Raw genomic sequence first — 69785 nt, forward strand, 5'->3', positions numbered from 1 at the left:
GAGTCTCGCTCTGTTGCCCAGGCGGGAGTGCAGTGGTGCAATCTCGGCTCACTGCAAGCTCTGCCTCCTAGGTTCACGCCATTCTCCTGCCTCAGCTGCCCCAGTAGCTAAGACTACTGCTAGTAGTCCCACCACGCCGCCACACCTGGCTAATATTTTTGAATTTTTAGTAGAGGCAGGGTTTTGTGTTAGCCAGGATGGTCTCGATCTCCTGACTTCGTGATCCACTCGCCTCGGCCTCCCAAAGTGTTGGGATTACAGGCGTGAGCCATCGTGCCCGGCTACACTTAATCTCTGGAATTGTTTCATTACAGATTGGTAACAAACATTGAATAACATTATTATAGCTATTTGTGTCTTTGCATCTGAGTTTTAGATCATACTAAGCATGTTGGACTTCATCCTGTGGTGTTACTGGAACCATAAAGACTCTGGAAACAAAGACTCATGGCATGGTCAGATCTGCACTTAGGAGCAGAGTGGAGGAAGGATTTATGGCTGCAAAAAGAGTAGGAAGGTCAGCTAGGAAAAAACTGAAGGACCCTCTCAATTGAAAGATGGCAAGGCACTGGCATGGGGGGAAGAACAGATTCAAAAGATAGAAAATAAGATCAACAGGACTTGACTGATTGACTGAGGGTTGAGGGGAGAGAATGAGGGTTTAGGATGACCCTCAGGCTCCTAGCTTGGGTGACTGAGTATGTGGAATGGAGTGCTCCTTCTCAAAACTCTGGAATTGCCTTCATCAAATATTCGTGGTCTGTAAATCCTTCATTCACAATTTCTAAATTAAAAAAAATTATGAAAACCAAAAGCTTGGCTGGGTATGGTGGCTTATGCCCTTAATCTTAGCACTTTGGGAGGTTGAGGTGGGTGGATCACCGGAGGTCGGGAGTTCAAGACAAGCCGGCCAACATAGTGAAACCCCATCTCTACTAAAAATACAAAAATTACCTGGGCGTGGTGGCACGTGCCTGTAATCCCAGCTACTCGGAGGCGGAGGCACGAGAATCGCTTGAACCTGGGAAGCAGAAGTTGCAGCGAGCCGAGATCGCGCCACTGCACTCCAGCCTGGGTGACAGACCGAGACTTGGTCTCAAAACAAAACAAAACGAAATAAAACAAAAATTAACTGGGCGTGGTGGTGGACGCCTGTAATCCCAGCTACTCAGGAGACTGAGGCAGGAGAATCACCGAGATCACGCCATTGAACTCTGGCCTGGACAATAAGAGCAAAACTCTGTCTCAAAAAAACAAAAAAACAAAAACAAAAACAAAAAACAAAATATTTTTCATAACGTATTTGACAATGAAACCTAATCTGAACTGAATTTATTTTGTGGCAGGACCTGACCTAAACTTACATAAAGTTATTCATAGTTTTCACTTTTCCATCTTTCACTTATCACGGTATGAATAGTCATATATGTCATTGCATAAATATTAATTTATTTGATTACTGGGTGCTGTCCAGATGCGTTGGGATTGTTGCTTTATATTTTGTATATGCACCATACTATCTTTCAAAAATCCAAAAAATTTTGAAACACATTTACCATCCAGATTTCCCACCCCATTTACTCATCAGTGTTGGCCTGAGTTCTTTTGGCTATTTGCATAAATCCAGTCCACCTGCAGATAATGAATATTCATTGCATTGTGTGTTATAGACTCTGAAGGAGATTCTTCTTGTTTTGAGCAGTGTCCTCATTAAAACAAGGCTAAAAGCTTCTTGAATGACTATTTTGAAGTGACAGCACTCATTTGGATGATAGGTTGTAATCTTTTTATGGACAGCCAGTCTCATTACTATACACTTCATTATATTTCTTTTTTTTTTTTTTTTTTGAGACGGAGTCTTGCTCTGTCACCCAGGCTGGAGTGCAGTGGCCGGATCTCAGCTCACTGCAAGCTCCTCCTCTCGGGTTCATGCCATTCTCCTGCCTCAGCCTCCTGAGTAGCTGGGACTACAGGCACCCGCCACTTCGCCCGGCTAGTTTTTTGTATTTTTTAGTAGAGACGGGGTTTCACCGTATTAGCCAGGATGGTCTCGATCTCCTGACCTCATGATCCGCCCGTCTCGGCCTCCCAAAGTGCTGGGATTACAGGCTTGAGCCACCACGCCCGGCCCACTTCATTATATTTCAATAGTCAGTGGTCAGTGATCTTCTGAGATTAGTTTCCCTGGATTTGCCTTTAGTGAAAACTAAAGAGCAAGCTCTGAATGGTGAGGATGGGGCCTGGTAAAAAAAAATGAAGCATGTGTTTATATATGTGTATATATACCTACACATAAAAAATACACATACATATCTATACATATATATTTTTAGTAGGCTTTATTTTATTTATTTTGAGACAAGGTCTCACTCTGTCACCCTTGGCCTCCCAAAGTGCTGGGATTACAGGCTGCACAGTGGTGCAATCACAGCTCATTGCAGTCTTGACTTCCCAGGCTCAGGCAATTCTCCCACGTCAGCCTCTCAAGTAGCTGGGACCACAGGTGCATGCCACCACACCCAGCTAATTTTTTTCTTTTTTTTTTTTTTTTGTATTCTTTGTAGAGACAGGGTTTCATTTCACTATGTTGCCCAGGCTGGTCTCAAACTCCTAGGCTCAAGTGATCCACCTGCCTCAGCATCCCAAGACGTTGGGATTATAGGCGTGAGCCACTGCGCCTGGCCAATTTATTCATTTTTTTTAGCAACAGGGTCTTACTCTGTCACCCAGGGTGGACTGCAGAGGCATGGTCATGGCTCACAGGAGGCTCAACCTCCCAGACTCAAGTGATCCTCCCATCTCAGCCTGCTGAGCAGCTGGGACTATAGGCGCGTGCCAACACACTTGGCTAATTTTTGTATTTTTGTAAAGACAGAGTCCTACTATGTTGCCCAGGCTGGTCTTGAACTCCTGGGCTCAAGCCATCCTCAGCCTCGGTCTCCTAAAGTGCTGGGATCACAGGTGTGAACCACTGAGCCTAGCCAACTTAGAAACATTACATGTATAGAAAAATTGAAAAGATAATATGGTGAATTCCTATATACCCTACATTCAATTTCCCCAATTATTATCTGACATTAGTATGGTACATTTGCCACCATTAATGAAACAGTATTGAAAATTATTATTAACTAAAGTCTACAGTTTATTCAGATTTCCTTTTTTATTTTTATTTTTATTTATTTATTTATTTTTTTGAGACGGAGTCTCGCTCTGTCGCCCGGGCTGGAGTGCAGTGGCGGGATCTCAGCTCACTGCAAGCTCCGCCTCCCGAGTTTACGCCATTCTCCTGCCTCAGCCTCCTGGGTAGGTGGGACTACAGGCGCCCGCCACCACGCCCGGCTAGTTTTTTGTGTTTTTTTTAAGTAGAGACGGGGTTTCACCGTGTTAGCCAGGATGGTCTCGATCTCCTGACCTCATGATCCGCCCGTCTTGGCCTCCCAAAGTGCTGGGATTACAGGCTTGAGCCACCACACCCGGCCTTATTTTTGTTGTTGTTGTTGTTGTTTTAGACTCAGTCTTACTCTGTCACCAGGCTGGAGTGGAGTGGCACTGATCTTGGCTCACTGCTGCAACCTCCGCCTCCCAGGTTCAAGTGATTCTCCTGCCTCAGCCTCCCGAGTAGCTGGGATAACAGGTGCCCGCTCCTATGCCCAGCTAATTTTTTGTATTTTTAGTAGAGACAGGGTTTCACCATGGTGACCAGGTTGGTCTTGAACTCCTGATCTCGTGATTCGCCCGCCTTGGCCTCCCAAAGTGCTGGGATTACAGGCGCTCAGCCTCTTTTTTTTTTTTTTTTTTTTTTTGAGACAGAGGCTCGCTCTGTTGCCCAGGCTGGAGTGAAGTGGTGTGATCTCGGCTCACTGCAACCTCTGCGTCCTGGGCTCAAGCAATTCTCCTGTCTCAGACTTGTAAGTAGCTGGGATTACAGGAACCTGCCACCAGGCTGGGCTAATATTTGTATTTTTGGTAGGGATAGGGTTTTGCTGTGTTGGCCAGGCTGTTCTTGAACTCCTGGCCTCAAGTGATTCTCCCACCTCAACCTCCCAAAAGTGCTGGGATGAACCACCACGCCCAGCCCATTTTGACTTTTTTTTTTTTTTTTTTTTTTTTTTTTGAGACAGAGTCTTGCTCTGTCACCTAGGCTGGAGTGCAATGGGGTGATCTTGGCTCACTGCAATCTCCGCCTCCTAAGTTCAAGGGATTCTCCTGCCTCAGCCTCCCGAGTAGCAGGGGTAACAGGTGCCTACCACCACGCCTGGCTAATTTTTGTATTTGTAGTAGAGACAGGGTTTTGCCAGGTTGTCCAGGCTGGTCTTGAACTCCTGACCTCAGGTGATCCGCCTGTGTTGGCCTCCCAAAGTGTTAGCATTACGGAGCTGAGCCACCGTGCCTGGCCCATTTTGACTTTTAAAAAATTCCTTGTTTTAGACCAGGTGCAGTGGCTTACGCCTGTAATTTCAGTAATTTGGGAGGCCAAGGTGGGAGAATCACTTGAGGCCAGGAGTTTGAGGTCAGCCTGGGCAACATAGCTAGATACAGTCTCTACAAAAAATAATTTAAAAAATTAAGCCATACATAGTGGCTCATGCCTGTAGTCCCAGCCACTTGGGAGACTGAAGTGGGAGGATTGCTTGATCCTGGGAGTTCGAGGCTGCAGTGAGCTGTGGTTACGCCACTGCACTCCAGGTGGGTTACAGAAGGAGACCTTGTCTCAACAACAACAACAACAACAACAACAACAATGAAACAAACAAATAGCCGGGCATGGTGGTGCATCCCTGTAGCCCAACCTATCTAGGAAGCTGAGGTAGGAAGATGGTTTAAGTCCAGGAATTCAAGGTTACACTGAGCTGTGATGGTGCTGTTGTACTCCAGCTTGGGTGTCAGAGAGAGACCCTGTCTCTAAAAATATTTAAAAAAAAAAATTGTTTTGAAAGCTTGAGCCTTCCCCAGAAGATACCACCTTCCTTGAATTCTTCAATTCATTTGGCTTTATCATCTGTAGTTTTCCTACCCACCACCATCGGATCCTCTTAAAAAAAAAAAGGTTTCAATTTCTACTAAGAGTTTCGGAACACCTGGCTCTCTGCTGGGACCTGTGTTAAATCATTGAATGGGAAGCAGCTAATCCGTATAAATAACTCAGGCTTTGGGGTCAGTAGGATTTAGGTTGGGACCACAGACCAGATGAACTATGAAATCTTGGGCAGGTTCCTGTGGCTGTCTTGGCTTTGGCTTCTTAAATGGAGAGAATTATATTTGTCTCACAAGATGATAAGAGGAATAAATACATCTTTCTTAATCCTAACATTAATTTTACTTCCAAAAATAAAAATCCTATGAATACATTTTTAAAAGCTAATGTTTATGCTTATAAAATATTGACAACACACACTTTTTTGTGACTTCTATTTTAAATCCTTTAGGATTTTGGAGAACCACACTTTTGTCAGTCGACTTTAAAAAATGGCCTATCAGGACCCTACTCATAAAGCGATCTCAATTGTAGGCGTCTCATAACAGAAAGGTCGTGATAAAAAGTAACCGAAAGAAAAGCGAAGGAACTTCAAACAGCTTCGATGATAATACCGAGTTTGGTCAAGAAGGCCTCTCCCATTCCGATTTTCTATTGGTTAAGCTTACCATCAATCACACCAGTTGTAAATAAACTGAAGACGGAAGCGTGTTGTTAGCGGGGTGGGATCTTCCTGTCGCCACTGCTAGGGTGAGAACCCATTTTCTAATAGGCTGACAGCTGCTTTTCCCGCCCTCTCTCTTCAGTTGCTAAGGGGCGGGACTCGTAGGACCCTTGGAGAGCCGGGTGCTCGAAGCTCTGCCCATCCGATTGGTTGATAGGGGCGGGTTTCGTAGAGGATAGGCTGCTGGTGCTGCCCGTTCAGAGTTAGTTGCTGGGGTAAGGCACGTGAGGAGGAGGCGGCTTGAGGCAACCATGGCGGGAGGAATGAAAGTGGCGGTCTCGCCGGCAGTTGGTCCCGGGCCCTGGGGCTGGGGTGTCGGGGGCGGTAGGACAGTGCGGCTACTCTTGATCCTCTCCGGCTGCTTGGTCTACGGCACAGGTACCGCCCGGGCAGCAGCTGCCAAGGGGGCGGGTGCCGAGGGGGTTATTTTTGGAAAAGGGATTGTCTGGAGGGCGCGGGCCGTTATTCTGCAGACGGGCCACGGTGGCTCTACCGAGGGGCGCCGGCGTAATGTGGTGGAAGAAACTTGGCGGGCTAGTGGGCGTCGGGGCTGAGGGTCTGGGCCCTGGAGCGGGCTGGGGCAGCTTCCTAGAGTGGGGAGGAGCCTGAAGCCCTTTGGCGGAGACAGGAAGGGAGGCCTAGACTCATTGAGAAGCGATCCTGGGGGCTCTGTCGCGCCGCAGAGGCCTCCTCGAGTTTCTTGGTTAAAAGAGAAAACCAGGGGACCATTCTGGGCAGGCAGAGCTGCCGCGGGAAAAGGACCATCTCATTCATTCGGCAAATTAGCAAACGCCATCTGAGCTTATGCTCTGTCAGGACGCAGGGCACGGGTGGCAGAACGCATGTGGTTGACCTAAATGCAGTGATCTCTACTATCTTCTCATGTAAAACTTTGACTCCTTCCCCCACCCCCCACCCGCCCGCAAATGGCGTCTTGCTCTGTCACCCAGGCTGGAGTGCAGTGGTGCGATCTCGCTCACTGCAACCTCCGCCTCCCGGGTTCAAGCAATTCTGCTTCAGCCTCCCGAGTAGCTGGGATTACAGGCGCCCGCCACCGCGCCCGGCTAATTTTTGTATTTTTAGTAGAAACGGGGTTTCACCACGTTGGCCAGAGTGGTCTTGAATTTCTGAACCTCGTGATCCATCCGCCTTGGCCTCCCAAAGTGCTGGGATTACAGGCGTGAGGCGCTGCGCCCTTCCAAGATCTTGACTCTTAACAGCCCTGTAGAACGGAACTGGAGTTATTCCACTTTCCACTTATAAGTGAATTATAAGTTATTCCACTTTCCACTTACATTATATTCCACTTATTTGGTACCTGCTGCTGGATAATGAAGTTTGGACTGGAAAGGAAACTCTTCTGCTCCAATCCAGAAAATTTAGAATGTGTTTCTGAAAACCTCCTTCTACCCCCTTATCATTAAATTCAAAACAGAAAAATACGTGACGTTTTCTAGAATCCACTGGAGGAAGTTGACGCTCAAGAGAATAAAGATAATAGTATCTCATAAACACACATTACCATCTTTTTTTTTTTTTTCCTGAGATGGAGTTCGCTCTGTCGCCAGACTGGAGTGCAGTGGCAGGATCTCGGCTCACTGCAACCTCCGCCTCCCGGGTTCAAGCAAGTCTCCTGCCTCAGCCTTCCGAGTAGCTGGAGCTACAGGCGTGTGCCACCACACCCAGCTAATTTTTGTATTTAGTAGAGACGGGGTTTCACCGTGTTGGCCAGGATGGTCTTGATCTCTTGACCTCGTGATCCACCTGCCTGGGCCTCCCAAAGTGCTGGTATTACAGGCGTGAGCCACCGTGCCCGGCTTTTTTTGTTGTTGTTGAGACGGAGGAATTTCTGTCTTGTTGCCCAAGCTAGAGTGCAGTGGCCCGATCTCGGCTCACTGCAACCTCCACTTACCGGGTTCAAGCGATTCTCCTGCCTCTGCCTCCGAAGTAGCTGAGATTACAGGCACGCACGCCATCACGGCCAGCTAATTTTTTGTATTTTTAGTAGAAACGGGGTTTCACCATGTTAGCCAGCCAGCCTGGTCTCTAACTCCTGACCTCAGGTAATTCACCTGCCTCGGCCTCCCAAAGTGCTGGGATTACAGTAGTGAGCAACCACATTTGGCCATGCTCTTTTTCACCTCTCCCTTTGGTTCCTGCCTATCTCATGCTGCCACTTGATGATTATCCTTACAGCTTTAAGGTGGTCTCAGCATCCTTAGAAGAGGGCCCAGGATAGCATTCGAAGGGCCATGATGTGAATAAACTTCTTAATAAATGGGGTAGTGAGTTGTGAAGAAAAGAGAAAATAGAGGCAAAAATGCTCCTACATAGGAAGCACTCAATTAGCAGTCTCTCTCTAAGTTTCTTAAATGAGGAGAGGAACAGAGACTTCTTGGCTTGGAGAAGAGTAAACTCAGGGGGTTACATTTGTTCAGTGCTGCCTGATAGACTGGTGGCAGCTAGGAAGAGCAATCATGGAATTAGACAAGAACTTTCTAAAACTCAGACGTTACCTAAAGTTAGAATGGAGTACTTCAAAATGTAGAGAGTTCCTTCTCACTGGAAATTTTTTTTTTTTTTTTTTTTTGAGACGGAGTCTCGCTCTGTCGCCCAGGCTGGAGTGCAGTGGCCAGATCTCAGCTCACTGCAAGCTCCGCCTCCCGGGTTCCCGCCATTCTCCTTCCTCAGCCTCCCGAGTAGCTGGGACCACAGGCGCCGCCACCTCGCCCGGCTAATTTTTTGTGTTTTTAGTAGAGACGGGGTTTCGCCGTGTTAGCCAGGATGGTCTCGATCTCCTGACCTTGTGATCCGCCCGTCTCGGCCTCCCAAAGTGCTGGGATTACAGGCGTGAGCCACTGCGCCCGGCCCTCACTGGAAATTTTTTTTGAAAAATTTGATTGTAGCTGGGCGTGGTGGCTCACGCCTGTAATCCCAGCACTTTGGGAGGCCAAGGCGGGCGAATCATCTGAGGTTGGGAGTTCGAGACCAGCCTGACCAACATGGAAAAACCCCGTCTCTACTAAAAATATAAAATTAGCCAGACGTGGCGCGCACCTGTAATCCCAGCTATTCAGGAAGGCTGAGGCAGGAGAATCACCTGAAACTGGGAGGCAGGGGTTGTGGTGAGCCGAGATCACGCCATTGGACTATAGCCTGGGCAACAAGAGCGAAACTCTGACTCAAAAAAAAAAAAAGAAATTTGATTGTAAAAATAAGGCATGTTTGTTTGTTTGTTTATTTTGAGACGGAATCTCGCTTTGTCACCCAGGCTGGAGTGCAGTAGCACGATCTCCGCTCACTGCAAGCTCCACCTCCCGGGTTCATGCCATTCTCCTGCCCCATTCTCCCTAGTAGCTGGGACTACAGGCGCCCGCCACCACGCCCGGCCGCCTCGGCCTCCTAAAGTGCTGGGATTACAGGCATGAACCACTGTGCCCGGCCACAATAATGCATGTTTATTTTAGATGATTTGGCAAGGTACAATTAAGTATAAAGAAGTAGGCAGAAACCTCACTGTTAATCCATTCAGAAGCAATCTATTTTAAAAAGCACATTTTCTTCTGATCTTTTTCCACATATTTTTAATTTTTTATGAATTGATAATTTGTATCCAGTCAGTACTCTAGTTCTCTTCCCTGGAGGCTGCCAGTTGTTACCAGAGATAGTTTTATCGTTTGATTTTGTAGTACAATAATTTTCCCATGTAATTTAAAATTCTTTGTTTTTTTTTTGTTTGTTGTTTGGTTGGTTGGTTTTTTTTTTGTTTTTTTTTTTTTTGAGATGGAGTTTTGCTCTTGTTGCCCAGGCTGGAGTGCAATGGTGCAATCTCAGCTCACTTTAACCTCCGCCTCCTGAGTTTAAACGATTTTCCTGCCTCAGCCTCCTGAGTAGCTGGGATTACAGGCGCCCGCCACCACGCCCGGCTAATTTTTTTTTGTATTTTTAGTAGAGATGGGGGTTTCACCATGTTGGCCAGGCTGTTCTCGAACTCCTGACCTCAGATGATTCGCCTGCCTTGGCCTCCCAAAGTGCTGGGATTACAGGCGTGAGCCCCCACACCTGGCATTAAAATTCTTTATAAATGTTGTCTTACTTGTATTACATTCCAATATATGGGCAAATCTTCATTTAATTTTTTCTCTTTTTTTTCCCCTGAGACATAGTCTTGCTCTGTCTCGCCCAGGCCGGAGTGCAGTGGTGCAGTCTTGATTCTGGTTTCAAGCCATTCTCCCATTTCAGCTTCCCAAGTAGCTGGGACTACAGGCGTGTGCCACCATACTTGGCTAATTTTTTTTTTTTTTAGACAGAGTTTTGCCCTTGTTGCCCAGACTGGAGTGCAATGGCACAGTCTCGGCTCACTGCAACCTCAGCCTCCAGGGTTCAAGCAGTTCTCCTCCCTTTGCCTCCCGAGTAACTAGGATTATAGGTGCACGCCACCATGCCCGGCTAATTTTTTGTATTTTTGGTACAGATGGGGTTTTACCAGGCTGGCCAGACTGGTCTCAAACTCCTGACCTTGTGATCCGCCCACTTCAGCCTCCCAAAGTTCTGGGATTACAGGCATCAGCCACCACGCCCAGCCACACTCAGCTAATTTTGTATTTTTAGTAGAGATGGGGTTTCACTATGTTGACTAGCTTGGCCTCAAACTCCTGACCTCAGGTGGTCCAGCCGCCTCAGCCTCCCAAAGTACTGGGATTACAGGTGTGAGCCACCACGCCTGGCCTTCATTTATTATTTTTTAGTGACATGGTTTTGCTGTGACATCCAGGCTAGAATGCAGTGCACAATCATAGCTCACTGTAACTTCCCATCTCGGTCTCCCCAAGTAGCTGGGACTACAGGCATGTGTCATCTGCCTGATAAAAATCATTATTAATGTTTCTGGATTAAACATTTGGTTGGATATTGGTGGTTTGTACTGTTGATTGGATATTTGTGGTATTTCTAGTTTTTCAGTGTTGTAAGTTTGTGAACATCTTTGTGTGTAAATTATTATTATTATTATTATTTTTTTTTTTTTTGAGATGGAGTCTCGCTCTTTTGCCCAGGCTGGAGTGCAGTGGCCAGATCTCAGCTCACTGCAAGCTCCGCCTCCCGGGTTCACGCCATTCTCCTGCCTCAGCCTCCCGAGTAGCTGGGACTACAGGCGCCCGCCACCTCGCCCGGCTAGTTTTTTGTATTTTTTTAGTAGAGACAGGGTTTCACCGTGTTAGCCAGGATGGTCTCGATCTCCTGACCTCGTGATCTGCCCGTCTCGGCCTCCCAAAGTGCTGGGATTACAGGCTTGAGCCACCGCGCCCGGCCTAAATTTTTATTATTTATTAATTGTTTGAGATGGAGTCTTGTTCTGTCGCCCAGGCTGGAGTGCGGTGGCGCCATCTCGGCCACCTAGATTCAAGTGATTCTCCTACCTCACCCTTCCGAGTAGCTGGGATTACAGGTGTGCGCCACCATGCCCCGGTAATTTTTTTGTATTTTTAGTAGAGTCGGGATTTCGCCATGTTGGCCAGGCTTGTCTCAAACTCCTGACCTCAAGTGATCTGCCTGCCTCAGCCTCCCAAACTGCTGGGATTACAGGTGTGAGCCACCATGCCTGGCCATATATTTTTTTTCTTTTTTCTTTTTGTAGAGATGGGGTTTCGTCATGTTGGCCAGGCTGGTCTCAAACTCCTGAGGTCAAGCAATCCCCTCACCTTGACTTCCCAAAGTGCTGGGACTACAGGCGTGAACCACCATGCCTGGCCCCAACTTTTTATTTATTTATTTAATTTTATTTAATTTATTTTTTTGAGACGTAGTCATGCTCTGTCACCCAGGCTGGAGTGCAGAGGCGCAATCTTTGCTCACTGCAGTTGCAGTCTTCCCCTCCCAGGTTGAAGTGATTCTCCTGCCTCTGCCTCCCGAGAAGCTGGGATTACAGGCGCCCGCCACCACGCCCAGCTGAGTTTTTTGTATTTGTAGTAGAGACAGGGTTTCACCATGTTGGCCAGGCTGGTTTCGAACTCCTGACCTCAAGTGATCCGCCTGCCTTGGCCTCCCAAAGTGCTGGGATTTCAGGTGTGAGCCACCATGCCCGGCTGGACAGTGGTCACTTTTAAACCTTGAATTAGCTGATACTAAATAGAAATTGAGAGGAGAATCTTCTGTTTTGGTATATCAGAGGGACTGCATATAATCATTGCCTGCTCTTAAAACTTGAAGTGAGACAAAACAGCTGGAAGGAAACAACCTTGAAATCTTTTAGTATCCTCCTAAAGTACTATATATTAAAAATATTGCTGGCTGGGCGTGGTGGCTCACGCCTGTAATCCCAGCACTTTGGCAGGCTGAGGTGGGTGGATCAGTTGAGGCCAGGAGTTCTAGATCAGTCTGGCCAACATGGTGAAACTCCATCTCTACTACAAAAATACAAAAAAAAAGTTAGCCAGTTGAGGTGGCTCATGCCTGTAATCCCAGCTACTCAGGAGGCTAAGGTGGGAGAATCGATAGAACCTGGGAGGCAGAGGTTGCAATGAGCCAAGATCGCACCACTGTATTCCAGCCTGGGTGACAGAGGGAGACGCTGTCTGAAAAAAAAAAAAATGCTCGCTGGGTGTGGTGGCAGATCTGTAATCCCAGTGCTTTGGGAGGCCAGTGTGGGTGCTTTGGGAGGCCAGTGTGGGAGGATTGCTTTAATCCAGGAGTTCAAGACCAGCCTGGGCAACATAGTAAGACCTTGTCTCTCTAAAAAAAAAACTAGCTGGGTGTGGTGGCGTGTACCTGTAGTCTTGGCTGCTTGGGAGGCTAAAGTGGGAGGATTGTTTGAGCCCAAGAGTTTGAGGCTGCAATGAGCTATGATCACATTACTGTACTCCAGCCTGAGCAGCAGAGCCAGACCCTGTCTCAAAAAAAAGAAAAAACTTGCCAATTCTGTTCCACTCAGGAAAGGAATAGAGAAAATCAACAGATGGAGTATTTTAGCTTACTTTACCTAGTCCTTTATAGGACAGGAAGTATATCTAGACCATAGTCAGACCTAGGGGTGAATCTCAGATAGGCTATTTACTACTTGTGTGATTTTGGAGCAAATTAATCTTTCTTAAACATCCGTTCCTCATTTATGAAATAGGGATTATGAGTGCTTACCTCATAGCATTGTTGGGAGCATTAAATGAGACAGCATACTGTCTTATTTATTTATTTATTTATTTGAGACAGAATTTTGCTCTTGTTGCCCAGTCTGGGGTGCAATGGCATGATCTCCGCTCACCGAAATCTCTGCCTCCCAAGTTCAAGCGATACTCCTGCCTCAGCCTCCTGAGTAGCTGGGATTAGAGGCATGTGCCACCATGCCTGGCTAATGTTTTTGTATTTTAGTAGAGACGGGGTTTCTCCATATTGGTCAGGCTGGTCTCAAACTTCTGACCTCAGGTGATCCGCCCACTTCGGCCTCCCAAAGTGCTGGGATTATAGGCATGTGCCACTGCTCCTGGCAGCATACTGTCTTAATAGGTACTTAATAGTAGTTTTTATTATTACTTGTCTGACTGAATGACTGTGTAATATTTAAATAATTAAACAACAGAAATAAGACTCTGCCTTAGTTGTTCTTTCTTCTCAGTTTTTTCCCTTATTTCTCAGTCTGGCTAATGTTTTAACCCAAAGTTTAGGAAAGTGGTTAGTTTACTCTTTTTCATGAAATGAGTTATAGTTATTAGCTTGTTATGTTTAATTCTTGTTTCCTTTCTTTGCATAAAGCTGAAATTGATGTAAATGTGGTCATGCTTCAGGATTCCCAAGTTTGTGAAAAGCGTGCCAGCCAACAATTCTGTTACACAAATGTGCTTATTCCAAAATGGCATGATATATGGACACGGATACAGGTAATAACTTGGAATCCTCTGGCAGGGGCAGCTTCTGTAAATTTCTGCCTGTCGGTGATTAATGAGTATTTTGACACTTTTCTCCCTTTCACATACTTAAAAAAAAATGTTAACAAACTTGTTAGGGTTGAGATTATCCTGAGTTGTGTTTTCATCAATAAGCATTTATGCCTACTTTGTATTCCCCTCTGCTCCCTCAAGTAGATTACAGTATTCCAGGGTAAACTTCCTTTCCTTTTCCCTCCTTTTCCCAAAGAAACTGCTTCATTTTCTTGTCCTTCATTTTGCAGTAAGTATGTGTGCACACACACACACCCCTCTTGCTTTTTTTATTTTTATTTTTTATTTTTTGAGGCAGTCTCCCTCTGTTGCCCAGGCTGGAGTGCAGTGGCACCATCTTGGCTCACTGCAATCTCCGCCTCCCGGGTTCAAGTGATTCTCCTGCCTCAGCCTCCCGAGTAGCTTGGATTACAGGCATATGCCACCACACCTGGCCAATTTTTTTGTATTTTTTGCAGAGATGGGGTTTCATCATGTTGGCCAGGCTGCTCTGAAACTCCTGACCTCAAGTGATCTGCCCGCCTCGGCCTCCCAAAGTGTTGGGATTATAGGCATGAGCCATCACACCCAGCCCTCCTCTTTCTTTTTAAAGGCCTTATGCCTTCTTTGGGCTGGAAACTTACGTGCCTGTCAGGATGTAAACTCTTTTGCCCCGCTGTTCCTGTTCTGATTCTACATGAGGTATTTCATAAACCCCCAGAGCTGAAGAATGACTTTGGTCTCATTTGTTTCATAACACTGTTAAGTCACCTGGCAAACAGGAGTGTCTGGCAGTAACAGTGATTGAACAAAATGAGTCCTTTCAGAAATGTCGTAGTTGTTATAAGCATAGTTACTGATAAGGGCATTTGTTGTTCACATCAAAAACATAGGGTGGACTTGTGGATTTTTTTTTTTTTCAGACGGAGTCTTGCTCTGTCACCCAGGCAGGAGTGCAGTGGCACGACCTCAGCTCCCTGCAACCTCCGCTTCCTGAGTAGCTGGGGGCCGTGCCTGACCGACTTGTGGATTTTTTAAAAAAATTATTAAAAAAAAAAGTCTGATAAGCTGGGCACGGTGGCTCATGCCTATAATCCCAGCACTTTGGGAAGCTGAGGCGGGTGAATCACTTGAGGTCAGGAGTTCGAAACCAGCCTGGCCAATATGGTGAAACCCTGTCTCTACTAAAAATACAAAAATTAGCCGAGGGTGGTGGCATGCACCCTGTAGTCCCAGCTACTCAGGAGGCTGAGGCAGAAGAATCACTTGAACCCAGGAGGCGGAGGTTGCAGTGAGCCGAGGTCATGCCACTGTACTCCAGCCTGGGCGACAGAGCAAGACTCTGTCTCAAAAAAAAAAAAATTATCTGATAAAAAAGTGATACTCCATCTGGGGCACATTATAACCAACATTTACTCATAATCAGTGACTTGTGACAATGGATTGAACTCAGCCTGTCATTATGGAAAACGTTTTTAGTCTTCTGGGGCAGTTTATGCCTGGCAATTTTCTTAATATTATAGACCTTTGCTTTGTGTGATCTCTAATAAATAGCTGTATCGATAACTCTTTCAGCTTGGAAGCCTTTTTTCCTCTATGTTCTACGTTCTAGGTCAGAACGACCTAATAGTAGATTCAGGTCGTGTTAACAAGAAGGTATTCTAACAGCTGTCTCTCTAACATGTGCAGTGTTACTTGCCCAATTATGTTTTAGCCTCTGTATTTCTATATTTCTGATAAGCCTTGTGGAAAACTGACACTATTACTGATTTAGTTGTTTACTCTGAGGGTTTTAAAAAAATTGTATTTGTGAAAAATTAAAATTCCTACTTACTTTTTTCTCATCCTGATTTTATTTGTGTTACAGATCCGAGTAAATAGTTCCAAATTGATTCGAGTCACGCAGGTGGAGAATGAGGATAAACTGAAGGAGCTAGAGCAGTTTAGTATCTGGAACTTTTTTTCCTCCTTTTTAAAGGAGAAATTGAATGACACCTATGTTAACGTGGGTCTATACAGCACGAAAACCTGCCTCAAAGTTGAAATTATAGAGAAGGACACCAAGTACAGTGTCATTGTCATCCGGAGTAAGTCTCACCTCTGTTTTTCTGATGGATTCTGTAGTGATAAGGACTGAGTTCTGAAGGGTATAATTAGTGAGACTGAGAAGTCAGCCCAAGACATCTCCAGTTGGGTTCTGATTATAACCCTGAGTATACCACTGCTCCAAACAGTTCATGGAGACTTCACCCCATATCAGACACTTTAGGCCTAGAATTGAAACTCCACCTCAGGAAATTCTGAGTACTTCCTTACCTGGAACTGTGAAGACTTTTATTCATAATTACAATGTGCTGCTAATGGCCCTGAGCATATATGCCAAATACTCTTATGAGTAAATCAGATAGATGTGTTCTGCCTTCTGGACACTTCTAGACAAAGGTAACTATCCGATGTGTACATGCCTATATTTAAAGACATGAATGGTTAATAAAAATTGAAGAAAGGTAAAACTGAATATTAATCATTCACAAGTAAAAAGTGTATTCATGGAACTATAAATAAAGATGAAGACCACTGCAGTTTAAAACTTACTCAGTGGAACTGGGAGAAGTTTTCTCTTTTCTGAAGATGACTGAGAAAGTTTCAGAGGAGGTGGATCCTCTTGAATTCTCTCTGACTTTGTTTCCCCTTGGTTACTACACAGGGTCCTGGGATGTTGTAAGTAGTAGAAATGTTTCTAGGTTTAGTATGAAATAGGTTGTGCCCTTCCATTTGTCTTAGGGTTCTTTGGTTATGTAGGGTTGGCTTGTTTTTTGACATTCCTTCTACATTTACTGATTCCTGCTGCTCCTGTTCTGTTTGTGGGCCTCCCGTAGAGCTGTTGAATGTGAAAGCTGTGGGAGTATCTGGTATGCCACTGAGGGGCCTTTGCAAGGGCCCCCTGGTCCTGAGTGAGATGTATTTGCGTGTAGGCTTTTCCAGCACAGTGCTCTGTAGCAAAGGGAAGTAGGTGGTATTGTTGGGCAAGAAAAGCGGCCAGTTAGAGAACAACACAAGGCCCTGACCCACAGTTCTGGGAGTTCTGGGCAAATCTGCTGAGTTCCATGACTGTGAGTGACTTAAAGCTTGAAAGCCAGAGTGATAGAGACCCCTAGTGGGTGATTGCATGAATTGCTGATGGTACTGTGTCTAGCTTTGTCCAAAACGAAGCTTGAGTTTCTTTTAACCTTAGCCGAAATAAAAGTAAGATCATCAGGCAAATACAGGTTAGACAGAAACTTAATTATACACTGGAAGGGTGCCCAGGCTTTAGGTGGAATTTAAATGCTTTTTAGGTGGGCTGTTCGCATTTATTTTTACTGTAGCTGACCAATAGTGCCAACATTGTCTTTTATTCTATAATGCCTTAAGCTGTTTTGTTCCCTTATTAAGCAAAAATCTTTATTTATTTCAGGATTTGATCCCAAACTCTTTCTTGTTTTCCTTCTTGGACTTATGCTATTTTTTTGTGGAGACTTGCTGAGCAGGTAGGTTCCAAGGCTAGTGTGTAGAATGACACGGCTCATACCTATCCTGCTTGGGTTTTATAATAACTATTAAGTACTGCCATTCCCATTTCCAGGATCTTTATGGCTTGGCTGTTGCCTGCTTGGATAGTTTAAAAAATACTTTAATGTGAATTACGATTTTTGTTTTTTCTTATTTGAACAATATTGACAGTAATGAAATTCCCACATTAGGTTGGCCTATCATTGGGTTGATAGGAGTTAGCCAATACAGTGAAATGGAACATCATCACCCTTTCCATTGCTAGAAGTAATGTGTTAAGGTGTCATCTTTACAGGTCCATGGGTTGAGGGAGTTTCATTTTGTTCAGACGTAGAGAGACAAATATCGGCTGGGCGCGGTCGCTCACGCCTGTAATCCCAGCACTTTGGGAGGCCGAGGTGGGTGGATCACGAGGTCAGGAGATCGAGACCATCCTGGCTAACATGGTAAAACCCCATCTCTACTGAAAATACAAAAAAATTAGCCGGGCGTGGTGGCAGGTGCCTGTAGTCCCAGCTACTTGGGAGGATGGGGCAAGAGAATGGCGTGAACATGGGAAGTGGAGCTTGCAGTGAGCCGGGATCGCGCCACTGCACTCCAGCCTGGGCAACAGAGCAAGACTCCGTTTTTAAAAAAATTAAAAAAGAGACAAATATCAACTGCTCAGCCTGGGCAACATGGTAAAACCCTGTGTCTACAAAAAATACAAAAATTAGCTGCGTGTGGTGGCATGTGCCTGTGATCCCAGTTACTCAGGAGGCTGAGGCACGAGAACTGCTTGAGCCTGGAGGCAGAGGTTGCAGTGAGCCGAGATCACACCATTGCACTCCAAGCTGGGCCACAGAGGGAGACCCTGTTTCAAAAAAATAAAAATCAAGTGCTTATTCATTTTCTTCCTTTAAGAACCTACTAGTTAAGACAGGTGAGACTGACATGTACAAATATGAAGAAAATATATAGGTAACTAAATAAACATTGAGTGAAGGTAAAATCAGCATTAAGTTTGTATACAAGTAAAAAGTATTTGTGGAATAGTGAATGAAAGATTAACAATTGGAGTTTGAAGTTGGGCTGGAGTGGGGTTGCTGGAAGTTGTTCCTTATTTTGGGGATGCTGGGAGAAACAGTGAGGGAGGAATAACTGGTAGAAAAAAATCTGGAATAGGGGGCTGGTTGTGGTGGCTCACACCTGTAATCCTAGCACTTTGGGAGGCTGAAGGGGGGAGGATGACTTGAGCCCAAGAGTTTGAGACCAACCTAGGCAACATAGTGAGACCCTGCCTCGACAAAAAAATACAAAAATTAGCCAGGCCTGGGTTGTGCGTGCCAGTAGTCCCAGCTACTTGGGAGTGTGAAGTAGGAGGATCACTTGAGCCCGGGAGGTTGAGGCTGCAGTGATCTGTGATCGCACCACTGCACTCCAGCCTGGGTGACAGAGTGAGACCCTGTCTTAGAAAAGAAAAAATAATCGGGTTGGGAGAGATGATGGAGATGGGAATAGGACATTACACAGAGGCTCATTATTGGGAAATATATGAGGGAAGCCCTTGAATACTAATCTTCATAATCTGATAGTAACTACATAGCGTCAGTCTCTACAGTTCTCTGACCTCAAGTTTTGGGCAAATATAGGCACACATCAGTTTATTGTACTTTATTGTGGTTCACAGATAGTGCATTTCTTTCCAAATTGAAGATTCCTGGCAACCCTGGGTCGAGCAAGTCTACCACACCATTTTCCCAATAGCATGTGCTCACTTGGGGTCTCTGTGTCACATTTTAGTAATTCTTATAATATTTTAGACTTTTTCATATGATTATAACTGTTATGGTGATCCATGATCAGTGATCTTTGATGCTGCTGTTGCAGTTATTTTGGGGTACCACATGTCCATGTAAGACACTATATTAGTTCATGCTGTTGATAAAGATACCCGAGACTGGGTCATTTATAAAGAAAAAGAAGTTTAATGGACTCATAGTTCCTCATGGCTGGGGAGGCCTCACAATCATGGCAGAATGCAAAAGGCACATCTTACATGGCGGCAGGCAAGGGAGAATGAGACCCAAGTGAAAGGGGAAACCCCTTATAAAACCGTCAGATCTCATGAGACTTATTCACTACCATGAGAAACAGTATGAGGGAAACTCCCCCCATGATTCAATTATCTCCCACCAGGTCCCTCCTACAACATGTGGGAATGATGGGAGCTACAATTCAAGATGAGATTTGGGTGGGGACACAGCCAAACCATATTAGACAGTGAACTTAGTAAATGTCATGGGTGTTCTAACAACTCCACCAGTTGGTTATTCCCCTGTCTCCCTTCTTCTTGGGCCTCCATATTCCCTGAGAAACAGCAATATTGAAACTAGGCCAATTAATAACCTTAGAGTAGATAGTAAGTCTTCAAGTGAAAGGAAGAGTCATACATCTCTCTGATTATGCTTAGTGAGGACAGCAAAAGCCAAAATAGACTAAAAGCTAGACCTCTTGTCCCAAGTAGTTAGCCAAGTTGTGAATGCAAAGGGAAAGTTCTTGAGGGAAATTAAAAGTGTTGCTCCAGGGAACACACAAGTGATAAGAAAGTGAAACAGCCTTATTGCTGATATGAAGAGAGTTTTAGTTGGCTGTTGAGAAGATTAAACCAGATACAACTTTTTTTTTTTTTTTTTTGAGACGGAGTTTCGCGCTGTGTCACCCAGGCTGGAGTGCAGTGGCGCGATCTCGGCTCACTGCAAGTTCCGCCTCCCAGGTTCACGCCATTCTCCTGCCTCAGCCTCCGAGTAGCTGGGACTACAGGCGCCCGCCACCACGCCCAGCTAGTTTTTTATATTTTTTTTTTTAGTAGAGACGGGGTTTCACCATGTTAGCCAGGATGGTCTCGATCTCCTGACCTCATGATCCACCCGCCTCGGCCTCCCAAAGTGCTGGGATTACAGGCTTGAGCCACCGCGCCCGGCCCAGATACAACTTTTTTAAAGCTAAAGCCTGATCCAGAGCAAGACCCTAACTCTCTTCAATTCTGTGAAGGCTGAGAGAGGTGAGGAAACCTCAGAAGAAAAGTTTACAGCTAGTGAAGGAAGGTTCTTGGTTCATGAGATTTAAGGAAAGAAGCTGTCTTCATTACATAAAAGTGCAAGGTAGGCTGGGCGTGGTGGCTCATGCCTGTAGTCTCAGCACTTTGGGAGGCTGAGGTGGGCAGATCACTTGAGCCCAGGGAGTTCAAGACCAGCCTGAGCAACATGGTGAAACCCTGCCTTTACAAAAAATACAAAAAAGTCAGTCATGGTACCAGCTACTTGGAAGGCGGAGGTGGGAGAATCACCTGGGCCCAGTAGATCAAGGCTGCAGTGAGCCATGATCACACCATCGCACCCCAGCTTGGGCAACACAGTGAGACCTTGTCTTAAAAAAAAAAAAAAAAAAAAGATGAAGCAAGCACTGATACAGAAGCTGTAGCAAGTTGTTCAGAAGATCTAGCTAAGATCATTGTTGAAATTGGCTACAATTAAAGATGCCATTGAGGACTTTCATGGTGAGAGAGAAGTCAGTGCCTAGCTTCAAAGGAGGGGTGATCCTCTTGTTAAGGGTTAATGCTGTTGGAGGATTGACTCCAATTTTGAAAGAAGTTCTGTGGTGAAATGCTATCGAGACAGTATTGCATGCTTTAGAGAAATCTTCATGAAAGGAGGAGGAGCCAGTGCAGCAAACTTCGTTGTATTTTAAGAAATTGCCACAGTCACTCCAGTCTTCAGAAACTACCACCTTCATCAGTCAACAGCCATCAACATGGAAGTGAGACCCTCCACCAGCAAAAAAATGATGACTCACTGAAGGCATAGATGATCTTTAGCAGTTTTTAGCAAAGCATTTTAAATTAAGGAATATATATTTTTAAGACATAATGCTGTTGTATACTTAATACACTCTAATATAGGGTAAACATGATTTTTATATGCACTGGGAAACCAAAAAATTTGTATGACTTACTGATTGCAGTTGCAGTATTTGGTTTGTTGCAGTGATCTGGAACCAAATTGGAAATGTTTCTGATGTTTGCTTGTACTGCTCTAATCTTGTACCTTTTAAAATCTTTTGGCTAGGTTAGTTGTCCTAGTTTCAACAGTACTATGTATGAAATATATACATATGGTCATGAAATACATTTTTTTTCCTGCAGAAGTCAAATTTTCTACTACTCCACTGGGATGAGTGTGGGAATTGTGGCCTCTCTACTAATCATCATTTTTATACTATCTAAGTTTATGCCTAAGGTAAGTATCAGAATCTTCATGTGCAGCTAGAATGAATTTGGATAGCTGAAGGACTGTTTTCCTGGGTAATCTTAGAAAACTGAAAATGTGTATTGATGGCTGATGAGTCAATGTCCTACTCTCCTTGATTCAGAAAGGTACTTTCCACGATGAAACTTGGAGCCTGATTACAAATTTTTTCTTTTTATATAAAATCCTGTGCTCGGAGGGGGGTTAAAGTCTCCTTCCTGTTTTTTAATTATATAGCCAGGCTTTTAAGTTATTTAGCATCTCATCTTCCCAGTGTTCCTTGCAGACTGTACCATTTTAAGTATAAAGGACATCTTTTTAAGAGAAGTGTTTTTTGTGCATTTTGAGTAGGTTGAATTTTTTTTTTAAAAAATCATAGTTCCATTTTGCTTCTTTTATGTATGGAAAGCCTGTTGTAACTTTTTGCTTTCACTTCTACTCTCTGTCTTAGAAAAGTCCCATTTACGTCATCCTGGTGGGAGGCTGGTCTTTTTCTCTGTACCTCATTCAACTAGTTTTTAAAAATTTACAAGAGATCTGGAGGTGTTACTGGCAGTATCTTTTAAGTAAGTGTTGTCGGTTTTGCTTTCCTTTTGTATGTTTATAGGCTGTTTCAGTTAATTTAATCATGAAAATATTTTACCTGCTTATGGGATTTAATAGTTCATGTCATTTTTAAAAACTTTTAAAAATCGTAGTTTTTCACTTATTTCTGACCCCTCTACGATTATCACCTTCTCTTAAATTAGAATGGTACTGTTAAGGAGAAGATGTCATTTATTGGTATTCATAAATATACCTTTCTTTACACAATAAACATTTTTCTGAAAAGCTGTAAATTGACCTTATTAATGGAATCATATTTTAAATATACTTGGGGACCTTAAGTAAAGGACTCTGCAGTAAATTTTTTTCTCCTTCATTTCTGAATGAACTGCTGTAGATTTTATTTACAAAGTAAAAATCCTTGGTCCTATAGATAGTAACCTTTGATTTATCCTTTGAGGGGTGATTAATCTGGATTTCCATATATTGGTTTTTAAAATAGACTATTTCAGGGTTGTTTGACATATAACTTTAATGTTCTGTTTGAACCGAATAAATTTAGGACAGCAGAAAGGATAGAAACTTAGAGAAATGTATTTTAAGAAAAAAGTGTGAATAATTAAGTAAAAATCTGATTTCCCGGTTCAATTGGTGCTATATAGTAAATTTACTACTGCTTCCCACACAAATTATTTTTACCAAGTATAGATGAAAAAGAATGTCTTCTGATAACTCTTCTCATAGGTTATGTCCTCACAGTTGGATTCATGAGTTTTGCAGTGTGTTACAAGTATGGGCCCTTGGAAAATGAACGAAGTATCAACCTGCTGACCTGGACCTTGCAGCTAATGGGCCTGTGTTTCATGTATTCTGGCATCCAGATACCACATATTGCCCTTGCCATTATCATCATTGCTCTGTGTACTAAGAACCTGGAATACCCTATTCAGTGGCTGTACATCACCTACAGGTGAATGAAAGGCAATGTAACTTAATATTGACAGGTACAGTGTGGGATGCAGTTGCAGCAAGAGGATACAGAGGTGTTGACCTGGGAGCTTCTTTGTTAATGAAAAGTCATTGTGTTGTACTTCCGCCTTTGTTCCTTCCCGAGTCTATTTTTTTTTTTTTTACTTTCTATAGGAATTTTTATATTTTTATTCTAGTCATTTTATATAAAATAAAAAACATCTAGTAAAATGTCATGTGTTCTTGTTACCACAAGGTGGTGCAAATTATATCACTTTTTTTTTGAGATGGAGTCTTGCTCTGTCGCCCAGGCTAGAGTGCAGTGGCGTGATCTCGGCTCACTGCAACCCCCACCTCCTGAGTTCAAGCGATTCTCATGCCTCAGCCACCTGAGTAGCTGGGATTACAGGCATGCGCCACTACACCCAGCTAATTTTTGTATTTTTAGTAGGTTTCACCATGTTGACCAGGCTGGTCTCGAACTCCTGACCTCAAATGTCAGGGGTTCCTAAAGTGCTGAGGCAATCCCAAAGTGCTCGAATTACAAAGTGCTGGGATTACAGACGTGAGCCACCACACCCGGCCACAAATTATATCGCTTTTATACTATATGCTCATTGAGGTCTCCTGGGTTCAGTTTTTTTTTTTTTTTTTTTTTAAACAGTGTCTTGCTCTGTCACCCAGGCTGGAGCACAGTGGCGTGATCTTGGCTCACTGCAACCTCCGCCTCCCGGGTTCAAGTGATTCTCCAGCCTCAGCCTCCCGAGTAGTTGGGACTACAGGCGGGCGCCACCATGCCTGTCTAATTTTTGTATTTTTTGTTTGTTTGTTTGTTTTTGTTTTTTTTTGTTTTTGTTTTTTTGTTTTTTTCTTTTGAGACGGAGTCTCGCTCTGTCGCCCAGGCTGGAGTGCAGTGGCCGGATCTCAGCTCACTGCAAGCTCCGCCTCCTGGGTTCACGCCATTCTCCTGCCTCAGCCTCCCGAGTAGCTGGGACTACAGGCGCCCGCCACCTCGCCCGGCTAGTTTTTTGTATTTTTTTTAGTAGAGACGGGGTTTCACCGTGTTAGCCAGGACGGTCTCGATCTCCTGACCTCGTGATCCGCCCGTCTCGGCCTCCCAAAGTGCTGGGATTACAGGCTTGAGCCACCGCGCCCGGCCTAATTTTTGTATTTTTAACAGATATGTGGTTTCACCATGTTGGCCAGGGTGGTCTCAAACTCCTGACTTCAGGTGATCTGCCCTCCTCAGCCTCCCAAAGTGCTAGGATTATAGGTGTGAGCTACCTCACCCGGCCCATTTCAGACTATTTCTCAGTGGCTTTCAGATTGCTCTGGAGGTCTTAGTCTTATTTTAAGATGTAATTCGTAGCATGTTTTGTCACCTTGCAAAATAAATATGGAATGTTCCTAGGTCCTGAAGTTGTCTATTATAGATAGTCAAGGTGATACCTTCAGTCTGGGAAATCAAGTTATTGGACCACAATCTTTTTTGTTTTTTTTTTGAGAAGGAGTCTTGCTCTGTCACCAGGCTAGAGTGCAGTGGCACAATCTCAGCTCACTGCAACCTCCGCCTCCCGGGTTTAAGCGATTCTCCTGCCTCAGCCTCCTGAGTAGCTGGGATTACAGGCACATGCCACCATGCCCAGCTAATTTTTGTATTTTTAGTAGAGATGGCGTTTCTCTATGTTGGCCAGAATGGTCTCAATCTCGACCTTGTGATCCGCCTGCCTTGGCCTCCCAAAGTGCCGGGATTACAGGCATGAGCCACCGTGCCTGGCCTTTTTTTGAGACGGAGTTTTGCTCTTGTTGTCCAGGCTGGAGTGCAGTGGCATGGTCTCGGCTCACTGCAACCTCCGCCTGCCTGGTTCAGGCGATAGTAGCTGGAATTACAGGCATGCATCACCACGCCCGGCTAATTTTGTATTTTTAGTAGAGACAGGTTCCTCCGTGTTGGTCAGGTTGATCTCCAGCTCCTGATCTCAGGTGATCTGCCTGCCTCGGCCTCCCAAAGTGCTGGGATTATAGGCGTGAGCCACTGCGCCCGGCTAGGACCACAATCTTATACCATAATTTTCTTGTTATTTTCCCATCTATTAAAAAATAAGTATTTTATCATTTATTGAAAAATAAAGTGAGTTTATTCACATTAGTGGATAATATTGACTGTAAATAATTTTTCACTTTCTATAGGCATTTTTATATTTTTATTCTAGTCATTTTATATAAAATAAAAACGTCTAGTAAAATGTCGTGTGTTCCTGTTACCACAAGGTGGTGCAAATTATATCACTTTTTTTTTTGACATGGAGTCTCGCTCTGTCGCCTATGAGTTGTCATTCATAGTCTAATATGTCAGGCGTTCATTATAACTAAAGATGTCTATGGAATTTTTAGGAGTGATGACTCTTAATGTTCAGGCTGTCTGCTGTATGCTTGGCCCACTGAAGGGAGCTAGAAGTAAGATTACTGATTAATGATTCATAATGTTATTTTGGTGAGCACAGAAAGGTGTATAAGGCAACAGAAAAGCCTGTCCCCCCTCGTCTCCTGACAGAAGAAGAGTATCGGATACAAGGAGAGGTAGAAACCCGAAAGGCTTTAGAAGAGCTCCGAGAATTTTGTAACAGTCCAGACTGCTCTGCTTGGAAGACTGTTTCTCGAATCCAGTCTCCAAAAAGGTACACTCTTGGCCAGATATGCCAAACATCTATCAGGGTAATTGTGACCTTGAGTTCTACCAGAGATTGTACCTCTAGAGAATCATGCACTTGTGACCTTTGTTTTCCTGTTAATCTTCAAGTAGTCAAGAGAAAGGTAGATATATAATCACACATTAAGCAGTAACCTGTTTCCTCAGGGAACTATCTACTCTAGCTTTGATTGTAGCATTAAGATGGGAAGACTCCAGTACCATATTAAGTTTCCTTTCTGAAAGTTTTGCATTGCTCCCTGAGTTGGTAGGGTTCCTCTCCACCCACTTTTTAGTTGGGGGCAACTATACCAATGAGTATGTGAAGCTTCAATTTGGAATCATGATGGTATAAAGTTTATAGGGCCATAAACGTGAATAACTGTGTAATGCCCCTTAATCTTCTCTTATCGGGATTACAGATGACTAAAGGAACCTTGGCACTTTCATAATTAGAAAGGATAGGCAAGTGCTTATTAAGCAGGATGGAGTTGCAGGGGTATTGGCCTATGATCCCAGCTTTCCTTTTCTCCTTAACTTCATGCTTTAGTCTACTTACCTGCCAGAGTAAGGACAAGGATGTTGGCTAGACTCAATATAATTTGTGTTGTGAGCATATCGAAGGCTTTAATTTGTTCTTATTTTGAAAGAAAACCAGGACAGAAGGCATATTTCTAATGAGTATTATCTTCTCTCTTCCAGATTTGCTGACTTTGTGGAAGGCTCTTCCCACCTCACGCCAAATGAAGTTTCTGTCCATGAGCAGGAGTATGGATTAGGGAGCATTATTGCCCAGGATGAAATCTATGAGGAAGCATCCTCTGAGGAGGAGGACTCATATTCTCGGTGTCCTGCTATCACACAGAACAACTTTCTAACCTAGGTGGTGGTCAGTTATCTTTATGTGGACTGGCTTGGTGCCTTGGTCCGTGTTGCGTGTGTTGTGCAATTGCTTTCAACCCTTTGAAACAGTGAGATAGGGTAGAAATTTTCCCACTGAAATAAGAGGCCTAAAGAGGCCTCCCTTTGGAAATGGGAGGTCTCTATGGGATCCCTGAGGAAGGAGAGTGGATAAGGTAGTGAATGCTATGGTAGTTCACTTCCCATTGGTTAAGCTAACAGCCCACTTTTATGTTCCCACAGAAATTGGATGGCCACAGCTAGCATGGCATTCTAGTTCCTTTTTGAAAGTTGATTCAATCATGGCATTTCTTTCACTGGCTCTCCAAAGTAAGAACTGTTGTTAAGTGCAGGAATGCTTTTTGATTATAGGCTGCATCTTCCAGAGAGAAATCCACAAATCTGAGCCTCTTTCACTCTAGCTTTTATTTCATTGACTTTAGAATAATTATTGATTTAACTGTTTTGGGAGGAAAATAGATTTTTATTGTTTTGTTTTTTAAATGAATGTCTTTTTAAAACGTAACAAACTCATGTTCCAGAACCAGCAAGTGCTCCAGAGTGACACGCACGCCCCCTAGGCCCCTACATATTTATTAATATGGATTATCCATTAAAGCCCCAGGAGCTGCTGTTTTAAGCTTTGATTTAGTTCTCATACATATGATGGAAAGTTCTATTTGCCTTTAGGAACATGCTTGTAGGCTCTTCTGCAGGTGAGGTGTGTTGGGTTTTTTATTATATTCAACTTTCAATTCCATCTTAAAAAACATTCGTATTCTTCTCTTCCCATTCTTCCTTGCCCTGCCTTTGACCTTTCAGGAAGGGTCAGTTCCCTTACCTGTGAACTATGTATGTTCAGAGTAGCATTATTCCTGCTAGCTAGGAGAAGTCATCTTGTTTAGGGGATTTGGATGCTTTTTACAAGTTCTCCATTTTTCCTGTCATTGGGTCACGTATCTTTGAGTTGCTATGAAATCAAGAAACTATGTCCTTTTCCTTTCCCTCCCTTTGTCTACTTGTTCTGTCCATTTCAGCCTTTTCTCACCACCCATACTCCCCCAAATCTGGGTAATTTTTAAGCCCTGAAACTATGTAATTTCTTGATACAGAATTTGTAGTTATGCAGCAGCCACAATTTGCATTGCCAGGAAATAGGCTCCAGGTTATCTTCATGCCTCTGGGTGCTCATTCAGCTGTCAAGTTTCCATGAACTTACACTTCTTTGTGATTGCATTTCTGACCTGAGATTTATGCTGCCTGTTGTTGTAGTAGCATTAGTTTCAGATTATTTTGCCAGTGCAAAGTACCCCTTATAAACCAGCAGTGTTATCTGTGAGGAAGCAAATTTTCAAGTGTCTGTCATTTACTTGGTTCTTTTTCTTTGCAGTCTTCAGCCTCATACCCTGGAAAAATCTGTAATTACTTTAGCCAGGAAAATAGATGGTCATGGCAAGTGCACAGCATCAGACTTACTGGCTCACCATGATCATGGAAAAAGGCAGATGATTTTTTAAAAAGCCGTAATGACTCCTTTAGACCAGCCATTTAGCGTGGGTAATTTTGAAAGGCCTGGCTCCATTGCAGACTTCCAAAGGGTCAGCTCTGAGACTGCCCTCCAGGTGGGCAGTTGATTATTTCCGCCAGTGTTTTCCACAGCCTTAAACTGTCCTAAAGTGACAACTACCTCAGTTGGCAGGAAAGAGACATATAGTAGAAAGTGAAAAATGAGCAGTATTTGGGCAGATGCTATGGGTTACAGTTGAAGGGTAAAAGGAACTTTACATTGGGAAACCTTTATACCCTTGTGAATTATGTATATGGTAAAATGTTATCTCTCTACAAAGAACTATTAAAACTTCTGAGATATACTATTTTTTACCTCATTTATAGAAATTGAGACCTAGCATATTTAAGCATAAGTTTATTTTAAAAAATAATTCAACTTGTGCAAGTGGTCTCAGGATTCTCTGGAAATTTTGGTGCCTCCCCTACTTAGGGAGGTGATAACTTGCCTCTAAGGGTGACTTTTCCTGATCATGTCTTTATTTCAATGAGAAAGCACTGTGAAATTGTGAAAGATTCTCCTCTTTCTCTGTTTAATAAATCCCCATGAAATATAGTTTCCACCTTTAGATCAGTTTTTTTCCACCGTGTTTAGATTTGAGGTGAGTAAAATCAAACTGTTTTTTACTCCCTGTCTGGTAGTTGGAGACCTGAGCTGTAGGCAGTGGAGATGGCAATTGGTTCTGCAGCCTGAGAGTTGCTCTCAGACAGTGAAGGACGGTGCTTCTCTGGTGTGTTGTGTGTCCTTGCCCTGCCTGCCTGTGGCTCTGCCCGGATGCTTCAGATCCTCTGTGTACCCGGAGATTGCTTGACTTCAACCTTCTTTAGGAGCTGCTCTTGTCTCCCTCTTGGCCACTTAGTTTGCTGGCTCAGTCACTACTTGAAGACCCCATTTAATTTTTCTCTGGCAGTTATAGCTCTTGTGATTTCAGTACAGTCTCATCTCTCAGACCAATCTCATAAAGAAGGATCGAAGGGATAACTATGAGGTAAGCTGGACATCGGAGCCATGTTTGCTGCCACGTCAGCATCTTGCTCGGCAAATGTCAAGCCATAAATGGGCTCCAGGGCTCCGGATCTCATCAGCATTGGAAATCTATTGCCTCTCAACAGTCTGACCAAATTATGTAGAGCATTAACATAGAGACTCCCATTAATGGGAATACAAGAGGCAGCTGGCATAAAACATTTCTCTTTCACTTTCCTTTCCCACTTAGATTGCTTCAAGAGACCAACAGAACACAGGGATCAAAAACAAGGAAAATTTAGCAACTTTGTTACCTTCTAATAAGTAATTCCTGTTAGCCATTGCATCCCACCAAAACTAGTTTATTTTTCCCCTCAAATTCATGATTTTTATGTCTGTTACAAAGGGAATTTTGCTGATGATAGCTCTTTGGGTCCCACTGTTCCATTTTATGCTAATAGATTCCATTCTAGGGCCCAGCCTCTTCACTGATGGTGTTCCCTTTAACCTTTGGCATGTATAATAGAATTTTGGTGAATGAAAGAACCCAAATAGGCCGGATAGTCCCCCCAGGTCCTGATATCCATAAAAGGCTTGGGAATGCATTATGTAATTGTCCTTAGTCTTTTTGTTGTTTTAGAAAAAAAAAAAAAGATGGGCTCAGATGGATGCCTACGTAAAAATGGTTCCTAGCTGTGTACTCATAACTTTTCTTTGAATTGAGTAGTGAAAGGAAGTAGGAGGAAAGGAAATTAAATGTCCTTCTGGTATTCTTTGGACTCAAGTCTGACATATGAGATAATAACCTATATTGAAATGCCAAGAATTGTATCTGAAACAAGAGAACAGTTTGACACATTTATCATACCTTCATATTACGTATTAACTGAAATCAATTAATAAACATGTGAAATATCCATTGAACAAGGCAAATGCACCTAAACCTTTTGTTTCTGTTTCTACATAGCAAAAATGGTTTTTTGTTTTTTTTTAGGGGAACCTATATAATTATGACCCAGTGATGTCTTTTGGTGATTTAAGCTTACGGATTCAGGTTACAATTGAGTTGGATTCTAGATGGTTACTACCTTGAAAAGGATGTTTGTGCCTTATGTGACACGAGCCAGAGCCTGCTGGGAATAAGCAAAGCAGATTCATGCCAACACCAACTTGTAGCTTTAGTGGGGGATGGGAGTGGTCACAGACTTCCAAAATGTGGGGCTTTGGATTTCCATACCACCCCACGTGTGTGTCATCTTCCTCTCACACTCTTGATGATAATTTGAAAATGGTGAAATCACCTCTGAATTTGCCTGTAGCATGAGTACATTCTTATGACAACATAACAAATAGTTCAAAATGTGAATATTAGAAGCTGTTACAGCCTACAATTGCCGTAATTTTCCACATTTGTGGAATTGATATTGAAATAGCAGGGCTAAGGAATTACTGGCAAGTTTTAGCCTGTGGGTAATACCTTAGGGTTGTTTAAATATTTGTAATTTTATTTAAATGTTCATGAATGTTTGAAAGGAACAAAATTATCAGGGATGGCTCTTTGCCATGGGTCTTATTTTTACCCTCTTTTCTGTAAGAAAAAAGAACAATGTCTTATGTATTTTTAAAGTTTTTGGTATAGTTTCTAATTCCAATTTTAATAAAAGTTTTATAGATATATCGTGGTCTTTCTTAATGAACATATTGTTTTCTTGTTTGGATTTCTTGTTTTCAGGTATCAACAATTAACTCCTCAGTTTCCTCTTTCTAATGAGATGGTTTTGCATGCCATTTATTTCCCTTTTTTTCTTAGCCACCCCTTCCTGTCCTGAGTCTGTACTGGTCTACTTTCATCCTTGGACTCAATGATTTCCCAGGATGCAAAATCTCTAAGGGGTATTCTTTCAGGAGCAGCAGGTTATACTACCATGCTGTCTCATAGAAAAGCAAAATATAGGTTATTCCTGGCCCAAGGAACTACTCTGATTACACTTTAGTTCTTTTGTTTTTTTATGGCACAAAATATCTCTTTTGTTTGTCCATTGGGATGGAGGGAAGACCTATGGCTCCAGCTATGGGATCCCTACCAAGAGCTCTGTATAGGATGGAAGAGAGAGTAGGGCTATAGTGAGCATTATGAGTATTGAAGAAAAACCTTAATTATGTCTAGGCCCAGCTTCTACCATAGGAGTCTGGTACCTTTCATTTTATGTATTGGCTATCTTCTTTGCTCTGGGAATCCTTTGTAATATTCATATTAACTCTGTACCTGTCTTTTTTCATCTAATTAATTAATTATTATTATTTTTTTTGAGACAGAGTCTTCCTGTTGCCCAGGCTGGAGTGCAGTGGCATGATCTCGGCTCACTGCAATCTCTGCTTCCTGGGTTCAAGTGATCCTCCTGCCCCAGCCTCCTGAGTAGCTGGGATTACAGGCATATGCCACCACACCCTGCTAATTTTTGTATTTTTAGTAGAGATGGGGTTTCACCATGTTGGCAAGGCTGGTCTTGAACTCCTGACCTCAGATGATCCGCCCGCCTCAGCCTCCCAAAGTGCTGGGATTACAGGCATGAGCCACTGCACCCTGCCTATTTTTTATTATTATTACTTTTTGTTTTGTTTTGTTTTGTTTTGTTTTTTGAGATGGAGTTTCACTCTGTCACCCAGGCTGTAGTGCAGTGGCAGGATCTTGGCTCACTGTAACCTCCACCTCCTGGGTTGAAGCAATTCTCCCTGCCTTAGCCTCCTGATTAGCTGGGATTACAGGTGCCCACCACCATTCCTGGCTAAGTTTTTGTGTTTTTTAGGTAGAGATGGGGTTTCACCATGTTGGCCATGCTGGTCTTGAACTCCTGACCTCAGGTGATCTGCCCACCTCAGCCTCCCAAAGTTCATCTCAGTTATTTGGACTGCGTGGAAATCCATTGTCTATTTTTTTTTAAGACAGAAAGTTGGCAAAGTAGGAAGAAAACAGGATGTAGAACATATGTAAATTTATGTTAATTAAGGCACACTAATGACATCTTTTCTCCTCTTCTTTCCATAACTATCACTAGGTAAATAAGAGACATAGGTGATCATTAATGGTTGAACTAATAAAAACTTAAAGCGTAATTGCTAGATGTACATCATAGAGTTTTAGTGAGGATAAAAAAAGATGGTGAGTTGTGTAAAGCAGTTCTCCAACTTTAAAGTGCATAGGAATCACCTGGGGATCTTGTTAAAATGCAGATTTTGATTCAGTAAATCTTCAGTGGTGCCCAAGAATCTGCATTAATTGTTTTTTAAGAGAGAAGAATCTTGCTCTGTCACCCACGCTGGAGTGGAGTGCAGTGGCACACTTATAGCTCAGTTCAGCCTGGAACTCTTGGGCTCAAGCAGACCTCCCAATTAATCCTCCTGAAGATTCTGGATTTCTAGTAAGCTCCCAGGTGATCAGATAATGCTGGTCTTTGGACTTCATTTTGAATAGCAATGATGTAAAGCACTTAGCTTGTTACCTGGCACATCTTAGTCCAGTCTAAGTATGATAAATGTTATTAATACCAGATAGTTTATGAGAGCCAAGAAGACCCTCTACCACCAGATATCTTCCTCAGCATATCTGAAAATATCTGCCTTTTTATTGTGTAACATCTTTTTAAAAGTTAGTGTCTGTGGGAGGATTAATGAGTGAGTTGGCTTAATCAGATTGCTGCCCTCCCAATTTGTCAGAAATCAGCACCAAATGATTTGGAATTTTAAATTTTTTTTTTTTTTTTTTTTTTTTTTTTTGAGACTGTTTTGCTTTTGTTGCCCAGGCTGGAGTGCAATGGTGTGATCTCGGCTCACTGCAACTTCCACTGCCCAGGTTCAAGCGATTCTCCTGCCTCAGCCTCATGAGTAGCTGGGATTACAGGCACCCGCCACCATGCCCAGCTAATCTTTTTTGTATTTTTAGTAGAGACGGGCTTTCACCATATTGACCAGGCTGGTTTCGAGCTCCTGGCCTCAAGTGATTGGCTTGCCTCGGCCTCCCAAAGTGTTAGGATTACAGGCGTAAGTCACCATAACCAGCCTAGAATTTTTTTTTTTTGGCCACTTTGTTGAAGTACAATTTACATAACAATAGAATTCACCAGTTTTAAGTGTACAAATTTGCTGAGTTTTGACAAATGGAGACAGTTGTATAACCACTACCACAATCAGGATATAGACCATTTCTGTAACCCCAAAAAGTTCCCTCTTGCCCCTCCAAGGTCTAGAAATGTTAATGGGGGAAAAAGGAAAGTGATTTAGGAGTCAGAGTAGAGGAAGACTAATAAGCTCTGGTTGCTTCAGTTTTGCCTAGAAAGCAGGAGATTAGAAAATCCCAGCTGACTTGGATGTGTATTTCATATCTTGTTAATTTAGGGTGACCCACTGGCTCCAGTTTGCTGGGACTTTCCAAGTTTTAACACTCAAATTCCCATGTCCAGAGAACTCCGCTGTGTCCCACAGGCAGATCAGTATAGTTGGTTGCCCTAGCTGTGATATTCATGTCATTGTTCTTACACTGGAGAATGCCATCTCATTTTAGAGTCACTTTGCTCATGAGTAAGCACATAGTAGGCACTCAGTTGACTGAATGGGTGGACATGCAGGTAAACCCCACATGGCTGCAGATTCCTGGCCTAGAGAGCATGAGACTTGGGTTTTGGTGCCAGCTCTGCCAGGTTTGCCGTGGTATGACCCTGGAAAAGTGGTTTTCTCACTCTGGATCGGTTTCCTCCATGGGGAAATAGGGGATATTTGTCACTTCTGCCTCTAGGACATGGATACTGCTCCACTTACACAGAGCATTATGTTTTGATGTCACTTCCACTCAGCTTTCTCTCTTTTCCTTGCCCCCCTCCACCTTCAAATATATGTAGTAGATCAATAAATTATGTAAAGGCAGGTTGATAATAGAACTGCTGATGGGCCAGGCTTATGCAGACTGCTTCTGTGAGAGCAATAGAATTTGGACCTTGCACCAAGCAGTCATAGCTGAGAGTTGGAGAATCAAGTCTCTTCAGTTAAGTTACTATAATTACCTAATTTGTTCTTTGTGCATGCCTGGGAGAGAGGGTGGTAGGCAGAGAGGACTTGCTGTTTTTAGGAATTTTCCTGGCTGGATGAGGGGGTACTTATCTATCAGAGGGAGCTATTACAGCAACTCAGGGTCTTAGTATCCTAGTGCTGAAGAATTAAAATTAGAAACATCAGAACTTGGGCTGCAACTTATGGCAAACTTAGGGTTAGGGAGCTGCATTCTGTTCCTGGTTCTGCCATGCACTAGTGTGGAACTGTGGGCACATTGTATAACCTCTCTGAGTCTGGTGTTTGTCCCTAGCTTTCCATTTTAATGTATCTGTATTGCCTTCCTCAGGGTGGTGCTATTCAGTGAGGCAATGACGGGGGAGTTTAATGAAACTGGGACATCTATATACATATAAGGTATTATTACTAATCACTTTAATCTTTGGGTCCCTATGATGGGGTCTGATTCATGGGGGAAGGGAAGTGGAGAAGAATTTGGGGATTTTGTCTGCTTAGCTCTCCAAGTAATCTCATTAACATCCCCTGACTCCCAATAAGATAGGAAGATTAGGTATGAGGGAGGTACTGTTTTTTTGCTAGGAAGACTTTTGTAAAGACGTGTCTCGCCATGTTGCCCAGGCTGGTCTTGAACTCCTGGGTTCAAGTGATCCTCCCGCCTTGGCCTCCCAAAGTGCTGGGAGTACAGCCATGAGCAACCGCACTGGGCCCTACCTGCCCTTGACAAAATTCCTGACTTCTCTTTGGGAAATATTTTCCTTGGCTATAAATTCCATTCTTCCAGCTTTCGTTTCCAAATTTGGGAGACAATGGAGCAAGAACCCTCCTTTAGTTAAGCCTCTCAGCTAATGCCAGCCAGATACCCTTTCCTACCTAGAGGGAGCTTGAGTGTCTCCCTCTGGGGCTTCAGGCCTGTGAAGGGTTAAGTGAGCCACACCCTCAGCAGGAACAGTCTGGACTTTGTGCTGATCAGCCATCTCCGGCCTCTCCTGGTTTGAGTGGCACAGGGAGCCTGGGCTGGAAGAGGCAGCAAAAGGGAAGATCAGAAGAGTGGACACTGGCAAGAGGAGGCCAGCCTCTTTCCCGGCTTCCCTGCACCATGGACAGCTCCCATTAAACCACCTCTCCATCCCGGGGCCGGGACTCCTATGCCCCATTCCTGTCAAATTGAGATTTCATCCACCATTCTCCAAAGGACAGTGAAGTTATACCCTAGTTCCAGTGTTGGGTGAGTCCTGCCTTGACCTGTCACTGCTTCTCTTTAACACCTTGAGGTGCCCCATCAGGGGCCTGTTGTCTTTTGCCCTTCACCACCCTCAACCAGTCGCATTCCCACTCCCTTCAAATCTAAATCCAAAGAAGATGCCTGCTCCCGACCCACCTTCTGCTTCTCACCCTTCCCTGCCAAGTTAGTTAAAGGACTTAACTTTTTGTAAAATCTAGAAAATACAAAAATAGTATCCACTTCGTGGGGATATTGTAAGCACTAAATGAATTAGTGTTTGTACAGTGCTTAGAGCCATGCCCAGTTCATGGTAAACGCTGCATGATTCCTAGAGACTATTATTGATATTCTTATTACTTCCTCAGTTGTGTCCTTCTGAGAAGTGACAAGTGCTTTCTTTTCCTAGAGCTTGGGGAAAGCTAAGTGAAGGGAAAAGGAAGCCTGTGCCCCTTCTTGCCCCACTTCCATTCCTGCTTCCTCCCCTCTCCGACCCGGGTTCAGAGATGCAATAGCGTAGGAGAATGTGTCTCTTTCATTCCTGTTTGGGAGTGGCATTGACCATTGTACTAATAATTCTGTCCTGTGCCTGGCCACTCTGCCTACTCAGTCTCACAGGAAAGACTGAGGAGGGCCGGGTTTCCTCCTTAGGGAACACCTGCTATGTGCCTACTGTGTGGGGGCCAAGCCCCACCACCCTCCCTGTAGTTCCAACTCTGCTCCTCCTTGCCCACTTCCCCAAGAAGCTGGGTGTGTCCATCTGGGGCAAAGTCCATGCCAGAAGCTTATAGGAGTGGGTGTAAAAGCTGGAGATGGAAAAATAGAGACAGACATGTAACACATCCAGAGGTCCTGACAACTGCCTGTTTGTTGTGGAAGCAAACCCCACTTTCATTTTCTTTGGGAAATTCCAGTCTCTTATGGAGGAACTCCTGCCTCTGTCCTCTATAATTCTGCCTTGTCCAGTTCCCATTTTAAAAATGAAGCTCACTGTAGCAATGCCAGGGGAGGAGAGACCTTTGGAAGAACTTCTGAAATGGGTATGGGTAGGTTGGGTGTCTTTAATAGGGGCTGTGAGAAGTAAAGTGTTGAGAAGAAGCACTGAGGGGAGATAGGGAGTCTGGACCCTGGCCAGGGCCCAGTGCGGGAGAGAGAGGGCTTTCTGTACCTGGCAGCAGCACAAGTCTTCACTTACACTTTCCTCCTCAGCCCTCTCTCCTTCAGTTACAACTCCACTTCCCCAGTTGTAGCCCACTGGGTGCCTGCCTTCCCCTGGTGGTCAGAGGCAGGTGTTCCTGTCCCGCCCCTGCCCTACCTCTACCAACTGTAACCCAGAGGATCCCCCCAACCTTCTGCTGAGAGTTTCAGCCTCCCTTAGCTTGGGCTGGTCCAGAGGCCTCTCCTAGGTTGGGGGCTCTCTTTAGGGCCAGGGTAGGAAGAGAGGAAGGCTCTTTTCGTCCTTCTGCCATCCTCCCCTCAAACAGTTATTGGTCCCTGAAGCTGAGTGGACATCAGCAAACTGTGCCTCTTATCTCCAGGATCAGTGGCCCCTCTGGACATGCCTCTCCTGGATGGTTCTGTGGGGGTGGAGGATCTTGTCCTCCTGGAACCCTTGGTGGAGGAATCCCTGCTCAAGAATCTTCAGCTTCGCTATGAAAGCAAGGAGATTTATGTGAGTGTCATATGGGTGCCTCTGGCTGTGGATATGTGGCTGGAGAGGTCACAGGTACCCACCTCACCCTCCAGCTCATTCCCTTCACCTTCTTCCTGGCTCCAGACCTACATTGGGAATGTGGTGATCTCGGTGAATCCCTATCAGCAGCTTCCCATCTATGGGCCAGAGTTCATCGCCAAATATCGAGACTATACTTTCTATGAGCTGAAGCCCCATATGTGAGTAGGGGGACCAAGGGAAGACTGACAGGGCCCCAGCTTCTTGACACTGAGTCATCCTAATTTCCTTTGTCCCTTCCCCTGAAGGGGCTTCTCCAGCTGCCCCTTCCTTCCCTGGCCTTCTGGAGGCCCCTTCCAAGGCCTGTCACATCTTGCCCAGTCTGCTCCAAGTAGAGAGAGTGGATGAACCTGCATGCTGGAGATTGAGTGAAAGATGGTGTCTTGAACTGGTTCCACAATAGTCATTGCCCACTTCCTCCCCACAAGCTACGCATTGGCAAATGTGGCGTACCAGTCACTGAGGGACAGGGACCGAGACCAGTGTATCCTCATCACAGGCGAGAGTGGATCGGGCAAGACTGGTGAGGCCCCTGGCTGGGGGAACACATGGAGTCACCTCTGGAACTGCCTCCTTGTCTCTTTCCAAGCCAGACCTAGACCTGAACCTTTACCCCACAGAACTTCCTTCCCACTTTATCTGACTCCAAGGGGTGGTGAGGCGCTGGGGTGAGGGAAGTTAAGGAGATGGGGGGATGGGCTGGTCCTGGGTAGGGACCCACGAGAGTGTTTCTCCTGCACAGAGGCCAGCAAGCTGGTGATGTCTTATGTGGCTGCCATCTGTGGGAAAGGAGAGCAGGTGAACTCTGTGAAGGAGCAGCTGCTGCAGTCTAATCCAGTGCTGGAGGGTGAGAATTCTGCTCTCTGCCCTCTCCACCCTACACCTAACCTCCAGAATCACTAAACCCTAGACCCTCTTCCCCAGTGCTGCAAAATCACCTCTCTTGTTCAGCCCCAAAAAATCCGAGATTGTCATGAGGACTGGAAGCCCTTCCTCCTTTCCCTTCTCTAGAGTTTCACTTCTCCCCTCCTCATCTTTGTAGCTTTTGGCAATGCCAAGACCATTCGCAACAACAATTCCTCCCGATTTGTGAGTAAATGTCTCCCCACCTGGGAGGAGATGATGTGGGGGCTTGAGAGCGAAGAATGTGGCACAGACCCCTCCCGGGCAGGGTGGTGAGAAGAGGAAGAAGCTAAGTCTTTCTCTCTCTGGTCTCTCTCTGAAGGGAAAGTACATGGATATTGAATTTGACTTCAAGGGATCCCCCCTCGGTGGTGTCATCACAAACTGTATGTGTCTCCCCAATTCTACTCACCTGTCTTCCACCTGCCTCACATGGCCCTTTCTGCTAATCTGTTCCTGTAGAAAGACAGAATGTTAAATATCAAGGAGACTTCCCAACCACTAGGAATGCCAGTGATGGGGGCAGAGTTAGAGGGAAGCTACGGCATCTCCCAGGCCCTCAGGATGTTATTTTCTAATTCTCTGCCAGATCTGCTTGAGAAATCCCGAGTAGTGAAGCAGCTCAAAGGAGAAAGGAACTTCCACATCTTCTATCAGCTGCTGGCTGGAGCAGATGCACAGCTGCTGAGTATGTGCCTGCATGGGGAAAGTGTTCTCATGAGTGACACATGGCAAAGTCCCCAACCTCCATTCAGTCCCAGAACCCCTGTTCCCTCTGGGCCCCTGTAGCCCTCTTCCCTTGAACCTCCCAGATTTTCCTTGCTGCATTTCCCATTCTGAGCCTCACCCACTCATTGTTGGGAACAAATTCCTGTACCCCTGTGTTATCTTCTTTTTTTGGGGTTTTATTGCTAGGGATATGCCTTCTTGCCTCTTCACTGTTCTTGTTCCTCTTTCCTGCCTGGGTTCTGCTTTTCCTGAGCTGGCTTCAAATATGAAACAGTTGTCTCCATCTACTTTCCTTCCTACCTTCAACTTAAGGGGATTTAATTAAAACAGGGAAGCAGGCAGAATGTTGTAAGTGTTCAGGAACTTTCAGTGAGCTCCAGTTGAAGCTGTCCTGGGTCTACATTTGCCTCACCTAGGACCGTGTTCCTGATATTCATTCATTCATTCATTCATTCATTCATTCATTCAACATCTCTTGAACACCTATGATCGAATATTATGCTAGCCTCTAGGGATACAGATTTGAGTAAGACATGACCCTGTCCTCGAAGAACTTATAGTCTTCTAGGGATAACAGGTGTGTGAGCAGATCCATTGTAATATGGTGTGATCGGGGCCATCAGGCCTGTGCAGCAGGCTATAAGAGCAGAAGACCTACAGCCCCTTGGCTTGGTCTGGGGAAGGGTCCATTACAGCCTGGATGCTGTACTGGCCTGAAGTGGCTCTGGGTGGGCATCACTGGAGGGTCTGGTGGACTTTAAGCCTACTGGAGTTTGCCTCCCATTCTCCCCTCTGGCTGCGAGCACTGTGGGTGTCTGGCCCTCAAGAATGTCTCTTTGGTTTCTGGTGATTCTATGCTAGACCTGTGCTATCTCCTTTTCCACTCTTGGAGATCTCTATGATCTTCAGGAACACCTGCAGATCTCATGCTCATTCCTGGCTTAATAGTTTTGGTTGTGTTCAACTTGTCTGCATCATGGGCATTAGTGTCTTGTTCTGGTTGGTCTGTCACTTGTTGGTTTAAATCAACTCTAGATGAGGTCTCCCAGGTATCATCATCCCCAGACTTTCTGACTCATTCTCTCTCCAGATACCCCTCCTTAGCAGGCTCTTGTTTCAAAATTTGTGTGCCGGGGGAGCTACCATTAGCTTATAGTTTGAAGGATGCTCCCTGATTCTCAGATCATTTGCATACCAGATAATTGACATCCCTCAAACTCCATGATTAACCCAATCCCTCCCATCCTAGGGAAACAGCTTTGATAATTCACTTGATTCGTTTATTAAAAAGAAAAGTTCCTGCATGCCAGAAAGGCACACAGAATATGGAGATGAGAAACACAGTCCCAACACACAAGTTGCTCATTTGTGGGAGAAAAAAACAAAACCTAGCCCATATGATATGGGCTGGGATATATATTCACCAGTGGGGAATGCAAGAGAGTCATTTGGCTCAGTGCCTCAGCATCAGAGAAAATTTTTCAGAAGAGGTGTCAGGGTCGGGGAACATGCTACCTGCCACTTTATTGGTATTTGGTGTTCAAACAATGAATGAGCAACCCAGGCTGACAGTTGAGGCTGGGGGCAGGCAGGAGATATGAGCTTACTCTTCTCCCCTTTCCTTCACCCTCCAGAGGCACTTGCGTAGGATGGAAGGGTTGCTTGTTTATTTTTATTATTTAGAACCCTGAGGGTAGGGAGAAGAGTAAAATGAGGGTTTTGTTTCATAAAAGTTGGGGGAAAACCCAACCAATATGAGCATGAAAACCCTAAACACTACTTAAAAGTGTACTTAAAATTTTAGTTTATCAGGCCGAGTGCAGTGACTCATGCCTGTAATCCTAGCACTTTGAGCGGCTGAGGCAGGTGGAGTCCAGGAGTCAAGACCAGCCTGGCCAACATGGAGAAACCCCATCTCTACTAAAAATACCAAAATTAGCCAGGCGTGGTGGCACTCACCTGTAGTCCCAGCTACACAGGAGGCTGAGGCACGAGAATCACTTGAACCTGGGAAGTGGAGCTTGCAGTGAGCCGAGATCGCACTACTACCCTCCAGCCTGTGTGACGGAGTGAGACCCTGTCTCAACAACAACAAAAAATTATTCTGTCATCACAGGAATTAATGATCCCAAATCAAACGAGGCAGGGGAAGAACCCAAAACAAAAATGACTCCTTTGAATAAATGAATGAATCCATTAGGGCAAGGGCTGTGAGGTGTCAAGGCTGGAGGGCTCCAGAGAGCCTTGGGTACTAACCCTCTTCCCCAACACTGGCCCTCCCAGAGGCCCTGAAGCTCGAGCGGGATACAACTGGCTATGCCTATCTGAATCAGGAAGTATCCAGAGTGGATGGTTTGGACGACGCCTCCAGCTTCAGGGCTGTACAGGTGGGTGCCCGGGGTGGGGCAGGCTTGGGCCTTTAGGTCATCCTCTATTCTCATTGGACTGGCACTAACAGTTCAGCTTTTGATTTCTGCTTTCTGCCTAAGAGTGCAATGGCAGTGATTGGGTTCTCGGAGGAGGAGATTCAACAAGTGCTAGAGGTGACATCCATGGTGCTAAAGCTGGGGAACGTGTTGGTAGCTGATGAGTTCCAGGCCAATGGGACACCAGCAAGTGGCATCCGTGATGGGAGAGGTCTGCATCCCAGCCTGCTGGAGCCCCTACCCAGATCCTTAATCTCCTACTGCAAGTCGTGTCCTTCTGCCATCCCTAGCATAATTGATCTCACCCTGATGCAGTCCCACTCAGCCCACTCCTGAGTTCTCCCCTAAACAGACTCACTGAGAGCTCCCAATGAAGCATATGGGAATGAGCTTTTGAAATTTGATATATCTAGGTCTGGAAATTCTCTGAGTCTGAGGTGATCCTTCTGCAGAATGGGGATAATCACACCTAATTCAGGAGATTCTCATATTAAAGTAGATGATACATGCAAAATGCCCAGATCCCCTTTCTCCTGCCCCCCAACTCCCTGAGATTCCTCCAGGGCCATGTTCTGGGTTGGCTGCAATGACTTCTCCAGTGAGACCCCAGGACACCAGTCTCTCAGGCAGTTTCACTTATCAGATCGCACTCCCTCCCCTGAGAGAAAACTGCCTCTAAGGACATGGTGTACTTTCTCATTACCCCAGGTATTCGGGAGATTGGGGAGACTGTGGGCTTGAATTCAGAAGAACTAGAGAGAGCTTTGTGCTCGAGGACCATGGAAACAGCCAAGGAAAAGGTGGTCACTGCACTGAATGTCATGCAGGTAAGGGGCTCACTGGAGTGGAGGGGGTTGATTTGACCTTGTTCTGTGATGCCGCCCTAACCAGCTGGGCCTCATCCACAGGCTCAGTATGCTCGGGATGCCCTGGCTAAGAATGTCTACAGCCGCCTCTTCGACTGGATAGTGAATCGAATCAATGAGAGCATCAAGGCAAGTGGCCGCTCTCCTTTCTCCATGCTCTCCTGTCTGCCTCACCTTCTTGCCCTGTCACTAGCCCTATACCTTGGTTTCTGAGATGAGCAGAGTAGGGAGGATGATGGGAGGGTACAGTTCCTTCCAACAGTGTGTTGTCATGGAAACATCACGGGCTTTTGAGTTAGACAATCTGGATCTATCATCTACTTACTTAATTGAAAGTCATGTGGACTTTCAATATCACAAAGATTCTGGGCCTCAGTGTCCTGATTTGGAAACGCCCACTAAGAAACTTCAATATGCTGGGCGTGGTGGCCCATGCCTGTAATCCCAGGACTTTGGGAGGCTGAGGTGGGAGGATCGCTTGAGCTCAGTAGTTCAAGACCAGCCTGGGCAATATAGTGGACCCCAAATCTATATTTTATGAAAAAAAGTAAATTAAATAAAAAACTAAGAAACACTAATGCATGCCTACCTGCTTCACAGGGTTTAATGAGGATCAGATAAATTATGTAAATAGTTACTATATGATACCACAATTCCCACTCCTAGGTATATACCCAAGAAAACTGAAATTAGATGTCCTCAGCTAAAATTTGTACACAAATGTTCATAGAAGCCTTATTTGTAATAGCCAAAAAGTAGAAACAGCCCAACTGTCCATCAGCTGATGAAGAGATAAAATGTTGTGTATCTGTACAAAAGAATGTTATTTGTCCATAAAAAGAATGAAGTACTGATACACGCTTCAAGATTGATGAGCCTTGAAAACGTTATGCTGAGTGAAAGAAGCTTGTCACAGAAGACCACATTTTGTTTGATTCCATTCATATGAAATGTCCAGAATAGGCAAATTCATAGAGATGGGAAGTAGATCAATGACTGCCAAGGGCTGGGGGAGATAGGGGTATGGGGAGTGACTAATAATGGGTATAGGATTTCTTTTGCGGGGTGATGAAAATGTTCTGAAATTAGGTAGTGGTGATGGTTGTACAACCTATTGAATATACTAAAAAGCCACTGAATTATATGTGGTATGTGAATTATATTCAGTAAAGTTGTTATTAACAAATTATCCACATGGAAGTGCCATCTATTTAGAAGCTATTACTGAAAGGTAGTAGAATAAGAAGGGATTTGAGTCTAGGCTTGGGTAAGTACCTATCCTTCTGAAATTTGACTTTTTCATCTGTAAAATGGCAATAAAAGCACCTTATAAGATTATGATAAATAAAGACATGGAATCTTTTGTAAAATGCTCTACAAATGTAAGAGATGGTTATTGTCCTGAGAGGTTTTATTGTCTTTCTACCTGGTACCATTGTAGCACCATCCTGGAATCTATCTGTATCTTCCTTTTCCTTCTTGCCTCCCTCTTTGTTTTGTTCTCTAGTGTATGGAGGAGCAAGAGTAAAATCACAACAATTCCTTTCCTGTTTGGCAAAGCTCTTTCTAGTTCTGTTTGCCCCCTACTCCAACCCCATCCGCTCCAGAAGGACCTGGCCTGGTGTGCAGAGGGGGCCTGTCCTCAGATTTATCTTTCTGTCCTCTTCAGGTGGGCATCGGGGAAAAGAAGAAGGTAATGGGAGTCCTTGATATCTACGGTTTTGAGATATTAGAGGTGAGAGTGCCTCACCTCAGAACCCTGCTCCCCTAGGATTAGAGGTGGACAGGCTCACAGGGGGGATGCGAGTGGGGGGAGGTAGGGCTGAGAGGGAGAAAGTCTTGGAGTGAGCTCTCTAACCTGTGCTCCCTCTCTCAGGATAATAGCTTTGAGCAATTTGTGATCAACTACTGCAATGAGAAGCTGCAGCAGGTGTTCATAGAGATGACCTTGAAAGAAGAGCAAGAGGAATATGAGAGAGAAGTAAACTAAGTCTTTTCTACTTTCCCCTCTTAAACAACTTCTAGGCATATGCCAGAGCTTCCTTTCTTCTTGATCACAATTTCCTCTAAGTCATCCCCAGATGGGAACACAGAGGACAAAATGTTTCCCTTGCAGAGTAGATCATTCCAGCATTACCAAGTAGCCCTAATCCTCTGCTCTCCATTCTGCATTTCCCTGGCCTCCCAGGGTGCACGTGTGGAAAATCCTGACAAGAGGGAAGTGACAGCTGTGCTTGGCCTATGGCAGACTGTGAGCCAAATATAAAAAGGACATTTCTCCTGGGCTTGGCCCAACCACATCTCTTTCTGTGCCCTTCTCTAACATCTCAGAGTCCTTGGTCTCCCCCGGGCCCTAGCTACAGTTGCTGTCCTTTCTTGTAACACCATGATCCCAGACTTCCTTACCAAAAATGCCACATGGCTCCAATTTCTATGGCTAGGTGTTAGAAAAGCTCTCTGACTGAGCTCATTCCCTTCAAAGTGTGAATGGCTGAGAGTCTCACTCATCAAAACCCTCCCAGGGATGTTCCCTTGTGAGCTCTCAGGAATCATTTGTAACAGAATTTCAGGCAATGTGGTCACAATGTGTGAAAAAGTTTTTTTAGTTGTTTTGTGTGTTTTAATTTTAACGATTTGAATGATCAAATACATAATACATTCCCATGCTTCAAAATTCAAAAAGCTTAAAAAATATATAAGGAAACGTTCCCTCCTGCTTCTGCCCCTAGCCTCCTAGTTCTCCTCCCCACTCAGAGGCAACCAACATGGGCCTCCTTCCAGAAGTCTCTTACGCATATGCAAGCAAATTTGTAAATATATTTCCCCATAAAATCTATACAAATGGCAGTAAATACTCTCTGTTCTGTACCGTGTCGTCATCGCATAACAAGATCTTTCCATATCAGTATGTAAGGATGCTTTTTTACAACAACATAGTATTTTAAGGATATCATAATTCCTTTAACTGGTTGGGGAAGGTATATGGGGGATGAAGTGGGAGGGCAACTTAATTTAGTTCTGTTTTCGCTAAAGACCTGTGATAGAGGGAGGAAAGAAAGACCTATGCTTCCCAGCCATACTTGAGAATGTCCCAGCCTAGAACATCTGACCCTTGGGTGGGGTCAGGAGCTGTCCTGTCTGTAGACCTGATGCCCAGCAAGTCCCCAAAGTAGAGAACAATTATCTTTGGGTTTTCTGCTTTTGCACCATTCTTGCTTTTCAAAACATTATATAGTCTAAAAGTCTCATGTAGATAAAGTGGTTCCTAAAGGGTGGTCCTGGACCAGCAGCATCAAAATCACTTGGAAACATGTTGGAAATACAGATTCCAGGCCCACATCCCAGACCTGTTGAATCAGAAACTTGGGGAGTGGGACCCAGCAATCTGTATTTTAACAGCCCTCCAGGTGATTGTGATGCACACTGAAGTTTGAGAATCACGGATGTAGATCTTTGAAGATGTATCAAATTAGCCTTGTTGTTTGATGATAAACTCTCACTCACATGCTGTGGTTTTAAAGAGCACAGAGTAGTGTGGCCGCTGTTCCACATACACATGGATCCTTCCCCACTCCCACATGGGAAATCTCTATCCTAATCTTCACTCAACATGTTACACTTCCCTCTCCACCCTACACCACCTACAGGGATCTCTGCATTGTCTCACCCTCTGTCACAGCTGCTCCAGTTCCTTCCGTGTGTCTGTCTACCCACCCCACAAATTCTCCACCAACCTTGGAGGGATGGGGACATAAATAGAAATCATACCAAGGACCCCTCTGAATTATGGGACTTTCTGATGTCCTTTGTTGGGTGGGTGAAAGGCTGGATCTGGTGAGGTCTCTGGAGGCTTGTCTTGGACCTGTTCCCTGTAATTGTTTCCCCTGACCAGGGCATACCGTGGACAAAGGTGGACTACTTTGATAATGGCATCATTTGTAACCTCATTGAGCATGTGAGTTATCATTCTCTTATCTGTGGGACTTCCTCTTCCAGACTGCCTGAACATCCTTCCCCTGTCTCTCTCCCTGACTCCCCACTTGGTAGGGACAGTAAAGAAGGCAGAAGATAAGAGTGGAGAAAGGGGGCAGCAGTGAGAATGTGGACATCTTGGAGGACCAGATTTAGGTTGGCCTTCTTTTGTTCCCCTGGCCCAGAATCAGCGAGGTATCCTGGCCATGTTGGATGAGGAATGCCTGCGGCCTGGGGTGGTCAGTGACTCCACTTTCCTAGCAAAGCTGAACCAGCTCTTCTCCAAGCATGGCCACTATGAGAGCAAAGTCACCCAGAATGCCCAGCGTCAATATGACCACACCATGGGCCTCAGCTGCTTTCGCATCTGCCACTATGCGGGCAAGGTGAAATGGCAGGGCTGGAGGGCAGAGATTAGGGCCCAAGCCCAGGCTGAAGGCAATGGGGGAGGAACCCGGGGAAGGTGAGAGTCTGGAATACTTCACAATGAGACTGGGAGGGCCAAGTGCTGGGACAAGGTTGTGGGGTCTCCAAACCGATAGCTGCTCCTTTACAGGTGACATACAATGTGACCAACTTTATTGACAAGAATAATGACCTACTCTTCCGAGACCTGTCACAGGCCATGTGGAAGGCCCAGCACCCCCTCCTTCAGTCCTTGTTTCCTGAGGGCAATCCTAAGCAGGCATCTCTCAAACGCCCCCCGACTGCTGGGGCCCAGTTCAAGAGTTCTGTGGCCATCCTCATGAAGAACCTGTATTCCAAGAACCCCAACTACATCAGGTGACATGCTGGCGTGCAGGGGAACATGCTACATATGTGATGGCATGTGCAGGGTCCATGCGCTATACAACATGTCCGTGTGGGAGGCTTCTGGAATAAGGATATCAGAGGTCCTTTCCTCACAGAAAACAGTCAGATAAGGAGCTGAGAATCCCAGTGAGAAAGCATCAGATTCAGTAGGGAATACATAGAAGCGAGTGAAACTGGGGAGGCCAGTGTGTCTACTTTCTTTGAAAATTTTCAATGAAGTGGACTGTGTGCAGCATAGGGGAACATGATGGATTACACTGTCAATGGTGTCAGCTCCTGAAGCCTGTGCCTTACGCTGCCTCCCACCAGGTGCATAAAGCCCAATGAGCATCAGCAGCGAGGTCAGTTCTCTTCAGACCTGGTGGCAACCCAGGCTCGGTACCTGGGACTGCTGGAGAATGTGCGGGTGCGACGGGCAGGCTATGCCCACCGCCAGGGTTACGGGCCCTTCCTGGAGAGGTACCGATTGCTGAGCCGGAGCACCTGGCCTCACTGGAATGGGGGAGACCGGTAAGACCCCATAGGGAGACTGGGCATCAGGAAAGGGCAGTGCAGAAAGCATCTCTGGAGGAAGAGACCTGGAGGTGCAGTGCACATCTGCTGAAGCTGGGTGAATGGATACTTGGAAGAATGAATTGAATGACCACTTCTTGGAGGCTGAAAGGATTAGGGGAAAGGTGGAAGAGGACTCTCTCTTGAGATACCCCTCTGCAGCTTTCTGTCATCTGCTTCCATAGGGAAGGTGTCGAGAAGGTCCTGGGGGAGCTGAGCATGTCCTCGGGGGAGCTGGCCTTTGGCAAGACAAAGATATTCATTAGAAGCCCCAAGACTGTGAGTTAGAAGTGCACTTGCATTTGGTGAGGGTGGAAGGTGGAAGAGTGAAAGCCCACTTGAGAAAGGCTGGAGGGGGTGGGAGCATGTATAACCTGGAATGGATAGTAGATGGGAAGCTTCCTGTCTGTAGGAACCGTATCCCTGGGAACTGAACTGTTGGGTTCCTACACTGCCCTGAGTCTGGGGAGCTCGGTGCTGCAAGGCTCTAAGTGCCTCTGCCTGAGGCAGAGCCCTTGAGGGTCGGAGTGATCAACATCTAGCTACAAAGTTAGAGTTCAGTAGATACTTGTTTACTGAATGAATAAATAAATGAACTAAGAAGACAAAGGAATGATCAAATAAGGCCTAGTTGGGAAGCCTAAGTACTGTGGGGTATAGGAGAGGACTGTACTGTTCCCCTGAGCCAGTCTCTTCCACCTCTCCACAGCTTTTCTACCTCGAAGAACAGAGGCGCCTGAGACTCCAGCAGCTGGCCACACTCATTCAGAAGATTTACCGAGGCTGGCGCTGCCGCACCCACTACCAGCTGATGCGAAAGAGTCAGATCCTCATCTCTGCTTGGTTTCGGGGAAATGTGGTATGGTCACCCCCAAAATCCGACTGTGTTCACTCTAATAGGGAGGATGGAAGGTGGCTCAGGAGATGCTGTTTTTCTAACAACTCCCATGTTTTCTACAGCAAAAGAAACACTATGGGAAGATAAAGGCATCCGTGTTATTGATCCAGGCCTTTGTGAGAGGGTGGAAGGTAATGGAGAGTGGAAGAGAGGCTTCCTCACATTGTTCCTCCTGGATCTACCCTGCTGGCTAGAGCAGCAGAGAGCTAGTCCTGCCTGCACCCAGGCTGTACTTCTGTGTATCAGTCCGTCCATGTGTGGGTGGGTATCTGGGAGTGAGAGGCCTATAGGGGAGACCGGTGTAGGTGTCTGGGTGTGTAGATGCCTAACTTGGCAGCAGAACTTTGCCTTCTGCTCTAAGTGTCCTCACTGCCAACTTGTCTGACTTTCCTACCTCCTTCCAGCTACAGTCTCAGCTCTTTATCTTACTCAGGTCTTTGTGTGGTTAAAAAATAGTAGAACCTCTTCCAGAATCTGCCTATCTTCACTTTGGCTACTTTTTTGTACTTTTCTGCCAGGCCCGAAAGAATTATCGCAAATATTTCCGGTCAGAGGCTGCCCTCACCTTGGCAGATTTCATCTACAAGAGCATGGTAAGTGGTATGGGTTAGGGTAGATGTTAGGGATGGAGCAGGGAGGCACAGGTTTGGGAGAGGGGTTTGAGAAGAGGCAACCCAAAGCTTTTCCCCAAGAGTTTCCTCAGTCTGCATGTAGTTAAGTCCTAGGAGAAGAGGGCAGCTACCTGTAGGGACCAGGCCCCAGTGCCTTGTACTCAGGGGCAGAATCAGATAGCATTTTGGCATGAGTGGACACTCCAGGCAACCTTGTGGCAGGAAGGGGTCTCAGCACACCCATCATCTGGTCTATGGTCAAATAGGCTTGTGAAGAGCTTGGGGCTGGATGTTTAACAACAGTTGAAGAGGCTAAGCCTCATTGAAGAGTAGAGTGATCTGCACATTAACTAGCCCAACCTCCCAAGATATATTTTACGGTTGGGGTGAAAGTGGGGGAATTGTGTCTTCCTTCTACTTCCTCTGAAACTATTGTTGGCAAGTCAGAAAGTAAATCTCAGGAAGGACCTATCCTAATTCTGGAGGACGTGGGTCAGGCTGGGTGGGAAGACCTACCTGGAAGGCCTACACATTCAAACTTACAGGCAGTTCCCAGGGGGAGAAAAACAGGGACAGAGAAGAGTAACTTCTGGAGACATCAGTCGGATAGCAATAGTGCTTCTGAGAAGTGTCAGGGAGGAAGCCAGGGAGGGAGAAGCACTTCCAATGAAACCTTGGGAAAGGCCAGAGAGGAGGAAGAGCATGGGATCTTGGACAGAGGCTGGAGCAAATTGTAACTGACCTCTGCTGACTGGGTTTTTGACCATAGTTAGGACCCTGACTGTGCTCATTCAGACATAAGACATGTTTGCTTGCAGCCCCTCTTTGTTGTTTGAGAGTCTGGATCCCTCAGCTCAAGAGAGGAATGGGGGCTCTGAAGCTCTGGGCCTCTTTTTTGCCTTCCTGAGACTTCATTTGCTCGTTCTTTTCCCCTCCCCAGGGAATTTCCATCTTCCAGGTCTCTTCAGTTGCCTGTTCACCTCTTGTGCTGGTGCCAGAGTAGCTGCCTTCCCACCATACATGCTTCTTGCTACACACCTGAGACTTGTAATCTGATTTTGCTGTTACCTCCTGACTGCCATTCTTCCTCCTTTCTTTCATCTGTATATTGTCAGGCAGCTACTAATTGTCAACCCAGAAGCTGCTGGGTTTAGACCAGGGCCTCAATAAATCACACCCCCATAGAAGTCTGCAGCCACTGGGCACTGATCCCCCCAGTGTTTCTGACTGTTCCAATTTGCCACTGCCTTGACTGTAACTAACGCTAGTATCCATTATCATTTGTTATTTATTTATTTATTTATTTATTTATTTACTTTTTGAGACAGAGTTTCACTCTTGTCGCCCAGGCTGGAGTAAATGGTGTGATCTTGGCTCACTGCAACCTCCGCTTCCCAGGTTCAAGCGATTATCCTGCCTCAGCCTCCTGAGCTGGGATTACAGGCATGCACCACCATGCCCAGCTAATTTTTGTATTTTTAGTAGAGACAGAGTTTCACCATGTTGGCCAGGCTGGTCTTAAACTCCTGACCTCAAGTGATCTGCCCATCTCGACCTCCCAAAGTGCTAGGATTACCGGTGTGAGCCACTGCACCCAGCCTATTATTTTTTTTTTTTTGAGATGGAATCTTGCTGTGTCGCCCAGGCTGGAAATGCAGTAAGCATGATCTCGGCTCACTGCAACCTCCATCTCCTGGGCTCAAGCCGTCCTTCAGCCTCAGCCTCCCCAGTAGCTGAGACCACAGGCACATGCCACCACGCCTGGCTAATTTTTTGTGTTTTTGGTAAAGATGTGGTTTCACCATGTTGCCCAGGCTGGTCTCAAACTCCTGAGCTCAAGCGATCCGCTCGCCTTGGCCTCCCAAAGTGCTGGGATTACAGGCGTGAGCCACTGCACCCGGCCTTACCCATTTTGAACATCTACTACGCATTAAGCTCTTTATGTGCATTAACTCTAATACTTTCACCAACCCTGTGAGGTAGGCTCTTTTCTTTCTCCCATTTTATAGTTAAAAAGCCAAGGCTCAGGGAAGTTAAATAACTTGCCAGGGGTTCCACAGATGTAAGTGGTAAAGCTGGGTTATAAATTATTTGACTCTAGAGCTTTTAACCACTGCCAAAGACTGCCCCTCATCAATAGAGGCCTGTGCAACCCGTGGCCCTAGGCAGACCTGGGAGGAGGGGGGCTGCATAGGAAAGGGCAGAACTTTCTAATCTAGAAAAAACAATGAAAAGAAGAAAGCCTTCAGAGGCTCCACATTAATTGGAACAAAGGGGATTATGACAGATGCTTAGGCATGTTTTTTGAATTATTAATAAATAAAATCAGACCAGGGACTGGGGACTCCAGTCGTGGAGGCCTTTCCAGACCCAGATCCCAAACCCACCAAACCCACCAGACCTGTAGTGGAAGCTACAATGAGCTTGGATAGTTCCTGCAGTTACAACAATATACTGTGTTCTGCCTCTTTCTATTTTAATTTTTTAACCTGATATCTTAGTAAAACATTTTCATAAAAATTTCAGACATTTAGAAGTGCCAAAAATCAAGTCATTTTTTATATCTTCAGTAATTCTGTGCCATAAACAAACAGGTTGCTAGGTGCTCTATGGGATGTAAAACCTTGGCCAGGCAAGGTGACTCACTCCTGTAATCCTGGCACTTCGGGAGGCTGAGGCGGGAATATTGCTTGAGCCCAGGAATTTGTGACCAGTCTGGGCAACATAGTGAGACCTAGACACTACAAAAAAAATTTAAAAATTAGGTGAGTGTGGTGGCTCGTACCTGTAGTCCCAGCTACTTGGAAGGCTGAGGTGGAAGGATCACTTGAACCTGGGAGGGCAAGGCTGCAGTGAGCTGTGATGGTGGCACTGCACTCCAGCCTGGGTGACAGAGCAAAACCCTGTCTCCAAAAAAGAGACAAAAACAAAAACTTAAGAATCCTCATTCTAGATTGGGGGAGACTAAACAGTCATTCTAGATTGGGGGAGACTAAACAGTCATGGATGAAGCTTCACTGGATCCTGGAAAAGGAAAAATAAAACAAAGCTTAAAAGGACATGTTTATAAGTTTGTAAAGGACATGTAGAGAAATCTGAGTGTGGATCACTGTTGGATGAATGATGTTGATTTTCTTAGGTGTGATGATGGAGTTATGATCATGTAAGAGAATGTTCCAGTTCTTGGGAGAGGCATGCTGATGTTTTAGGGTAAAATGTCATGATATCTATAACCTAGTTTAGGATGGTAGGGTGGCAAGGATTTGTGTAAATGTGTATATGCATGTATTTATATGCACACATGTGTATATGTGTTAGAGTACACAGATAGTGCAAGGTGTTAACATTATCAGTTGGTGAATTTCGATGAGGAGCATACAGTATACAGATGTTAATTGTATCTTTTTTCAACTTTTCTGTAAGTTAAAAAAATTTGCAAAATAATAAGCTATATTGAATTTTAAAAACATCATATTATTCTACTCTTCTGCATGAATTCTCCAATGGTGTTCCATTTCACTCCTTACCACAGCCTACAAGGCCCATCATGATCTGCCCCGACCTACTCTCTGATCCTTTTTTCCTGCTCAAGTGATTCCGGTCACCCTTTCTTTTGTTTTTAGACAGAGTCTTGCTCCGTCACCCAGGCTGGAGTGCAGTAGTGCTATCTCGGCTCGCTGCAACCTCCGCCTCCCGGGTTCAAGCGATTCTCCTGTCTCAGCCTCTAGAGTAGCTGGGAGTACAGGCATGCGCCACCATGCCCAGCTAATTTTTGCACACCCTGGCTTTTTAATGTCTCTGGAATATGCTGCCAGTCATTCCTGCCTCAGGGTCTACTTCTTTGCATCACAGCAGATGCCATTATCTGACATCACCCTCTATATTTATTTGCTTGTGTAGTTGGTCCCCTTCTCCACCCTATAGTAGAATGTAAATCCAGTGAAAATGAAGACTTTGTTGACTGTTATGTCCCAATACCTAGAACAGTGCCAGGCACTAAGTGGACACTCAAAAAATGTTGAATAGTGAAAAAAAATGTGAGACCTGGGATCCTGCCTTATAAGGACTCAGTGTCTAGAAAAGGGAGCTGTTTTCCATGCAAATAACTATAGTACAAAGATGAGTGTAGGCAAATTGCTGTGGAGCTTCAAAGAAAGGAGAGGCAATCTGGGGCTTGGGGAATCAGGGAGGGCTTTGAGCAGATCTCACAGGTTGGCAGAGTTGAGCCAAGGCACACAGTGATCATGTGTGGGCTGGGTAGGGGCATGGGAAAGAGTCCTGTCTGGGTGATGTGCCCGGGGAATGCAGAGGTCCTACGACATGAGGCTGAGGTCTAAGTGTCAGGGAGGAAAGTGGGGAGAGAAAAGCACTTCCAGTGAAACCTTGGGAAAGGCCAGAGAGAAGGAGGAAGAGCATGGGATCTTGGACAGAGGCTGGAGCAAATTGTAACTGACCTCCATTGATTGGATTTTTGACCGTGGTTAGGACCCTGACTATTACTCATTCAGACATGAGACACATTTGCTTATAGCCCCTCTTTGTTGTTCGAGGGTCTGGATCCCAAAGCTTAAGAGAGGAATGGGGGCTCTGAAGTTCTGGGCCTCTTCATTGCCTCCCTGAACCTTCATTTGCTCTTTCTCCTTTGCTCCTTTATTTGTTCCTTCTTCCTTTGAATGGAGGCTGACATGTTTGGACTTGACTGATTTGAGAGGAGGGGAAATTTGGTACCTAGCCAACAGCCGACACAGACAGTGGCTGCCACCCGTAGGTAATTGTGAACAGAGGGAATAGAAAGCTACAGGAGCAAAACTTTGAAACCAGCTTTCATATTGGTTCCTCTTACCTCACTGCCCTGGGTAGCAGGTCTCTGGTTGGAACTAATCTTTCTCTCCCTCCAGTCTCCTATTCATGCTCTTACCTCCCGGCCTCAAGCTTGCACCTCACGCTGAAAAAGATCCAGGAGGTGACTCCCTTCCATCTCTTCAGCTCCACCCCTTGCTTCTCACTGTGGGTTAATCTCCTCCTTTGAAGTGGCAGGATCTGGGTGCCAGTTTGCCTGTCAGGAAGTGTTTCTTCTCATCACTCTACTCCCAATCCCCCTGCTCCCAAACCAGGTACAGAAATTCCTACTGGGGCTGAAGAACAATTTGCCATCCACAAACATCTTGGACAAGACATGGCCAGCCGCCCCCTACAAGTGCCTCAGCACAGCGAATCAGGAGCTGCAGCAACTCTTCTACCGGTGGAAGGCAAGTGGATCCCAGGCACCCCTCCTCTCATTTCATCTTTTTTTCCCCCTCACCCTGATTTTCCTCTTTTGCCTCCCTCTTCTATTTTTTTCTCATTAAAAAAATTGTGGTAATATATACATAACATACAATCTACCATTTTAACGGTGTTTAAGTGTATAGTTCAGTGGCATGAGCGACATTCATGTTGTTCTGCAGCCATCACTGCCATCCATCTCCATACACGTTTTTCATCACCCCAAACTGAAACTCTGTACCCATTACTCAATAACCCCCATTCTCCCATTCCCCTAGCCCCTGATATCCTATAATCTACTTTCTGTTTCTATGCATTTCACTTTTCTAGGTGACTCATATAAGTAGGAATCATATCGTATTTGTCCTTTTGTGTCTGGCTTATTTCACTTAGCATCATGTAATTTATTCTTTTATTCAGGAAATGCTTATTCAGCACCTGTCTGGGGCTAAGCCTTGCCCTGAGAGCTGAGCATAGAGCCCTCCTGGTGCTTTTATTTGATGGTGTCCATTCCCTACCCCAGCCTCCCTCGGTTTCTGCACTCCTCCTCAATGGTCCTCCAGCCCTGGCCTCTCCCTGAGGTGTCTAGTGCCTGTCCTTTTTCCTCAGTCTCTCTCCTCTCCTAGGGTCTTCTAGTCGATGTTTCTCACCTCCCTCCCCAGCCCTGCCCTCCCACTCCATGATTTTAGCTCCTGTTCCTTCTTCCTCACAGTGCAAGAAGTTCCGGGATCAGCTGTCCCCGAAGCAGGTAGAGATCCTGAGGGAAAAGCTCTGTGCCAGTGAACTGTTCAAGGGCAAGAAGGCTTCATATCCCCAGAGGTGAGGGCCTCCCAGACCCTGCACAGCCAGTTCCATCAAGCAGTGCTTCTCAAACTTGAGCCTGCCTCAGAATCACCTGGCAGGATTGTCATCCCCAGGTGCTATGTCCCTCCTCAGAGTCTCTGATCCAGCAGGTCTTGGGGTGGGGACCAAAATTTGCCTTTCTAACAACTCTCCAGGTGGTGCTGATGTCTTGGTCCCGGACTGTGCTCTGTGGACACTGACAGAGGATACATGGACGTGGGGGAAGGGCCCAGGAGGACTAGAATGGGAACTCTGGGGGTGGGGAGAGGCCTGTGGGCTTGTCTCTGCTGCACACCTCCCGTGTGTTCTCAGTGTCCCCATTCCATTCTGTGGTGACTACATTGGGCTGCAAGGGAACCCCAAGCTGCAGAAGCTGAAAGGTGGGGAGGAAGGGCCTGTTCTGATGGCAGAGGCCGTGAAGAAGGTCAATCGTGGCAATGGCAAGGTAAGGGTCTGCAGGCTGAACTCCTCCCACAGCTACTGCAGAGCTGTTTTCTGGCATCTGCAGAGTGGATGGCAGGCTGTGTTTGCGCCCTGCCAGGTGGAGTGGGGGCAATTAATCCTGCCTTTCCTTACCCTTTCCTGTTCCGTCCCTAGACTTCTTCTCGGATTCTCCTCCTGACCAAGGGCCATGTGATTCTCACAGACACCAAGAAGTCCCAGGCCAAAATTGTCATTGGGCTAGACAATGTGGCTGGGGTGTCAGTCACCAGCTTCAAGGATGGGCTCTTTAGCTTGCATCTGAGTGAGGTATCAGAGCTGGGTGGGGCAGGCCTTGGACTGGAGAAGGTGGTATGCATCCCAGAGCTGGGGAAGGCTGGAGGTGATGGGGACCAGACCTTTCGCTCTGGGCCTTTGATGTCCCTCAGGTGCTGCTGGAGAGAAAAAATGAATCCCTTTCCTGCTATTTTTCCCTCTTCCTAAGATGTCATCGGTGGGCTCCAAGGGGGACTTCCTGCTGGTCAGCGAGCATGTGATTGAACTGCTGACCAAAATGTACCGGGCTGTGCTGGATGCCACACAGAGGCAGCTTGCAGTTACCGTGACTGAGAAGTGAGGCCATGAGTTGGGGGTGAAGGGCGGCTTAGGGTAGACAGCCAGGCTAATGGTCATTGTGACCGGGATCAGAAAGCGAAGCATGTAGGGCAGAGCAGGGTGGGGCTTGGAGGTGTTTCTCAGGCCCCCACCCAGGTTCTTGGGGCCTCAAGCCCTCTGACTCGCATGATAGGGGAGCCATCATGGAAATGCGGGAGTCGGGGTGAGGGGATGGGCACTAGATTTGGTTTTTCTGTTCCCTCTCCAGGTTCTCAATGAGGTTCAAGGAGAACAGTGTGGCTGTCAAGGTCATCCAGGGCCCCGTAGGTGGTGACAACAGCAAGCTACACTGCAAGAAGAAGGGGAGTCGTTGCCTGGAGGTGACAGTGCAGTGAGGAGGGGGCGCCATGCAGAGACTGCAGCTGCTTCCTCCCAAACCAGCATTAACCCCCTCTGCCCTCCTGTGTGGGAGGGTCTCTAACCCCTCTGATCATGGGGCATGGCTTGGGGATTAAACTACCCTTGAAGAGGACCCTTGTCCCAAACCCTTCCTGTTCTCTCCTCCAAAAGTAGCTTCCTCCAACCTTCAGCCTCTTTGCTCACTAATAAAACATGTGGCTTGGAAAGGTTCAGTCAGGGTGGGTGGGTCCCTGTTCCCCCTATCTTTTCACCCAGGTGTACTTAGACCCCTGCCCCCATGCCCTTTTTCCTCCTCAAGCTCCTTGGAGCCAGCTAGTGAGGTAATGAGAAAGGAAAAGAAGGGAAATTGTCTCCGGGCTCCTTGACCGGCTGAGCTCTGGGGGGTGTTTAGAGAGACTGTGGTGGGTGGAGGGGCTGCGGGGGGAGTTAAGGATGGGGCTTAGGTCTCAGGTGGCCAGTGGACTGATTCATTAAGTGTGTCCCTGGAGGGAAGAAGTGAGCATCCCTATCTTGGCAGAAACTGGGATCCTTTGGCGATTTAGCCTGAAAAGTGGCCCAAGGCTGGAGGGCTTATGTATGCTAGGAGTGCTGCGGAATGCAGGGTCTCCTGAACGTGGGAGAGCGCCATCACCCCCTCTACTCCCACACACAACACAGGGCTGCATCACACCAGCCTTCCCAACACCCCCTTCCTTCTCACACACCCGAGATGCCAAACTGCTGCCAACAGTTATCTTGCTCGTCGCTGTCCCACAGCTGGGGCCTGCAGCAGGTGGCCCTTCACTGGGAGGCTCCCTCCCATCCCTGTGACCTGGCCCTTTCCTCTCCTCTTCCTTTATTTTTCCTGCATCATCGTCATTATCTTTTTCTCACCCTCCCAACTATCTCACACCGTCTCATTGTCCCTGTTTCTGTGGGCTCTGACTGATAGCAATATGTAATGTTTTGTAAAATGCTGTAAATATTTTTCTACTCCCCCTCATATCTATTTTCTCATAGATTCTGTCTTGTCTCAGCCTCTCACCATCCTGGCCTCTACCTTTGGGGAACAAGCTGCTCATATATTCACAGTAAAATTTAGATCTGTGGTCTGTGAGAGCTTACCAGGGGCTGCCTTTGTTTTTGTCTCTGGCTGTCTCTTCCTCCTTTCAAGATCTCTACCTTGCCTATCTCTTCCCACTTCCTTCCCTGAACTCACTGTGCCTTGAGACTGGGGTCTCCCTCCACTTGACTTCCATCTGCAGGCAGCTCACGGCCCGGCTATCATGCTGGCCTGGGAGAACTGATTAACTTCTCTTCCTGCCTGCAGATTAATCTGCTCTCCGAGCACAAGCCACTTGCTTCTGGCACACCCTGCTCTAAGCTGAGATAGGACCTGGGGAATCATCTGTTTTCAGGCGGGTGAGGGGCTAGAGCCTGCCTTGTTTGGGAGAAGGGTGGCTCTGTTCAGAATAGGGGTAACTCAGGTTCTGACCAGCCTTCTCCCACCCCCCAACAGCTCTCCCCATCCTTGACTTCTCAGAATCAGGCCGAGAAGGGCCTATCTGGCCGAGAGGGGGGTGGTGACCTGCGCCTCATCGCCCCCGCTTTCCATCTCATCTCCTGCTCCCAGGGCCCAAATTGTCGTCACTTTCCCAGTGAAGTGGTCATTTTCAGAAGCAATTTCAGGAGAACATGCAGCTGCTGCTCCCTATCCTGCATTTCCCTTCACAGGGCTAAAGGCACTGTCAGCTCCCTGGGCTGTGGGTGGTGGGAGAGGGGAAGGGCTAGGGCCCTCACCCCTGTCCTCAATGTGCCCATCATGTGGATGGACTGGAGTTCGAGGAAGGGAAGGCACTCCCCTCCTCCTTTACTCTTCTGTCTCTTCCTTCCTCCTCCTCTTTCCTGTCTCTGCCTCTTTTCTGGAGCCCGAGTGTGTGTTTTCATCCCCTGAAACCAATAGGGACTCAGTTTCCTCACCTGTATTACAGGGTTGGAATTAGCTCCATCACTGTGGGAGAAGCTGGAGTTCTGCTACCCGTCCTCCCCTCCCCAGCCCTGCCTCTTCTCTCCTAGCCCTTTCCCTTCTGCCAGTTCAGCGCTGTCAGAGTCTGGGTTGTTTCGGCCTCTGAGGGGGACAAGCCATCCTGGATTCCCCTAACCCATGAGGAGCCATCCTAGCATCTCACAGCTTAAACCAGCTCTAGCTCAGTCCTCCTGGCTTAGTCCATTTCTTCCCCAGGCTCTGAGGGCCTCTTGTTCCTTGCTCTGTGGGGTTTTCTCCAGCTGTCTCCTGGCTGCAGGACATGGCAGGACATAGAATGCTGTCATCCTTCCACTCTTCATTGGTATCTCCACCCAGTGTCACATATGACCCTAGCCCTGCCCTCCCCTCGCCAGTACCCCTCTGGGATTTTGAGAGAGTCCACAAGTTGTGCGTGTGGTGGATATATTCAGGCCATCTCGTGTGCACAAGCTAGAGGGTCTGCTTCTACCTCTGGCCCTTAGTGAATTGCTGACTAACCTGTCTCATCACAGCACAACTGTACACACCTTTTCCTGGCCTCATCCCTAACCCATCATAGCGGCAAAGAGGGGAAGTTGCAGGGGAAGAGCTGCTAAGGACCCTGGACTCCAAGTACCCTGCTTCTCTAGGCCAGGGACATCATCTGAGATGTGGCTCAAATAAAGGGTGGGTGTTCAAGAAAAAACACTTGGGCACTCTATAGCTGCAACACCCACTTTACGTGCCATTTCCATATGATTTGTAGGCAAAATGAAGCCCAGGCTGTCCTAGCCCTCCAATACCTCCCTCCCTCATCACTTCTCCAACATAGCCTAGCATTAGCTCTTTCAAGTCTTTGCTAATCCCAGAGATCAAGGGGTGATCAGCTCTCCCTGCCATCCCCTTGTTCCCTGCCCCCTGCCACCATCCTTGGCTCCTGCCATCCTCTTTGAGATGCTGCATCATCAAAGGACATTATTTATGGTGGACCTTTGCTGAAGCCCTGCTTCCCTGGTGCCAGGGCTTGGGAGCAGGGACGGATGGGTTGGTTGGGGAGAGGATTGGATGCAGAGATTGGACCCAGGAGGCTTTTGGTCCTCAGCTCTTGGCTTAACACCTCCTCCTCTTGCACACGCAACTCCCTTCAGCCTGCTTAGCTTGGGCCTCCAGCTCCAGATTGGTGGGGTTAGGAGAGGAGGAGGAGGGAGATGGATGGATCCAATTAGGAACAGCACCTGGGCTCCTCACAGGAGTGAAACAGTCATGCCATTTGCATGTAAACAGCTTCCCACTTCTCATCCTACCAAATGCTCCCAACCCTGGGTCCTGGCCCATGTTCTTTGCCCACATAGCCCAGTAATTAGCTGGGTAATGAGAAGCTTTTAATGAGTCCCATTAGCATCTTGTGTAATAAAGAGGCCTTGAGACCCAGCTGCTGTCCTCACTTTGGGATGAACACGGGTCCCTATGTAGCCAGTGACTTCTGTCAGTACAGTCTAAGTTCTCGGGTGGGGTGGGAGACAAACATTTCAGGACGCCAGCAGCACTTGAGAGGTTCCATGGTGGATTCATGTTTTTGACTGTGATACAAGAAACTTGGCTCTGGCTTCCTTGTTCATTTTGTAAATAACATTTTTTCTTCTTTTAGGAGACAGAGTCTTACTTTGTTGCCCAGGCTGGAGTACAGCAATGCAATTATAGCTCACTACAGCCTCAACCTCCTGGGCTCAAGTGATCCTCCTGCCTCAGCCTCTGGGATAGCTGGGACCACAGGCGTGCGCCACCATGCCTGACTAATTTTTAAAAATGTTTTTGTAGAGATGGGGTCTTACTTGCTATGTTGCTCAGACTGGTCTCGAACTTCTGGCTTCAAGCAATTCTCCCACTTTGTCCTCCTAAAGTGCTGGGAGTATGGGCATAAGCCACCATGTCCAGCCTTGTAAATGTATTTTTATTGAGCACCTATTTTATGTCAAACATTATAAAGTGAGGGATACAGTAGCAAACAAAACAGACAAAAATTCTTGCCATCATGACACTTGTATTCCTGGGTGGGAGTGGTGGTAGAAAGACAATAAGTAAAATACTTAGCGTGGTGGATGTAATAAGTTCATGAAGGGAAAAATGGGAGTGAGATATATGGAGTTTTGGGGTGGTGATAATTTTAAATAGGGTGATTGGGGAAGGGCTTGTTGCACAGATTGTTTTTGTAGTAAATATGTGATAAAGATACAGTTCTTTCCCAATCTCAAGATGTAGAAGAGCAGAAGGTCCCAAATATTCAAGTCTCTTGGAGAGGGGGGCTCCCCATTCCCTCTGGGACAGTTAACTGTTCCCTCACAGGTCAAAGTTTATGCCAGTGCAGTAAAAAAAAGTGGGAGACCTGGGGTGAGACAAACCTGGATTTGAGGCTGTTCTTCACTGATTAGTAGCCATATGTGCTAGAGCAAGTGACTGAACCTTCTGGGCCTTTTTCTCATATGGAAAATCAGAATATTTCCTACTTACATGGTCATGGTGATGAAAACCAGATGGACTGCTCCACACCAGAGCACCCTGCAAACATTCAAACCCTGTACCCATTACAAACACTGGGCTGACGGATGGCTCTGGCTTTGCTTTTGCATCTCCGCTGTCTCATTCAGCAGCAGCATCTGGCTCTGGCTCTTGGCTCTGATCCTGGCTCTGACTCTCCCCTAGGGCTCTCTCCCTTGGGTGAGAAATAAGCAGATAATCTCCCTCATCTGTGTGGGGTGTGAACAAGAGGCTTGAAAGGTTAGAGAAGAAGATGCCTGAACTGCAGGGAGACAGATTAGAGGGGGGAAAATGTAACTCTGAGGAAAAAGGGAAGCAATTAAGAGATCAAGGCTGGGGGCGGTGGCTCATGCCTGTAATCCCAATACTTTGGGAGGCTGAGGCTGGAGGATCACGAGATCAGGAGTTCGAGACCAGTCTGGCCAACATAGTGAAACCCCTCTCTACTAAAAGTACAAAAAAATTAGCCAGGTATGGTGGTGTGCACCTGTAATCCCAGCTACTCGGGAGGCTGAAGCAGAAGAATCGTGTGAACCTGGGAGGCGGAGGATGCAGTGAGCCAAGATTGAACCATTGCACTCCAACCTGGGTGGCAGTGTGAGATTCTGTCTCAAAAAAAAAAAAAAAAAAAAAAAAGGAAAAAAAAAAGAGATCAAGGCGGGGGAGGGGATGGGGCAGCACAGTTATCGAGTTCTGTTCATCTTCTCTGAGATTACATCAGGAAGCATAAAAGAACTCTAGAAGGATGCAGGTAAGTCCAGCTAATTCAGGGGTCAAGAAGGATTGAGGTGGGAGAGGCATGAGCACTGCTGAGGAGTGAAGGGAGGCTGACACTGGAGCTTTCTTTGCCCAACAGCAGGGGAGGGGTGTGACACTCACAAGGACCAATGTGATGGGGCAGCTCCCTCAGGGAGGGGGACGGGAGAGGACTGGAGGGGATGCTCAGCTCACCTTGTAACCCTCAGGGCCCTGAGCCTGGTGGTCCTAGGTGGGGAGGTGCGCCTGCCTGAAACTGTTTTAGCCCAGGAGTCAAGCCTGAAGGTTAAAAGGCAAGGAGCTGTTGGATGAACAAGGTGGGGAAAGAGGCCCAGGGTCCACATCTACTGAACTGGACTCAGACATGGGAATTGGTGTTGTGAGGGCCAAGACACGTGGCCTCCTAAAAGTTTGCTGAAAATCACTGACATGAGACTAATTGATTCATAGGAGAAAAGGGAGATACATTTATTTAATATGTATATATGAGCGCCTTTAGAATGAAGACCCAAAAATATAGGGGAAATTGCCAGTTTATATATATATATATATATATATATATATATATATATATTTTTTTTTTTTTTTTTTTTTTTTTTTTTTTAAATTTTTATTTTTTGGAGACGAAGTCTTGCTCTGTCTCCCAGGCTAGAGTGCAGTGGCATGATCTCGGCTCACTGCAACCTCTGCCTGCTGGGTTCAAGCGATTCTCCTGCCTCATCCTCCTAAGTAGCTGCGACTACAGGCATGTGCCACCATGCCTGGCTAATTTTTTGTATTTTTTAGTAGAGACAGGGTTTCCCCATGCTGGCCAGGCTGGTCTCGAACTCCTGACCTTGTGATCCGCCTGCATTGGCCTCCCAAAGTGCTGGGATTACATGCGTGAGCCACCGTGCCCAGCCTGAAATTGCCAATTTTTATGTTTATGTTTTACAAAGTATGGACAGCTGTGTAGCAATATGGCTGGACAGAAGGGCATGCTGTAATGTTAACAGACTGAGTGGGGAAACCCAGGAAGGCCTGTTGAGATTCCTCCCGCCTCTCACATTCCTTCCTTCTGGGTATGGGGCACGACCCTCTCTGGACGGGGGAGGCAGGGAGTCTTAGGACCTAAATCAAATAAGGTAGGTCAGATAATTTTTTATGGCCAGTTTTTTTTTTTTTTTTTTTTTGAGACGGAGTCTCACGCTGTTGCCCAGGCTGGAGTGCAGTGGCGCTATCTCGGCTCACTGCAAGCTCCGCCTCCCGGGTTCCCGCCATTCTCCTGCCTCAGCCTCCTGAGTAGCTGGGACTACAGGCGCCCGCCACCGCGCCCGGCTAATTTTTTGTATTTTTAGTAGAGACGGGGTTTCACTGTGGTCTCGATCTCCTGACCTTGTGATCCGCCCGCCTCGGCCTCCCAAAGTGCTGGGATTACAGGCTTGAGCCACCGCGCCCGGCCTTATGGCCAGTTTTTACATAGAGTAATTTTAGGTTTTATGGCTGGCTTTGGGGAAAAGAGGTTCTGGTTTGTATAGCTGGCCTTGGGGGAGAATGGGACCCAGCGACAGGAGGACAGGAGAGGGTCAGAGAAAAACTTCTGCTTTTGAGGTTGCTACTGAGGCCTTCATTTTAGGGTATTGTCTTCTGAGCCCCAGATTTCCTCGGGGTTAAAATTAAAAAAAAAATGTTATAGTCCAGAAATTGAGTTGGTGAATTGTCTTATAAGCCATGGAACTAGTCTCTTAGTCCTGAGAATAGGCCAGTCTAGTTAAATAGTTATTAGTTGTGTCTCATTTTAGGCAGTGGTATTGCAGATAGGCTTCCACCAAAGCCAGGCCTCTATATGATATGAGTAATCAGTTATTTAGTAAAAGGCATTTTTGTCTCAAAAAATAAATAAAAATATATGAATAAATGAATGTATGTTTCTTATCAGACTAAGTCTGTTCTATCATTAATTCCAAAAGGGAGGAGGGTCTGGTTCCCCCTTCCCATCATGGCCTGACCTAGTTTTCAGGTTAAGTTTACAATACCCTTGGCTGTGAGGAGTGGTCCATTCAGATGGTTAGGGAGCTTTAGAATTTTACTTTTGGTTTACCAAGTCATGTGAATTAAACAGACATTTGAGTTAAAGTTTTTATTTTTTAACAAAATACTTGAAGTAGAGCTTATAGATTTATCCTTTTTTTTTTTTTTTTTTTTTTTTAAATGAGACAGATTCTCCTTCTGTCACCTAGGCTGGAGTGCAGTGGTGCCATCACAGCTCACTGCAGCCTCGACCTCCAAGGGTCAAGCAATCCTTCTACCTGACTGACTAGCTGGGACTACAGGCGCCTGCCACCATACCTGGCTAATTTATGTATTTTTTGTAGATACAGGGGGTTTTACCATCTTGCCCAGGCTGGTCTTGATCTCCTGGGCTCAAGCAATTTTCCCAACTTGACCTCCCAAAGTGTTGGAATTACAGGCGTGAGGCACTACGCCAGACCAGATTTTTTATTTGTCAGTTTCTAGGTAGTTTTCCCCAACTTCAGACTATCAATTTTGTAATTATCTGTTTTATGTCTTAATTATTAACTAGGCAACTCTAAACTTGTATCTCTAAGACATGACTTTTAGGTGAAATGAGGTAGAAAATGTATATTTCAAAGGCATAGAATTTAGATCTAAATAAAAGTAAAGTTATCTAAATTTTAAGCCATTGTCTTTTCTATTCTAAAAGGTTTTGGAGGTTTGGGTGAGAGAGGGAGATGCCCTTACAAATGGCATTTTTTGTTGTTGTTGTTGTTGTTTTGTTTTGTTTTGAGATGGAGTCTCGCTCTGTCGCCCAGGCTGGAGTGCAGTGGCACGATCTCCACTCACTGCAACCTTCGCCTCCCGGGTTCAAGTGATTCTCCTGCCTTAACCTCCTGAGTAGTGGGGATTACAGCTGTGCACCACCACATCCAGCTAATTTTTGTATTTTTAGTAGAGACCAGGTCTTACCATGCTAGCCAGGCTCATCTCGAACTCCCAATCTCAGGTGATCCACTTGCCTCGGCCTCCCAAAGTGCTGGGATTACAGGCATGAGCCACTACGCCCGGTCTTCTCTGAGTTTTTTAAGGAGTCTGAGTCATTAGAAGTCTTTTCTAGATTTTTTTAAAATGTGGTATTGGAGATGGCAAAGAGGAAGGAGGAATAGGGTGGAGTAAAAGTGAACGGGAGAATAGATTTTAAGAAAGGAAGTGAATAGAGACATCAAGCACATTTTTAAAAAAAGATTTTAGTCGACTGAACAAAATTTGTTTAAATAGGACTTAAAGAGAAAACACAGGAAGGCTTTAAAAATATACACATAGCTTGAATATTAGCTTTTAATTAAGCTGACTTCTAACCATGGAGCTCTTTAACAAAAATTCTTTTAAATTTCTCTCTCTCTCTCCCCCTTTAAAACTTTTTGTAGACATGGGGTTTCGCCCTGTTACCCAGGCTAGTCTCAAGCCCAGGGAACTTCTGGGCTAAAGCGATTTGCCCGCCTCGGCCTCCTAAAGTGGTAGGATTACAGGTGTGAGCCACTGTGCTTTGCCTTAAATCTCTTGTTAGCAGATTTTAGTTGGGACAAATGCTGATATTTTAAAAATCACATAAATTTTAAGCTGAAAAGGACTGATTTCTGATTAGGAAGGAAACCCTAAGCCACGGCGGGAATTTTAATTATTAAACTGTAAAATGGAGCAGCCTCCATTGTTAATTTTGTATGGAATCCAAAATGGCAGTTTGAGTGTAATTGTTTTAGGTCAGGTTTTCATGCTTTAATCAAGACAAGTTTTTTTTTTTTTTTTTTTTTTTTTTTTTTTTTTTTTTTTTTTTTTTTGAGACGGAGTCTCGCTCTGTCGCCCAGGCTGGAGTGCAGTGGCGCTATCTCGGCTCACTGCAAGCTCCGCCTCCCGGGTTTACGCCATTCTCCTGCCTCAGCCTCCCGAGTAGCTGGGACTACAGGCGCCCGCCACCTCGCCCGGCTAATTTTTTTTTTTTGTATTTTTAGTAGAGACGGGGTTTCACCATGTTAGCCAGGATGGTCTCGATCTCCTGACCTCGTGATCCGCCCGTCTCGGCCTCCCAAAGTGCTGGGATTACAGGCTTGAGCCACCGCGCCCGGCCGACAAGTTTTAAGGATAGCTATGACACTATTATGTGTCCTTTTAATTTGGTCTTTCTATCAATTCTTTAGAACAAGTGATTTTTTTTTTAATTTAGGAATTTTAGTCTAAAGGATTTATCTTTTGACCATTGACAATTAGATTTTTTAATGGGGTATTTAATTCCAATAGCGACTTAATCCAAAGGTTTCTTTATATCAAAGAAGACAGAAGCCCAGGAGGGATGAGACCTTGTGAGACAAAACTCCTCTAGGAGCTTGGAATGTTTGAAAAGACATGTCTTGGGCTCCCAATCTTTTCATACTGGCTGTGATGTTACCCGAAAATCACATCCTTTGGATGGTGGATACCAAGCGGGAATATCCCCATCTAGTCACGTCATGCTTTCAAGGACATAAGACAACAGGGAAACCTCTCACCCTGTTTTTATTTCAGGGACTGGCAGCAAAGTTTGTCGTAACAGAAATCAGTCTAACCAGAACCACGAAACTGACTGGTTTGCGGGGCCTGCTCAAACAGTGGGTTGCAGGCCTCTTCTAGCCTAGGGTACCCCTCCTTGTGACAGAACACCAAAAGACAAAGACAAAAACAAAGGAAAATGGCAGCAACAACAACAAAAAAGCTATTTCTGAAAGGAACGGGGTCAGGCCGGGTGCGGTGGCTCACGCCTGTAATCCCAGCACTTTGGGAGGCTGAGACGGGCGGATCACAAGGTCAGGAGATCGAGACCATCCTGGCTAACCCGGTGAAACCCCGTCTTTACTAAAAAATACAAAAAACTAGCCGGGCGAGGTGGCGGGCGCCTGTAGTCCCAGCTACTCGGGAGGCTGAGGCAGGAGAATGGCGGGAACCCGGGAGGTGGAGCTTGCAGTGAGCTGAGATCCGGCCACTGCACTCCAGCCTAGGTGACAGAGCGAAACTCCGTCTCAAAAAAAAAAAAAAATAAATAAAATAAATAAGAAAGGAACGGGGTCAAACAATATGAATACTCATACCACAAAGTACTAAAAAATATATCAGACTCACTATACCAAGGTCACACACAAAACCTGTTCTCTCATTAATCTTACATTTGGAAAGGAAAAGGAAAACAATGATTTTTACTGTCCACTCATCCAGAGTCCACAGAGAGAGAGAGGAAAACTGGAAAACTGGGAGTCTGGCAGGAAATTCTTACTCTTCTGCTGGCTTGTCAGGTTCCTGTATTTCCTTCCCTGCGGCTTCCAGAAAAGCACAGTAGCTTTGGTGGTCTTATTTGTGATGCCAAACTGTGGTCTTGGCCCCCTAAAGTTTCAGTGAAAATCACTGACATGAAGCAGATTAATAGGGAAAAAGGCATACAAATTTATTTAATATGAATGGGAGCCTTTAGAATGAAGCCTTGCAGCTATAGGGGAAATTGTCTATTTTTATGTTTAGGTTTAACCAAGTACGGACAACTGTGTAGAAATATGACGGGACAGAAAGGGCATGATCTAGTGTTAACAGATTGAGTGGGGAAACCCAGCAAGGCCTGTCTGTTGAGATTCCTCCTGGCCTCTCTCATTCCTTCCTTCTGGGTGTGGGGCAGGACCCTCTCTGGAATTCTGGAATGGAGGTCTTATGACCTAAGTCAAATAACGTAGGTCAGGTAATTTTTTTTTTGAGACGGAGTCTATCTCTGTCAATAGGCTGGAGTGCAGTGGTGTGATCTCGGCTCGCTGCAACCTGCGCCTCCTGGGTTCAAGCCATTCTCCTGCCTCAGCCTCCTGACTAGCTGGGATTATAGGTGTGTGCCACCACGCCCAACTAATTTTTGTATTTTTAGTAGAGACGGGGTTTTACCATGTTGGTCAGGCTGGTCTCAAACTCCTGACCTTGTGATCCACCTGCCTCAGCCTCCCAAAGTGCTGGGATTACAAGCGTGAGCCACTTTTTTTTTTTTTTTTTTTAGAAAGTTGTATTTTGGGCTTTTTAACTAGCTTGTTTTTTAATTAGATTATTGACTTTAGGGTGGAACCCTTTAATAAACAGGGGGAAGAAAACATAGTTTTTAGGGCCTTATATTTAAATGTGTAAAGCAGGCATAGCTGGAAGGCAGAACACAGATCCTCACCCATCAAGGATCCCATTTTTATATTGAATCCTAGGCCCCCCCAAAGAGGGAAATGTCATGGGACAAGATGTGTGGCATTTTTATTGAGGGCCCCACTGTAAAGATGCTCCCCCAAGGCTGGCAGGCAGCCCAGTGCCGATTAGCCCACTCTGTGCTTAGCTTATTTTTATTTTTATTTTTTTTGAGGTGGAGTCTTGCTCTGTTGCCCAGGCTGGAGTGCAATGGCGTGATCTCGGCTTGCTGCCTCCCAGATTCAAGCGATTCTCCTGCCTCAGCCTCCTGAGTAGCTGGGATTACAGGCACCCACCACCACACTCAGCTAATTTTTTGTATTTTTAGTAGAGATGGGGTTTCAACATGTTGGCCAGGCTGGTCTCGAACTTCTGACCCCAAGTGATCCACCCACCTCGGCCTCCCAAAGTGCTGGGATTACAGGCGTGAGCCACCACGCCCTGCATGCTTAGCCTATTTTTAATGGGAGTTTCATCCTCAATGGTGAGTGCTTTCATTGTCCTTAGGTGCCCCAAACCATGTGTTTAAAAATTTAAATGCACAAAGAAATAAGTAGCCGTGTATAGTAGTAATAATTTGTTGTGAATAACTGTCATAAGTCATCTCTAAAACTGTATTTTTTATCTAGTTATTATATATGACTAGCTATACGTCTAGTTTTTTTGTTTGTTTGTTTTTTGAGACGGAGTCTCATTCCGTCGCCCAGGCTGGAGTGCAGTGGCCGGATCTCAGCTCACTGCAAGCTCCGCCTCCCGGGTTTACGCCATTCTCCTGCCTCAGCCTCCCAAGTAGCTGGGACTACAGGGCCCGCCACCTCGCCTGGCTAGTTTTTTGTATATATATATATTTTTTAGTAGAGACGGGGTTTCACCGTGTTAGCCAGGATGGTCTCGATCTCCTGACCTCCTGATCCGCCCATCTCGGCCTCCCAAAGTGCTGGGATTACAGGCTTGAGCCACCGCGCCCGGCCTGGTTTTTTAAATAATACAAAGTAATTTATTTTTGGCATCCTCAAAAACCAAAGAGATTAGGTAATGTAGTGTAGAAGAGAGCAGAGTTTTAGACCTGAGAAGAATCTGCCCATGACTCTTGAAACTCCACAACGAAAGTAGGAGACCCCAAAAAAGGGGTGAGTGTCATCTTTTCTGAGGTTTTTTTTTTTTTTTTTAGATGGAGTCTTGCTCTGTCACCAGGCTGGAGTGCAGTGGTGCAATCTTGGCTCAGCCTCCTGAGTAGCTGGAACTACAGGCATGCACCACCGTGCCCAGCTAATTTTTGTATTTTTAGTAGAGACAGCATTTCACCATGTTGGCCAGGATGGTCTTGATCTCTTGACCTCGTGATCTGCCCGCCTTGGCCTCCCAAAGTGCTGAGATTACAGGCGTGAGCCACCACTCTCGGCTGGTCAGATAATTTTTTTGGCCAGTTTTTACATAGAGTAATTTTAGGTTTTATGGCTGGCTGTGGGGAAAAAGGGTTCTGGTTTTTATAGCTGGTCTTGGGGGAGAATGTAACTGAGTGACAAGAGGACAGGAGGGGGTCAGATAAAAACTTCTGCTTCTGAGGCTGCTGTTGAGGCCTTTATTTTGGGGTATTGTACAGTGTCAAACCATACACAGCAGCCAGCTCGGGTGCTGTTAGGAAATGGGCTTATTGCTGGGTCTGTGGGGTATGTGTGTGTTGTGTGTGTGGCTGCTTCTGCATCCTCCTCCCCCCGGCAGCCTCCCCGCCTCCCCTCCAGCCACCCTGGGATTGGTGACTCTCAGCCCCTCCCCTCAGCTCCCCTAGACCCACCCAGAGCCTTTATCAGGGAGCTGGGACTGAGTGACTGCAGCCTTCCTAGATCCCCTCC

General features: G+C 45.7%; 3 protein-coding genes across 6 annotated transcripts in view; all 3 read left to right on the top strand.

The window, feature by feature from the left end:
• Positions 1–5921: 5921 nt before the first annotated feature.
• On the top strand, positions 5922–34541 carry LOC105474120 (nuclear envelope integral membrane protein 1). Of its 3 annotated transcripts, none has more exons than XM_011728515.2 (10): positions 5922–6080; positions 13446–13570; positions 15477–15696; positions 17067–17139; positions 21345–21438; positions 21899–22013; positions 22738–22963; positions 25467–25640; positions 26354–26534; positions 34474–34541. In XM_011728515.2, exons 1-9 carry the CDS (start codon positions 5954–5956, stop codon positions 26532–26534), a joined length of 1335 nt encoding a protein of 444 aa, XP_011726817.1. In that variant the 5' UTR covers positions 5922–5953; the 3' UTR covers positions 34474–34541. The 3 variants fall into 3 exon arrangements, with proteins under 3 accessions (XP_011726817.1, XP_011726818.1, XP_011726819.1); XM_011728516.2 differs by lacking the exon at positions 34474–34541 and adding an exon at positions 30079–30758; XM_011728517.2 differs by lacking the exons at positions 25467–25640; positions 34474–34541 and having other exon boundaries at positions 26354–30764.
• Positions 34542–35236: 695 nt separating this feature from the next.
• LOC105474119 (myosin IA) lies at positions 35237–56810 on the top strand. Its single transcript, XM_011728513.3, has 28 exons — positions 35237–35370; positions 36903–37036; positions 37142–37257; positions 37525–37619; positions 37839–37943; positions 38139–38185; positions 38322–38385; positions 38589–38687; positions 41012–41115; positions 41218–41365; positions 41863–41981; positions 42063–42149; positions 43690–43755; positions 43897–44001; positions 45913–45975; positions 46178–46378; positions 46549–46775; positions 47115–47315; positions 47543–47636; positions 48067–48216; positions 48318–48386; positions 48774–48848; positions 53981–54115; positions 54844–54950; positions 55287–55419; positions 55572–55724; positions 55900–56027; positions 56278–56810. Exons 2-28 carry the CDS (start codon positions 36923–36925, stop codon positions 56402–56404), a joined length of 3132 nt encoding a protein of 1043 aa, XP_011726815.2. The 5' UTR covers positions 35237–35370; positions 36903–36922; the 3' UTR covers positions 56405–56810.
• Positions 56811–69743: 12933 nt separating this feature from the next.
• Positions 69744–69785, top strand: part of LOC105474121 (tachykinin precursor 3) — a 6885-nt gene continuing 6843 nt past the window's right edge. Inside the window, exon 1 of one of the 2 annotated variants that reach the window (XM_011728520.3) lies at positions 69744–69785. This exon is cut by the window's right edge and continues 123 nt beyond it. The gene's annotated coding sequence lies outside the window, so the exon portion shown is untranslated. The other variant, XM_011728519.2, reaches the window with a different exon arrangement.

This window comes from Macaca nemestrina, chromosome 10, assembly GCF_043159975.1.
Source record: "Macaca nemestrina isolate mMacNem1 chromosome 10, mMacNem.hap1, whole genome shotgun sequence".
NCBI classification, from domain to species: Eukaryota; Metazoa; Chordata; class Mammalia; order Primates; family Cercopithecidae; genus Macaca; species Macaca nemestrina.

Bases quoted from the DNA above. Each gene is read 5' to 3' on its own strand.
- LOC105474120 (XM_011728515.2), top strand. From the start codon at position 5,954: ATGGCGGGAGGAATGAAAGTGGCGGTCTCGCCGGCAGTTGGTCCCGGG. The intron at 6,081-13,445 runs GTACCGCCCGGG...CTTTGCATAAAG, and splicing joins CTGCTTGGTCTACGGCACAG to CTGAAATTGATGTAAATGTG. The intron at 13,571-15,476 runs GTAATAACTTGG...TTTGTGTTACAG, and splicing joins ATATATGGACACGGATACAG to ATCCGAGTAAATAGTTCCAA.
- LOC105474119 (XM_011728513.3), top strand. From the start codon at position 36,923: ATGCCTCTCCTGGATGGTTCTGTGGGGGTGGAGGATCTTGTCCTCCTG. The intron at 37,944-38,138 runs GTGAGAATTCTG...TCATCTTTGTAG, and splicing joins GTCTAATCCAGTGCTGGAGG to CTTTTGGCAATGCCAAGACC. The intron at 43,756-43,896 runs GTGAGAGTGCCT...TCCCTCTCTCAG, and splicing joins ACGGTTTTGAGATATTAGAG to GATAATAGCTTTGAGCAATT.